The sequence below is a fragment of the Thermobia domestica genome, chromosome 1 (assembly GCF_964235325.1).
Source record: "Thermobia domestica chromosome 1, izTheDome1.hap1.1, whole genome shotgun sequence".
Taxonomy (NCBI): domain Eukaryota; kingdom Metazoa; phylum Arthropoda; class Insecta; order Zygentoma; family Lepismatidae; genus Thermobia; species Thermobia domestica.
In genome coordinates this window covers 366,461,527-366,533,615 of record NC_137454.1, presented here as the reverse complement: position 1 = coordinate 366,533,615, position 72,089 = coordinate 366,461,527, and the positions used below count along the sequence as shown (strand labels likewise).

Here is a 72,089-nt window from a genome sequence, read left to right as displayed (position 1 = left end):
GGAAACAATTTTGTAATCCCTTCTTGGAGAGGTCCTTCAACGTCCTACCCAGGTAAGTCCAGGTCTCAGGAGAATACTTATTGGCAGGACCACGGAGGACAACCGAGGACAGACTACGATAAGTCGATTATAAATAAATGGTACCCGAACACCGACCCGATACCTGGTCGGTTACAAATAAATGGCAACCCGAACAGTGACCCGATACACTTGACGGCCGGTTACAAATAAATGGCAACCCGACTACCCATCCGATATTCTGCTCGGTTACAATGGCAGATTGCTCCTGCTGAAAAATGGCAAAATGAAAGAAATTGTTTCCTAAGTATAGGCTTTTGTAACAGAACAGAACTTAAGAAGAAGTTGATCAAGTGCTATATATGGAGCATTGGACTGTATGGTTCAGAGACCTGGACATTACAGAAGTTAGAGAAGAAACATTTGGAGAGCTTCGAAATGTAGTTTTGGAGGGAGATGGAGAAGATAAAATGGACAGAGAGAGCAACAAAAGAAGATGTTTTAAAACGGATAGGAGGGAAGAAGACGCTTCTAGGCCATCCTTCGTAGAAAGGCTAATTGGATTGGAAACGTCTTGAAAAGAAATTGTCTTCTTCACACCGCCATAGAAGGAATGATGGAAGGGAAGCAAGGAATAGGAAGAAGAAGAACACAGCTGATCGATGATTTGAAAGATAGGAGAAAATATTGGGAGTTAAAAGAGGAAGCTGAAGATCGACAAAAGCTGAGGAAACATTTCCAGGCCCAAATCTTAAATTGAAAAAAAAAAAGAAATCCTCATTAGTCCCAGGACCTGCCGAAAGGCAGAATACCTAATAATAATAATGCTTTCGTATAGCTAATTGTACACTCAGAAACAATATTAAGTATAGGTTTTAGCTATCATTTCTTATTCCTCCATGATATACTTAATATTGTTTCTGACTGTATAAAAGAAATTTTATTAAATATTTCTGTTCTTCATTTGACTTTTATATTTGAATTTTTTTGAAAATATATTTACTCTTTATTGTTTTTCTTAAGTTTTTTTTTATTCATATATTCTTACGGGCCTCATTAGCAATACCTAGACTGTTATATTTCCTTCGTAGTTCTCCATCCTGGCGCGAGACAGATATTCTGAATCAATACGATAATTCCATCCAACTTGGCCTAGAATCTCTTCTCAACTGCTCTCTTACGGATAGGTCATGGCTACAGGCATCTCTCCCAGTGGATCACGGAGGTCTAGGTATTCGTCGAGCCCTTGATTTGGCCACTCCATCTTTCCTTTCTTCCATTCATAGCTCTATGGCATTGATCACTTCTCTTCTTCCCCAGAATATTCATCAAGATTCTGAAGCTGAGATTAATGATTGTATCTCCCTCCCAGTGGACATCGTGCGGCGGACTTGCTCTACCTGATCTTGATAAGAGAAGTTTACAATCTTCATGGGACGCTTCTCTTATAAACTCCAGGTTTTCTTCTCTTCTTCAGTCCTCCACCAATCCTGAGGATAAGGCACGTCTTCTAGCTACTTCATCCCCTGAAGCAGGTGCCTGGGTACAGGCTATTCCATCTCCATCCCTAGGGCTGCATCTTCGCGACGAAAGTTATCGAATCGCTTGTGCGTTACGTTTGGGAGCAGATGTCTGCGAACAACACCGGTGCCTTGCTTGCGGAAGTTTAGTGGATAAGAAAGGTATACATGGCCTCTCATGTCTCCACAGTGCTGGAAGATACTCTCGCCACTCAGATGTAAATGACCTCATCATGAGAGCCCTCATCTCTTCTGGAACGCCTTCCGTGAGAGAACCAATGGGATGTAGTCGTTCTGACGGCAAGAGACCTGATGGAATATCTTTGGTGCCGTGGAAACGAGGGAAGGCTTTAATATGGGATTTCACTTGTGCCGATACTCTAACCCCCTCTAACCTTCCTACTTCTTCCACAAAAGCTGGGATGGTGGCATCTCGTAGAGAATCTGAAAAGAGACGAAAATATAACAACCTCCTGGACAAATACCACTTCATCGCCATCGCCATCGAAACTTGTGGGTCCTGGGGTCATGAAGGACTAAATTTTATTAAAGAAATTGGGCGCCGAATAACTCTCAAAACAGGCGACACTCGAGCTTCAGCCTTTCTTATACAGAGATTAAGTATGGCTGTGCAAAGGGGGAACGTAGCAGCGATGCTAGGAACGCTTCCACCGGGAAAAACACTGGAAGAAATCTTCCTTCTGTAACCACTTTCCTCTCACCAAACTCACGCAATTATTCCAATTTGTGTTATTAAATATTAATTTCGATATTGTTACAATATTCGTTAAAAGAATAACTATACCAATGATTGTTTCTGACGGTATATATTTGAATAAACTATGGTATTTGTTTGCATTTGTATGTATTTAGTTACTTTTGTTATTTTGAAACCACTGTGTGTGCGTATTGATATAAAGATACCTCAAAATTTCCATTAAAACGTGACGTGATGGGGGGAAAATTGATGTTATATTCGTAATCAACGTCCCAAATTATAAGAAAACGCCACTCAAATCAAAATCATCGGAACTTTTTTTTTTTGTTTTTTTTGTTTTAATACACAGCAGGTTATTCGCCTATTGTGCATAGGCAATAGTAAACGTCTAGAATTAAGAATGCTCAAGGGCCCTTTGTGATGGTACTGAAATAGTAAAGAGTTAAAAGAGCGTTGCTGCTTCAATATTTCTTTTAACTACATTATAATGCAAACGATGTATTCTGCTGACGCCGTACTGACAATATGATATTGATACATTCAATTAAGTCAGGCAAGAGTGATTGCGATACGCGTAATTTTTTTTTTAATTTACAGAAACTAATGCAGTATTCAATTCACAAATTGATCCTTACAGTAACTTCTCAATAAATTATTTTGTAATTTCCACTTAGCTTTATGTTTGTGTCACTTTTAAAAAAATCAAGAAGACAAAATTAATTTTAATCACGAATCCTAACTCTATCTGTTAATGATTACTAAAACAATTTAGAACGGTTTAAATGAAATATTTCGATGATCTACAGGTCTCATGCGTGTTCTGGGCCAACCAGTCATGCCAACCCTCAAATTTCAAGAAAAAAAATCCACTTCGAGGGAAATCTTTGCATTAATTACCCAGAAAGGGACTGTGATTTCTTTCTTTTTTTTTTTTAATTTGCAACATATAGGGTGGATTTCTTTTAAAAAAGAATCCACGTTAACAGAATTCTCTAGCGAGGGGAAGTGGATGGTGAATCATCAACAAGTGTAAAATCAGTGTTTATTGTCAATTTTTGGTTTAAACTCTAAACCAGTAATATTGATACTGGTAGCTTCTTTGTTAACAGTAGTGTTGATCAGAAGACACTTTGGCTCAGTTCTAAACACTTAACTTTGGTTTGTGGGGTCTCTGCTTCGATCCCAAACCAAGTAAGTAAGTGTGATGTGTAACATGTGTCTGTGGGTTTTCTCGGGATAATCCCGTTTCCTCCTCCCACTTTCTCTTGCCACCAAGTCTTCCTTTATCATTACACTTACCTTAATGATCCATCTCCCTTAGCCTAATGGACATAATCGTGAAACGTTAAACTGAAAGATTTCATTTCATTTCAAAGAAAGTAGTACTGATTAGTGTATTCGTAGAATTTTTGCTAGGTATACTCTCGATTGTTTTCAAAAATATACCATATTACATCCCTCGTATACGTTCATTCTATCGTAAATTTAAGGTAAGCGTACACTGGACTACAAAAATTAAATAAATAAATAAGATTTCTGGAGTGACTTAGTCATGTGTGATTCTCGATAATCAAGCGCAAGAGATCAACTTCCAAAACGTTCTACATAAAATGTGGAGAGAACAAAGTTTTTCCGGTATCGTTATGGTTAGCAAAGGGTGATGGCACAAAGGTGTGATGAATGGATGTACACTTAGAGCTCTGTGATATTTCAATAGCAAATCGATCGATATTTTTTAATATCGATATCGAAATTTTTTTCTCATAGATATTTTTGATATGTCTATCAAATTTTCATATTTTGTGAGTAGTGATTTTCGATTTCCAAATCCTAATATCGCACAGTCCTATTACTGATAGTGTAGCCAAGAAACGAAAAAAACATGAAAATCCTCGTCTCATTTTCGAGACGAGACAGGTCACGAGTTCATCCAAGTCTTAACATAAATTTAGTGTTACATGATTGATAGTATAAAAATATAATATGATAAAGGGATTCTACAAACACAAGATGAATATTTATCAAAGTTTCAATGATACACAGGCATCTTACACGTTTCGTAGCAAGAAGTCATTGGACATGTACTTCTTGTGTCACGGACAGACTCTGATAACTAAACTAACAAACTAACTAACTTTATCGCCTATGGAACCCGGAGGTTCAATACCGCATAAACAAATGCTCCCCATTGCCTCTTATCCTTAGCCAACTGGATTCAGTTACTACTTTGTATTCGTATTCCTATTTCTGCGAAATACATCTTAATATTGTCCTCCCATCTGCTCCTAGGTTTTTATTAATGATCATTTCCAAGGTGGATTTCCAGTTAAGACTTTAAAAGCGTTCCTACTTTCTTCCATTCTGGCTACATGACCTGCCCACCTAAGCCTCCTAGATTTGATGACCATAACCATGTTTGGTAAGCGATATAAATTATGTAGTTCCTTGTTATGAAATGTCCGCCATTCCCCATTCCCGTTCCTCTTGGGTTCGAATATTGGTCTTTAGGATCTTGTTCTCACACACTTTCAGTCTACGTACTTTCCTCAAAGTAAGCGACTATGCTTCGCAACCATCCACCACAACAGGCGTGATTATCATTTTATACATTTCAAACTTCAAATCCCTCAATAGAATTGGAGAGGACAATTTTTTTTTGAAGTGACTAATAACACGAATTGCCTGATTTTAGTCGACATTTAATTTCTTCTTCTGATAACTTCTGGATAAAAAAAAAGAAAAAAAATCAGGACATAAATTTTGTACATACAAGACGTGAAGAAATTTTCGAGACGAGACAAGTAAAGTTTTCCGAGAATTAGTATGAGACGAGAAAGAAATCTTCGATAAGCGAGACAAGATGAGAGATCTAGACAATTTAAGACCGAGGACAAGTAAAATCTTATTTACGTTTCGAATCGTCTGGTAGGCAACAGTAATTTGTGAACAGGGGGCCAGGCCGGCGGCTCAGTAGAACACTTACTTTCAATGCGTGGGATCTCCGGTTTCGTTGCCTGGCCACGTTAGTTAGTAATGGACAACATTGTGTCCGTGGGTTTTTTGGGATACTCCCTTTTCCTTCCGCATTTTTATTCCACTAATTCTTCTATCATCATTCATTTGCCTTAATCATCGTCTCCCATAGCCTAACTAACTAACTAATTCTGTGACCTATGGGACCCAGAGGTTCAATACCACGTTCACGAAAGCTCTCTACTGATTTCTATCCTTAGCCAACTGGATCAAGTTTCTACTTTGTATTCCTGTTTCTGCGAAATCCATCTTAATATTGTCCTTCCATCTACGCCTAGGTCTTCCTAATGGTCGTTTTCCGGTTGGTGTTCCAATGAAGACTTTGAAAGTGTTCCTACTTTCTTCCATCCTGGCTACATGACCTGCCCACCTGAGCCTCCTAGATTTAATGACCCTAACAATGTTTGGTAAACCGTATAAATTATGTAGGTCCTCATTATAAAGTTTCCCCATTCTCCATTCCCGTTCCTTTTGGGTCCAAATATTCATCTCAGGGTTTTATTCTCAAATACATTGAGTCCACGCTCTTCCCCTCAGAGTAAGCGACCATGTTTCGCAACCATACAGGACAACAGGCATGATTATCGATATTTATATATACATATATTAACCTTCAAATTCCTCGACAGAATTCGCGACGAAAAAATATTTTGAACTGAATGATAACACGAATTTCCTGCTTTTCGTCGCCATTTAATTTCTTCGTAAATATTGTTTTGATTTGTTAATATTAATCCTAGATATTTCAATGCATCCATTTTATCAAAATGGTTATTTGATATTTTAACGCCCCCATAATTTCCCGCATTTCAATCCCGACGAACTTCCATGTATTTAGTTTTCTCTGCATTCACTTCTAAATCAATATCTCTACAAGCATTTAATAAGACCTCTGCATTTCTTCCTTAGCCTAACGGCCATAAAAGTGCGACGTTAAACTGAAAGGAAAGCTTATTTGTGCGCGGAAAATAGCAAGAAAACACGAGAAACCGTTAAGAAAACCCATGGACACAATATTGTCTACCTTAAAGTAATATGACTTCATACATAAATTTCCAGAGGAAGGTAATCCATTAGCAGAACCAATGTGTTGCTCCTATTTCGACGTTTGTTACGCAGGATTGTCTTTTATGTTCTCGTTACTGACAAAAGAAACAAGAAAAGTGATAATTACAGTGGTGCCAAGTCCTAATATATTATCTTTTTATTCATAATGATTATCTCCCACTTCAACTATGGTATAATTTCTGATTACGAAGACCTTTGTTGTTAATTTAAGTGTGATGAGGCCGCGGAAAGGTCTTGTTCCGAAGATTCATGCGTTTCTTTCTTGCTGTTCGGCAAAACAAAGGGATAAAAAATTAGTTTAAACCCGCTTCCTCGTAGCAATTCCCAGTCTGCCTAATGATTATCTGCTTTATGACGTATTCTTTCAAAGTATGGGAAGACAGATTGCTGCAGTCATCTGCTGGTTAGGTTCTTCGTCTTCAAAGGGCATATTGGACTCTCTATGGCCTTGAGGGGGCTCTACACATCGTGGCGACGGCACTCTCTGGTGGTTAGAGCTAAGGTGTGAGTGAAACAAGACTGGAAATTCTTGAATAATTATCATACTCGTATACCTAATTTCTTTGCCTTTCAGTGGCGGCTGATGGGGGTGCGGGGATCATGACAAGGATCAAAAATAAATTGAGAATAGTTACTTCTCGTTAAAGTAGGGACGCCCGCAGGATTTTTTTCCAAGAGAGGGTGGAGTTCAAACACGTTCGCGAAAACACACTTTGATGCATGGACATAATGCTAACTAACTTTTTTTATATATATGAAACTACATTAACTGACAAACTGACATAAAATACCGGGTACTTCTGGTTGACGTGGAAAGTTGAAATTTAGCATAATTGTAGGTTTTCGGGACTAACAAACAGGAAAATTTTCAAAAGCAAATACCGGTACTTTTAATTTTTAAGAGGTCTAAAGGGTAGATGAAGAAATTTCCAATATTATTTAAATGGACTTTTTTTTTTTTTACCCATAATTTTATATTTTAGGTAGGCCTACTTGGAATTGAAATAAAAACTGCTGGAAACTCGATATGCTTGTACGTTTTCTTTCGCGTTGCCAAACCAACCGCTAAAAACAAAAATTTCCAACTTTAGAGTGGTTTTATGAGGAACCGAAAATCTTCCATGTTATTTACATGGGACATCTTCACTCCCGAATTATTGGACACTTCCTGTAAGGTTACACTGATTAAATTTGGCTTGTTTTTAGCCTTCCAGGACTAATCCACAGAAAAAATGTCCAAAAGTGAATATTTTGAATTTTGGGGGTCTAAAGGAGGGGGGGATGAAGAAATTCTCCATGTTATTTAAATGAGACTTTCTTTGGACCTATAAGCTCATGGTTTAGGTGCTTGGAATTGGAATAAAAAATTGAAATTTGATATGCTGATACGTTTTTGTAAGAGTCACCAAAGTAAATTGCCAAAAGCAAAAATTTTCAAATTTGGAGTGGTTTTATGAGGAACTGAAAAATATTTCCCATGATATTAATATGGGACATCTACACCCCAAAATGTTTAGGCACTTTCAAGAGATTAGAATGATGAAATTTGGCATGATTGTAGCCTTTCAGATCTAGTCCACAGGAAAATTGCGAAAAGTGAATATTTTTAATTTTTAAGGGGTCTAAAGAGGAATGAAGCAATTCCCATGTAATTTAAATGGGCATTTTCTTGGGATACAAAATATTTCCTTTTAGATGGTTGCAACAGGAAAAGAAACTTGAAATTCGGTGGAATTGTGGGTTTAAGAGGTGCGAGGCCGTAGACCGAGCAAACGCGGGAGTCTGGGGCAAAGGTCTCAGCTGGCCAAATTCAGGAGATATTAAAAGCAAATGCACGAAATTCACTCCTCTTGATGCAAAGAATGATACATAAGAGATGCGAAGTCGTAGACCGATCAAATACGGGGTCTAGCCCAGCTAGCCAAAGCCTAGTACATATTATAAAATCACAATCATTTACGCACATATTTTTATTAACTAAAGTAAAGAAGCTATATTAATTAATGTGAATATATTAAGCACTATAGTATGTGAGATCTAATTAAAGTGTTTTGATATAAATTCCCAAGAGATGAAGACCCTTCGAAATGCCCCTTGCCGCAGGTAGCCATATTTATAGGGACATTTAGTTTGAAAAGGAGTTTTAGCTCATTTATTTTGCGTACGTCTGGTTGTTGACTGATTATGAAATTTTGTCATTTAGTTGTTAACATATTTATAAAACAAAATCACGTACACAATATCTTTCTAGCTGTTCAACTATTTAAATATATCATTAGAAACAGTACATATTTCAGAACATATAGTATCACCACTAGTCTGTTGTTACTGACAGGTATAAGGGTCTTTGGTTTAACGTCAGCTCGCGCCAAGTGAGTTTTGTGGTGGACAAACACCGTGTGCGTGGGCTTTCTCGGGGTTCTCCCATTTCTTCTCACATTCTTCATTCCACCATTTTATTCATTCGCATCATCACAGTCTCCTTTAGCCTAGCCGGCATACCGTGCAACGTAGATTTCATTTCATTTACTGACAGGTACCTTCCATGAGCGCTGATCCTCGGGGGCCGAGGGGACCTGCCCTACTGAAGTTTGCTTGGGGCTACATATTTGTATTAAAATTCCTAATTCAGGTCTTTGTCAGGTGATGTCTGACAAACGTGAATGCACCTAAATTTTACAGAAATCGCCGCTACTAGTAACTTCCTACAAACGGATTAACACCCGTGCCCAAACCAAGGGCACCGATTCTGAGAGGCCAGGGGGCCCGGGACCCCCCAAAACTCATGTGGGCCCCCTTGTGTATTTATAAATATACAATATTTTGCATAATTTGAATGCAATTTGTCTTAAGATCCTCATATATATACCTTCTGCGTCTGAGTGGGCGACCCCAAATTTACAGAGAAATCGGCGCCCTTGGCCCAAACCCCCTCGTTTTGATATAGTGGACTCTTCTTGTTCTTATTGCCATACCTTGAAGAGATAATTCCTTATCAACCAATATCCCAACCAGTTTCGCCTCCTTCTTAAGGACTTTGGTTGACCAAAACTCCTTTGTAGCTTTATTTACTCTGTCTGTCCGTGTATCCGTCCGTCCTGGAGCAGCTTTATGGATCACTATCAATTTTTTTGTCAGGATATACAGGCTCAAAAGTTTGGATTTAAATTTGTTTATGGAAATGATCCTTAAACCAGAAGGGCTATCAATCATCTATTTTCGGTTTTAACGCTGATCACTATATCATAAGCTTAATAGATAGCGAAAAGCGATTTCCTACAGTAGATTACACTTCTCAAGAGTGCATCTGATCTCCATTCTTAACTCTGTACTGAAACGAAAAGGGATAGAAATGAATTACAACTTCCGGTTTCAATATTGATCAACACAAGGGCATAAACGATAAGGAAAACCAAGAAAAACTTTGTTAAAAATCGATTTCGCGCTCTAAGAACAGGTACCATCTTTTCTCTTAACCCTATCTAAACCAGAAATGGTTGAAATCATCCACTTCCGGTTTTAACGTTAATCACTATAGCAAAAACTGTAATAGATAGCAAGATTTTTTTTCTTTGCAATCAATTTACTGTCCCAAAAATATATTACATTTTCCACTATAATATCTCTACTAAAACCGGAAGTGTTAGAAATATTTTCACCATCCGGTTTTAAATTGAGAAATTAACGTACCATCGAAACCAAACTTCTTCACACGGTGTACTTGTTACATTGTTACTAGTTTAGATTACATTTAATTATATTTTTTAAAAATGCTTAATATTCTTCAGTGTCTTTGTGTTCGATCCCGTTTATATTCTTCATTCTTCTTCATACCATTATTTTACGTTTCTTTAATTTTTGTGCGTGTGTCATACGTACTGATTGTGTACTACGTCACTCTACACAATACATATTATAAGCCTTTTTTTTTAATGTTTTAATCAAAAATCCCGAATATAGATTTCTCTTCTTCTTAAGAGCTCCTTTTCCATTTTCCAACCAGGTGGGACGGTAGTTCATTGCCCTCTCCGAGGGTCTAGTGGGTAATGCGTGTGCCTTTGATGTACGTGGTAGTTGGTTCAATTTCCAGTGAGAAAGTCTTTCGAATTTTAACTGTTCTATGTTCGTGTTCGTGTCACTGTCTCATTTGGTAAGGGTTGAAAGAATGCTGTTCGAAGAAAACTCGGATGCTCAGAAATTGAGAAATAGTCGGTTCATCTTTTTTCTTTTTTTAAAAAAGAAAGTGATAGAGCGCTTACTTCAGGTGTGTGGGGTCCTTGGTTCGATTTAAAGACAAGTAAGTTTGTCCGTGAGTTTTCTCGGAGTACTCCCGTTTTCTCCCTCAATCATCATTCACTTCCTCAATCATCATCTCTCTTAGACTAAAGGTGTAAACGTGGGACATTAAACTGAAAAATTTCATTTTTCAATTCCCAACCTTGCGTTTACTTCATGTTCGCACTTTATATGTTTTCAGTAGTAGTATTACTAAGCAGGTTTTCTTCAGAAAATTTTGTCGTCGGGAGGGACAAAATCATAATGTAAATAGGTTGGACACTATCTAAGACCTATAAAAGGACGTACTGTGCAAAGGAGTGATATGTAAAGGCAATTTATCTTTATTGCAAGAGAAGGTAGTTAGTCAATTCGGAGAGGGAAAAAGTATACCTGGAATCTGGACAGTCTACGATCTCCAACATTTTTAAGAGGCCTCATCACTGCGAAATTAAAATACCGCTAATTTTACAGTAAATATGTTATATCTTCAAGTAGATGAAAGATAATCGAAAAGTGGAACAAGACCTTCCTGGACAATATTATTTTACATGAGATACCGTTATCACGACTCACTTATCTGCTTTTGATTTCCAGCCATTTAGAAAATTGGCATTTATTTTCGCGTTTCGAAATAACTGCAAACGGAAAGCTACTAGGTGATTCGTGATAACGGTACTTCATGTGAAATAGCATTGTCTACGGAGGTCTTGTTCCACTTTTCGATTATCTCTTATCTATTTGAAGATATCACATAATTACTGTAAAATTAACCGTGTTTTAATTTCGTAGTGATGGGGGCGTCTTAATGAGGTGTGGCCGCCCAATGTCTTGTAGTTTGGTGTTGGTTTCACCGTCCCTTTTCCCAACTTCGAAAGACACTAACTAACCACAGCAGCTCGTGAATACCCGATAAGTCGCGTTGTTTTAGAGATGCTCGTTCCTTTCTGTATGGTTTTCATAATCTGGTCTCTATTAAACTTTGATATGTTACCAGCCTTCCCTATTCTACACAGAGAAAAGAAAACATAATGTATCTATGTGAAAACGTAGGTTACATGCGTAAATCCTGTATTTTTGTACTTAACGTGCAACCGTATGTAACATCCTGGTCCTGCAGCAAAGTATAACTGAAAACGTATGTTTCATACTACTTTCCGTATAATGATCTGAATAAACGTACAATCCGTACGAAAGAAAGAACAGTATATAGGAGGTCAAGATCTTATACAGATGGACGTATATAACATATAGCTGCCGTATGTAATATACGGAAGCCTGTTAGATGTCAGACCAAATCCAGCGCCATGATGTAACAACTAAGCGAAAAAATGGCAGACATATGTAGCATATGGATAACGTATACTCCGTGCAGATTTACATAGTAAACATATGGATCCCGTATACTTATACAATATACGGATATACCGCTGACCGGATAACGGATATTTCTCAGTGTACGCTTAAGCATCACACTAACTGATCTTATGATATCCTAGTCACGTCTGGCGAGCTTTTCTATGTCCCCTATCTCTTACGTGAGGACTACGACTTCGTTCAAAAAGAAGCAAGTGCTAATTATGTTTTTGGCTGGTCAGTGTATGTAAATTATTCGTATATTATCCATTTAAAAGATTCCCAACCCTGTAGGAGCAGTTTTTCTTTTCTTTATTCCCTTTGCCTTCCTTCCTCTCGGAAGATAGTGGTGGTCGAGCTACGGGGACGCAAAGGTGTAAGTACAGTACTTTCTAGAGAGCTAGAGGGACTGTATATGAGGGAGACACACACATTTCATTTTTTTTATTTTTTTTTTTAAAGAGAAGGCATGAGATAACATCTGCTACAGAGGCACCGAAGAGGGAGAGAGAGGGAAAACACAAGGAGAAGCAGCGAACTTTGTTGCGGTTGGACATCAAAGGTGCCGACATTGGAGATGGAAGTTAAAGGAAAGAAAAAATAAAGTAAAAACGAAAATAAGCCTTTTATAAATGTCTGCAAGTCGCTTCTTCTCCTTTACAAAAAAAAAAAAAAAAAAAAGAAAAAAGAAAGAATTGCTCCTTAACAAAGCCAGTCAACACATTCGATCCAAGTTTATTATTGCACAACATTATTAAAGAACGTTTTCAATACATGAGGGAAAGGAACGAAATAACATGATAAGAAAAACAATGATCTAACCATAAAACACAGTATATGACGAACCCTTTTGTGATTTCATCTGATATACTGGAGAAGTAGAATCCGGGCTTGTGAATGAAACGTATAAACAGAGGCGGCCTTAGTGGTATGCGGGGCCCCGGGCGGGGGGGTTCGGTAGGCGAAGCTCCCCCCCCCCCCGAAGCCAGGAAACATAGGTGAAATTTTTGAGTGGGTAAGTGGTTCTTATGGCATGGGGGTCGATATAACTTACGACATTAATGATTCGGAAACATTTTACATGCATGCAAGATCAACAAACTAGAACACATAATAAAACTATCACTGACTTACGAAGCCGCTGCTTTGACGGCCACAGACAGAAGTCCACTTTTCTGGCTTTTCGCTGTACAAAATCGTTGATAAGGTCCTCGTAGTCCATTGTTGAGGCAAATTCCTTTTCGATGAACAAAATAGCTAAACCGCACAATCTGCTTTGCGACATTCTTGATCGTAGATAGTTTTTGATAAGTTTCAACTTCGAAAAGCTTCTTTCCGCGCTGGAAACTGTCACAGGAATTGTCAACATAATTCTGTACGCAATAACGATGTTGGGAAATGAATGACGAATGGGCCAAAGACACTCTTGGGCGGCATTGATGTTATCAGGAAGCATTTCTCAAAAAATCTTCAAGTCTGCGCACAAGTCAATTCAGTCCAAATCGCGTGAATCTTCTGCGCGTAACATGTTGTCCAAATCCATGCAGCACTTTAACAAATAATCGTCGTTCAATGACCGCAAACCCTTCAAGTTGTATAGAAATCCAAAGATTGAAGCATACTCTTCCAGTTGTTCGAATCTTTTTTCCATTGAGGTAAGTGCTTGATCCACTATCCATAAGAAATATCCTGTTCTGAAGGACTCCTCCGGCGAAGATGTTTCTTCGTCGTTACCCTCATAATCGAATTGTTTTCTCTTGCATCTGACTCTTCGTTCCTTGAATTTCTGAGCTACGTTCATTTCGGACGCAATTTCCTTTGCTGCGATCATAGCATCGGAGAATCCGGTTTCCCGGTACTTTCTCAGGAAAGTAACAAGGCCTTTGATTTGCTGTATTGCCACATCGAGCTGCATGTCAGCTGATTGCAAAGTTTTGCTGACAGCATTCACAGCAGATAAAATGTCATACCATATGATTAAGCTCAGAATAAACTCGAAGCTTTCGAGCTCATAATTTGCAAGACATTCGGCTTTACTTTTTACTAGCGGATCATTGGCGATATCTACGACAGTCAACAGTGCCTCTCTGACTTCTTTCGCAGCACTTTCACACTTTCCAGGCGGCACTCCAACCGCGGTTCTGAAAGTGAATTTGTAGTCATAAAAGGCACGGTTTCTTCCAAAATTTTCCACCTTTCAGCCGAGGCAGCAAAGCATTTATATATTCTCTGTATGAAACAAAAAAACGTCACTGCTTGGGAGTTGCATTTAGCCATGTCTCCAAAAACAAGGTTCAAATTATGGCAGTCACACGGAGTGTAAAATGCTCGACTGTTCATGCGAAGAATGTGCGCTTGAACTCGTTGGTGTTTTCCCTTCATGTTCGCACCATTGTCGTACCCCTAGCCACGACAATCGGCGATGTCCAGACCGAGGTTCGCCAGTGTGGCAAGAAGAGCTTCGGACAACCCCTTTCCTGTTGCGTTGTCCACATCCAGAAATTCGATGAAGTGTTCCACCACCTTCACTTCCGGATCTGATACGTCCACAAAACGCAATATTAGGGACATTTGCTCTTTGTGGCCAACATCAGGCGTGCAGTCAAGGATGACGGCGAAATATTTAGCAAGTTTCACTTTATCAATAATTTTCCCCTTTACTTCTGACGCCATCAGGTCGATAAGCTAGTTTTGGATCCTATGCCCGAGGTAATGGTCGTGAGCCTCGTCGTTCTTAATTTGGCGGAGATGTTCTTGCATAGTTGGATCGAATTTGGCCAGCATCTCAACTAAGCCTAAAAACTGACCATTGTTCGGCGCATAAAGTTTCTCCGTTCTCCCACGAAATGCGCTGTTGTTTTCGGCAAGGTACAGTACAATCGCTAGAATTCTTGTTAACACTGCGCGCCAATGCAACTTTTCTTTTCTGATTCGTTCTAGCATCATGTTATCTATTGCGTTACCATTGGACATTCTCCGAGCTGATTCCAACCACGCTGTCATGCACTTAACGTCATTTACAGAAACTTCGTGGTGCTGAAGTTTATCGCCAAGATGCTTCCAGTCGCAGCAGCCTTCGTTTGCTAACTGGCCGCTAGTAGCTGTCGTGCCAAACAACTTACAAGGAAAGCAAAATATTCTGTCTCTGATCTTCGAATAACTTAGCCATCGCCTATCCACTGTTTTTCCGTTCGGCATCCTCCGTGTAAAGAAATTATTCGAAAAATGTCTGTTACTTTCGTCCTTTGGGTATTTACAGTCACTTAGCCTGATTGGACCCTTCTCCACTAACATGTCACGCACTTCACTGTTAATATGTTTCCAATTACCTGGATCGTATATGTCCTCGAACAGTGTGCTCGTCGTTTGAAGAGTATCAGAAGTATGCAGAGGAATGGTCGCGCTTTCACAGGAGAGGACACTTTCTGGGTCTGTTGCAATAACGTTGTCCCCAGAGAATTGCACCAAGTTTTCATTGTTACTTGTGGGACAACAGGGCGTAGAAACAGTTTTGTTGCCGGCTAGTTTATTTTCTTCGTCGGACGCAAAACTTGGTATCACAACTTGGTCTGTCGCATCACACTGGTCGCTCACAGTCACAGACAAATCATCGTCCGTGTTCTCAAGTTTTTGGTGTTGATCCGCTGATTTTACCGCTACAACAAACTTATCCAAAGATCCCTTTTGCTTCTGAATGAAATCTTCTTTCTATTTCCGTTTCTTGGCTTTCGCAGCCCCACTTTCGTATTTACGGAATTTGTCTCTGTCTCTGCCACTCATGATGGTCACTTATTCTTTGCCCAATAAACGAATAATCGGAAGACACTCACGCACTAATCATAATATTACGTATCCACATCTCACTACGACTGCGCGGTCCGAATTCCGAAGCCAAAGTGAGGTGCTACACAAGGAGTGCAATAGGAGCTATTTCTTGGAAGCGATGACTCAAAGGTGTCCGTAGCAACAGGACCACTCTTCTGACCCAAAAGCAACGAAACAACATGACTTCTCACTCTATTTCGACAACAAAGAAAAGTTGAGATAAGGCCATTTAGAGTCACGTGCATGGTATTAGCGTCGCCTTGTTTGCTGACCCATTGTTAATCCGAAACTCAAGGGCGTAATTATTACGGTACTTTAAAACCAATAATATCATGCAAAACGCTTTCATAGTAATGGTGTAGATTTCGGGAATTTAAAGCTTCTAAAAGTAAAATATTGAGTAAGAAGTTCTGGTTTATGAAAACTGGTTTCCGAAGAAATCAACCACACCGTATTATAGCCCAAAGTATTCACTTAACTCTAAGCTACGGTACATTAGAATGTTGCAGAGGCCTCGCATATTTGAGCTGACTGTGACAAGAGAATATCCTATCGCGGGGCCTGGGGCGGATGCCCCAGTCGCCACCCCCAAAGGCCGCCTCTGCGTATAAACACCGATTGTGCCTATAAGCAAGGGCGGCGATTTCTCTGTAAATTGGGGGAGCGGCATTCAGATTCAGAAGGCATATATATATATATGAAGATTTTAAGACAAATTGCATTCCAATTATGCCAAATATTTTATATTCATAAATACAATTAGGGGGCCCACGTGAGCTTTGAGGGGTCCAGGCCCCCTCGGCCCCTCCAGAATCGACGCCCTTGCCTACAAGGAAGAATTAAAGGAATTTTGAAAAGTACTTGTAGTATTCTGTAGAATCAATAGTACCATTCCTACTGGGAGAACCAAAAGAGCCCGGAGGTGGATTTTAGGATATAGGATGCGCCCCAGACCCGTAGCCAGTTCAGAACAGGGTCTGCGGTTGCTCAGTGAAGGAACATTCATCTCTAGTGTATGGGGTCTGTGGTTCAAACCCACCTCGTGCGAAGTGAGCTTTGTAGTGCACAAACATCGTGTGCGAGGGTTTGCTCGGGGATCTCCTATTTCCTTCCACTTTCTTCACTCCACCACTTACTTTAGCCTAGCCGGCATACACGTGGGACGTAAAACAAAGATTTCACTTCATTTTGTAGCCAGAACAGTATCACGAAGAAGCCGTTACCATGATTAATTTTTGTGGGGGGCTATCTACCTTGAATTCTTCTTACATTTATATATCTACAAGGAACTGGAAGTTTTACTTGAGGATGATGGCGGCCGCAAAGGAGTTAACCCACGCCCACCCCTTAGCTAAGAGGCTGTTGCGCTAATTACCTTTTGTGGGGGAAAAATAATTTTTCATTGAAAATAAGAAAAATGAAATCTTTGAGTTTTACGTCCCATGGTTATGCCGGTTAGGCTAAAGGAGACGGTGAAGATGAGAAATGAATGAAATGGTGGAATGAAGAAAGTGACAGGAAACGAGAGAACCCCGAGAAAACCCACGCACACGGTGTTTGTCCACCACAAAGTTCACTTGGAGGGGAAGGCTGGGATCGAACCCCTAACCCCAAACACCAGAGGTAAACGCTCTACCACTGAGCCACCGCGGCCCTTGAAAATAACACAATGGAATATTTCTTATACCATAATGAAGTTTTTAAGAACATAAACTGTGAAGGAGAACCTATCGTGAATATATATATATTTTTTAATGAAATTTAATCTTTAAGTGTAACATTCCACGGTTATGCCCTTTAGGGTAAGGAAGAAAATGATTAAGGCAAGTGAATAACGATGAAAGGATTGGTGGAATAGAAAATTGGGAGGAAAGGGGAGTACCCTTGATAAAACTCACGGACACGGTGTTGACCATCACAAACTTAATTTGCTGGAGATTGAACCAGGAACCCCACGCGCACCAGAGGTAAGCGCTCAACCACTGGGCCATCGTGCCGTCCCCCTAATAACATCTTCAGCTAACTGTCATAGTAAAGAATTCATTCTTATTTTATTACAAGAACAACATTAGGTGGCTGGAGGCATAAGCAGATATAGACTGTGATTCTGTTTAAAAAGAAAAACAGGGGCGGATCCAGGACGGACTTCTGGGGGGTGCAGTGAGTTGTAATACTGCTACTTACAGCTACTTTTAATAGCTCCAAACTCTAGCATGTATTTATATATAAAATAAGAAAGTTTACTCTTCTGGCGGAGGGGGGAGAGATTTCCCCGATCGTCCCCCTGGATCTGCCTCTGAAAAGGAGTACAGGTGGCCCAATGAAATTGTCTTCCATGTATTTGACATGCAATTCATTGTTGTAGCTCAGTATCCTTTTCTGGGGGCAGGGGGAGGAGAATGGTAAGTTTGTGCTCCAACATTTGCAAAGGACAGGCACTTCTGAAGAGGGAAGATGCCTCAATAGTCGGGCATTCATCCCTGGTGAGTGGTTCGATTCCTGCCCATCTGAGTCCTTCTGGTCCTTCTCACAGTATTATTCCATTATTATTTCTTTTAAAATGTCAATTCACTTTCACTAATCATCCCTCTGCTTAGCTCACACTGCATAATCGTGGAAGTAAAACTACAAATTTTACTTCAATAATAATAATAATAATAATAATAATAATAATATGTTGTATATCTCTTGTTATCATTATTATTGTTAAGTACAGTATTCCGCCTGTTGGTAGGTCATAGGACTAATGTTTTTTTTTTTTCATAAGATCGGGCCTGGAAATATTTCTTCCACTTTTTTCGATCTTCAGTTTTCTCTTTTAACTTCCAATATTTTCTTCTATTTTTCAAATCATCGATCAGTTGCGTTGTTCTTCTTCCTTCTCCTCCCTTTCGTTGCACCTTTCCCTCTATGGCGGTACGAAGAAGATATAGATATTAGTGTTGCCACGAGACGAGACGAGACGAGACTTCAGGCTGTCTCGTCTCGTCTCGTGCAAAGCATGTCTCGTCTCGTGTCTCGTCTCGAAAAAATGTACTCGTCCCGTCTCGTGTCTCGTCCCGAGAGGTTCTGTCCCGTCCCGTCTCGTCTCGTCTCGTTTGTCTCGTTTTGTCTCGTCTTGTCTCGTAAAAAATATAGCAACATACCATGGGAACGAAAGTAAAATGTGGCAGGCTGTACCATGCTAATCAAGATACAACTAAGTTACAAGTGTTACCCAGAACACACAAGACAAGAAATGTCACGGTAGCTACACCGTGAAGCCTTCACCTCTGGTGTATGTGGTAGTCAGTTTGATCTCGGTTAGTGCCATGTGAGTTTTGTGGTGGACAAACATCAAATGTGTGTGGTGACCGCGGTGGCTCAGTGGTAGAGCGTTCACCTCTGGTGCTTGGGGTCTCGGGTTCGATCCCAGCCCCCGCCAAGTGAACTTTGTGGTGGACACACACAGTGGGCGTTGGTTTTCTCGGGGTTCTCCCGTTTCCTCCCACTTTCTTCATTCCACCATTTCATTCATTACTCATCATCACTGTCTCCTTTAGCCTAACCGGCATAACCGTGCGACGTAAAACTCAAAGATTTCATTTCATTTCATTTCATTTTTCGAATGTGTGTGTTTTCTCGAAGTTTTCTAGTATCCTACCACTTTCTTCATTCCATTAATTTTCCCATCATCATCCATTCGGCCAAAGTTGCCTAAAGGTCTTAAAAATAAATTCAAATAAGCTCACAAGGCAAGGACAAATAGTTTACAAGATATGTATCTGCTGTTAGTTGTCTGAGGTTTCTCGACCCTGGCTTTTTTTTTTTTTTCATTCATTCTGAAACATTGAAATTTGTTTCACCAGTTTCAATACACGAATATACAGTAAATTGCTCATAGGTACGTCGAAGATGAAGACACTAATGTCAAATAATGTTTACACGACAAGCAAAGTTCGATGTAAATGTGTCACCATCCTCGACGCTATCGTATACTATCAGCCCACTTGCTTTATAGTGTCTGTATATATATATATATATATATATATATATATATATATATATATATATATATATATATATATATATATATATTGAGAGAGAGAGAGATGGAAAGATATATAGATAAATAGAGAGACAGATATGTATGTACACTCTGATTTTATATATTCCAGCCTTTAGGTTTCACAGTGTTAACTCATACCAATCCAAAAACTACTTTTCATTTTAGCATGTTTAGATTTGTTGCAATTATTTTTTTTAAAAAAGCTCGGAACCAAATAATTTTATTGAGTAATGGAAAGTATTTGATTGAAATTTTATATGTTACTGCACAGTAAACTCTACTTGAAGTGCCATAGTAATGGGAGCTGAACGATACATCGGACGAAAGAATGCTTGGGGCCAGTCTTCACCTCCATGGTTCAAATCTGTTCCCATAACCGCGGTGTGTGTGATACTATGTGGTGGTTGCCCCATTTGTGTAACAAACTCATGACAGTACACCCAGATTAGCTAGTGGTCTAAAAAAAAAGTTGATTTTGGGTGGCCATTTTGGATTAAAGTTTCTTATATTGTCGAGATCTATTCGCAGTCATACAACGTACATCTTCATACCAAGCCGAGTGGTCTGCGGCGATAGACCATCGGCTTGAAGGTCCCGGGTTGAGTCCCGGAAGGGTCATGTGTATGGATTTTAAGAGCATTTGTTTTTTCGTATTGTGTCAGGGGGCGAAATCCTACGGGATAAAAGGATTTCAGTCTGAAAAAATTGGAGAGAATATCCACCCCAGGATACTTTCATGGGAGTAAGGAATTAGTAAAAATATAGGATATACATTTTATTGCAGGTTTAAAAATATGGTTTGGGTATCCTATTTCTTTTCTGTTAATTATGTTCTTCAATGTTCGAATTTTGATCATTCTCATGATATTTTCTGCTTTCAACGGAGTTCCATGAATATTATACCAAATGTTCTTTACACTCTGTAAGAAACCTTCTCTGAAGATAATTCAGGTCCTAATAAATATTATTCACTAGGAAAGGGAAGTATTCCCCTCCTCTCAACACCAGGGCAATTTCACACTCTGGTCAAATCAAACATTTCCGCGTAACAAAACGAAGGTCCCCCTGTAAAACCTCTTCACCTAAAGTGTTATTGTTAGTATCATAAATTTGCTGAAAGCAAACAATTTGAAGGGTTCGTCGATAATATCTTTGCTTTCTTTGTCCTTCACTCGCCTTCCAAACGAAGAGGTGAATTTTACAACATGACTGCTGTATAATAAGCGAGCGATTGGTAAAATGGTAAAAGTGTGTTTTTATGTGTATGTCTGTGTGTGTGTGTGTGTGAGAGAGAGAGAGAGAGAGAGAGAGAGAGAAGACAAAATTTTAGTTGCAAGATGGCATACTTCAATTGCCGTTTTCGGTTCATATAGCAAAAAGAATACCGCCACCAGAGAATAAGGAAAAGTATAGTCTGTTCTGTTCTCTTCCGCCATCTCATCCAGAACTTTCAACTACAGCCTGTAATGAGTGTAGACCTTACCCAGTTCTCAAATTGAATAGATGGTGGTGGTAGTTCGGTTTCTTGACCTTGTAAAAATCTTCCCTGTCTTTGATTTCGTTTGTCATCATTCCAGCCAAAAATGAAAAAAAAAAATGAGAATTCCTCAGTTTACAGCAAGGGGAACTGGGGACAAGACATTAAGGATGATATTCCTGGAAGCTCATGTATCACGATTGTTTCATTCAATAGACAGAGGACACTTTTCTATGAAGGCTTTTCAACATGTTTTCTCACAAAGGGGATTTTCCTTTTGCAATCTATATGTCCACTGGCAAATTCAATCTCGGCCATTCTCACCAGTGTTTTCATTTTCGAGACACGAGACGAGACATTTCAGGAGACGTCCCGTCTCGTCTCGTGTCTCGTCTCGTTTTCGAGACGGGACAAGTAGTCTGTCTCGTCTCGTGTCTCGTCTAAAAGGGTTCTGTCCCGTCTCGTGTCTCGTCTCGTTTACGAGACGAGACGATACGAGACACGAGAAATGTCTCGTCTCGTGGCAACACTAATAGATATACTTCATTGACTTGATCCCTAGTCTTTCGTTGGAAGCGCTGCTTATGGGCTGAAGGAATTCCACTCGTTTTCTCTCTCGCTTAGCAACAGCTGAACCCTTATTGGCTCAACGCGTGGGTGTGTGAGCTTTAGTTCGCATTTTTGCCATGGCTCAAGACATTTTGACAGCACAATAGTTTCTTCGCAACGTGTGTCCAATCCAATTGGCCTTTCTACAAAGGATGCTATATAAAAAAGCATTATCTTCTTTTCTACCCGTTTCAAATCATCTTCGTTTGGTACTCTCTCTGTTCATTTTATCTTCTCCATCTCCCTCCAATACTACATTTTGAAGTTCTCTAAATATTTCTTCTCTATCATTCGTAATGACCAAGTCTCTGAACCATACAGTCCAATACTCCATATATGTATAGCACTTGACCAGCTTTTTCCTGAGTCCAATATTAAGCCTGCTAGTTAAGAGTGAAGTTGTAATTACAACCTTATTTTGCTTTCCTCTTGAGGGGCCACGCTGGCTCAGTGGTAGAGCGCTTAGCTCTTGTGAGTGGGATCATGGTTCGATCCCCAACTAGGTTAGTTTCTGATGGACAACATCATGTTCGTGGGTTTTCTCGGCAACTCCCGTTTTCTACCACTTTCTCATTCCACCAAACTTTTCATCATCATTTCGTTTGCCTTAATCATTGTCTCCCTCAGGGCCGTGCACAGAGAAAAATCTGTTCTCCGGACAGCGGTATATTGTACAAATATACGGTATCCTCTTGCTTACTACAGAAATCAGTATGGAGCATACGTTTTCCGTATGGTACATAGGCACTGCCCTTAGCCGTTACATCATGCCGTTGCAGGATGTCTGACATCTAACAGTTTTCCGTATATCACATACATATACTTATGTTACCTTCGTCAGCTATATGTCAGCTATATGCTATATGTTTCCATTTGTATGTGAGATCCTGACCGCCAACATTGTTTCATACAGAAAATACGTATAGATGGAAAACTTAAACAGAAAGTATTATAAAACATGCGTTTTCAGTTATACGTCTCCTGTACGTTAAGTCCAAAAACTACAGGATTTACGCATGTGACCTATCTTTTTAAGTACGTTACCTACAATTTTTTTCTCAGTGTGCCGTGGAAAATCAGCGCCCGGGGCGAGAGTATACTACGGCGCCCCCATACATATATTCCAAGCAATTTTTCCTATCTTTTTTCCTTTTTTCTCCCGAATTTTTCGCCCCCTTACTTCGGCGCCCGGGGCCTTCGCCCCGCTCGCCCTCACCCACGGCACGGCCCTGGTCTCCCTTAGCCTAAAGGACATAAACGTGGAATGTGAAACTAAAATAAAATTGCGTTCCTCTTGTGTTTAGGACCGTAATTTCTATCATACTGTTAGATTAATTGGTTCTAAGACATTGTCGTGTTTGTTCCTCTTGTTAATTTATCTCCTGTCTTTATCTTCTCATTCCAACATTTGCGAATATGTTCTCATTGCTTCTTTTTTTTTCGGAGTTACGTTAACCAATCAAAAATCCTTTATAAATTTACTCTGTCTGTCCGCGTGTCCGGCGTCCATCTGGGCGACAAGAAGGAAAATCTCAGGAAGTAGTTGATGGTTCACCATCAGTTTTGGCACGATGTAGATGGCCAAAAGATAGACATTGTGTTTGTTGATAGAGTGGATTCATCCATCGGAAGTGCTAGAAATCAAACATTTCCGGTTTTAACGTTGATCACCATACAAAATTAACGGTAAGTTCACTCTTAGAGTATGTTTGTTTTTTCTTGGCATGCTTCCCGCCTATTGGATGGATCTGTCTGCGACGCATTGTTGCCACGCCACGGTCAAGTTGGCAGTTACAGCACGCTAAGAAACACAGCAACCCGCGACACCACTCACAAATCATTGTAACACACTTGGTCGCATGTGGCAACTAAGCACTTCAAATACCCGCCAAATAGCAACGACCTCATTTGATGGGCTGGCTGACAACTAACGTCACCTACACGACAAAACCAATAAGACGTCTATTGGATTAAAATGTTCACGTGAGTGCTAGCAGAAAATACTTTAAAGGCCAACCAAGTGCACTGGCGGGAAGCGTGCGAAGATAAAACAAACGTACTCTAGTAGAGTGTTACGGATGAAGATGGTATCTTCTTCTCTTCTTGAGATACTGGATCGATTTTCGAAACCACTTGTTGATATCTATTACCACTTTTTGTTCAATGACGATCAACTTTGAGAAACCAGAAAGGATAGATTTCTACCATTTCCCTTTGAAAAGAGGTGTTGGAGGAGGAAATGGAACCTATTCTTAGGACACTGAATCGAACCCCAAAACCACATCTCGATACATCTTAACATTTTTGCTCTGATATCTGTCGACAGAACGGAGAGCCTTACGTAGCTATTCTATAAGATTTCCAATACTCATGCATAGGATAATTGAAAGTCGGAATTTCATGTATTTTCTTCCGTGTTGCTGTTAATATATCAATGGAGTTTTGTCTCTCATTCTTCGAAAGAAATATTAGAAAACAAGTTTATCATGTAGTTACAAGTTTTGTAGCGTGTGTGCGGCCGGTTTCGTACACGCGGCATTCTGCTTGATGGACTTCATGCTATTCTGAAATTTACAGTGTGTCTTGTTGCTGTTATTCATACTCACTGACTAATCGTATCAATGCCCCGGCGGGAGCTCATGTGGTTCGGATTCCACGTTAATCAGTAGGTCCACGTCTCATATAGCCTTGCTGCTGAACGGGACGTTAAACTCAACTCAACAACAACAACAATAATTGTATCAATGCGTGTCAAGTAAAATGAAATCTTTCAGTTTAACGTCCCACGTTTATGCCTTTAGGCTGAGAGGGAGACGGGAGCTCCTTCGTGGCTAAGCGGTTAGCGTTCACACCTTTACTGTGGGAGGCCCGAGATCGATTCCTGGCGGAAGCTCATGTGGTTCGCATGTCACGTTAATCAGTAGGTCCCGTCTCATATAGCGTCGCTGCTGAAAGGGACGTTAAACTCAAAATCAACTCAGCTAGGGGAGACGGATAATTAAGACCAGTGAATTATGATAGAAACATTGGTGGAACGAGAATGTAGAAGGAGACGGGAGTATCCTGAGATGGCACGCGGACATGATGTTGCCTATCACAAACTTACTGAACCGGGGATCGAAACAGGGACTACACGCATCAGATGTAGGCGCTCTATCACTAAGCCATCGTGCTTCCATCAATGCGCGCAAAGAAGGAGGGAGTATCTACTCTGAGAGAACATTATATAAAATTTCTCTTTTCATTCTTCATGTAGAAGGATTTCTTTTCGTTCATTTTCTTTAAATATTTTGAATGAAACGAATAACAACTTCATTGCAGAAGATTTAAGTTGAATAATTAGAAATAATTAATAATTGTGTGTATATCAATTATTGTTATCAATATATTGTAATTTTTAAAATTTTAGAATCTCTGAGACTAAAAATGCATTTTTCTTTACAACAAAAAATAAATCTTATTAACAACATAATTCCTCTTGAAACTACCGGCGGTAGTGTTTCTCAGTAACTATGTTTCGGAGGGCGCACTTCGTATCAACGGGGCACTGCTGGTACTTTTCTATTTATTATTATATTATAGACGTATTATCTTGGTCTTCTCTAGGAGAGCACTCTCAGAGCTCCGGGGAGACAGCGCCCCCTAAAAACATGTCTGGAAGAAACACTGTTTACATGGAAGCATTCCAACATGAGCTAAATACCGGTACTCAACTCTCTTCTAAAATTTGAAGTGATTGATATTAACCAAAACTTCCACTTTCATTATTAAGTTAAATTGAATTGATTTTAAGTTTAAATGTACCTTTCAGCAGCAAGGCTATATGAGACATGGACTTACTGATTAAAGGGGGAAACCGTATCACATGAGCCCCCGCCGGAACCCTGGATCTCTGACAGTTTATTATTGATCTGCATAGAACAAAACCGATGAGACAACGAGAAGCGGTTCCCTTGGAATCAATTTAGCGTTCAAACCGGGAACGTACGCAGGGATTGGGTCCCGAAGATCCAGACCCCCTCCGAAATCTCCACTTTTCTGTAAATTAAGACTAATTTTAGGGGTAATTTTGTAAATTTTTCATATAATTTATTGAATTTGGACCTCCCGAAATAAATTCCTGCCTACGTTCCTGGCTTTAACAAAACTTACTATCTTCTCTCTTAACTTTCTATTCAACCGGAAGTAGAAGAACTCAATCACTTCCGGTTTTATGTTGATCGCTATAAGGTAAAAACAGTAGTAGATAACGAGAATCGTCTTTATGCAGTCAGTTGAGAGTCTTCATCCCGTCGAAATTAAAATACCGCTAATTTTACAGTAATTATGTGATATCTTCAAATAGATAAAAGATAATTGAAATATGGAACAAGAGCGCCCTAGACAATATTATTTTGCGTGAGGTACCGTTATCACAAGTCACCTAGTCGCTTTCCGTTTTCAGCTGTTTAGAAACGCGAAAATAAATGCCGATTTTCAAAATGGCTCGAAATCGAAAGCAGATAAGTGAGTCGTGATAACGGTTTCTCATGTAAAATAATATTGTCTAGGGCGCTCTTGTTCCAAATTTCGATTATCTTTTATCTATTTGAAGATATCACATAATTACTGTAAAATTAGCGGTATTTTAATTTCGCGGGGATGAAGACTCTTAAGCATCTCAAGAATATATTCTAACTCCGCTTTAATCGCTGTACTAACACCGGAAGTGGTAGAAATCTCATTTTACTTCCGGTTTTAATACTGAGAAAATATCACGCCATTCAAACTAAACTCCTTCACATAATGTACACGTGACACTGTTACTTGTTCACTCTGTCCAGATAAAATCCTTCTATCTTCTCCATATGCACATTTCGAACTTTACACACATGACAGCGTATTTTTTTCCAACGGAACTATCATAGTGTGTAAAAAATTACTCTGTCCATTTCTCCATTTCATGCATTTTCCAACATATATTGTACAATAAACATTCTTCTTTTTCTTTCCTTCTTTCTTTTTCTCTTCTTTTCTTTTTTTCTTTTTTTCTTTGTTTGCCACAATTTTTAACTAAATCAACAGATATTATCTACCTATCTGCTTGAAATTTTAAATTATGAATTTACATAATTTATTTGCTTTAAAAAAATCCTTATATTTTTGGTAATATCGTAAGAGTTCCAAAAAAAAAAAAAAAAAAAAAAAAAAAAGACGGACTCTTAAGTTCGTTTATACAGAGATTTTAAGATCTGCCAACACTGTTTGGAATTGCCTACTGTGCCCTATATAATCTTCAATTACACGCATCCGTATCGTAACAGACTCTTTGTTTCCCGCACACCACCAGTCATTCGTAGTTAGCGGAAGAAACATATAAATACCCATTTTTATCCTACGGGCATCTCGTCTTTTTGACTCTAATTTCTCATACTTAATTCTGAATTGAGTAGCAAATAAACACAGTTATCAATGGCCCACTAAATATTCTTTAACAACGTGCAGACGGTATTAGTTGGCCTGGTTTTCTTTATTAATGCTTTAGAGTGCCTTTAAGACTGCTGTTAAGTGCTATTTGGAAACAAGGCATAAAGCCAATTTTCATATCATTGGACGTCGTTTCACTCTATCTACATTTGTGGTTTGTCAATGTTTGTGTGTGTGTGTGTGTGTGAATGCTAATAGGGGGTTTTCTTTCCTTGTTAGAAGCCATATTTTTCTTTGTTTTTCGTCTCTTTCTTTGCAGATAATTGAAGAGTGCTCTTTAACGTAACGAGGAACATATCTGCATTTTAAACCAGTCTCTCTGTTTTGTTGCCGACAGATGTGTGTATTAACTTGCATGTTGAGTGTGAATTGACATATGTTCGAGGCCTTTAATCGACCTGCTTTACAGTGACGTGTCCTGTCAAAATGAAACGTAAATAAGTAGATAAACTAGATCATATTTATCAAAGCATAACACCGTTATAAATAGTATTATAAATATGTCAAATAAAATTTAAAATATTCAAATACATACAAAATTAGAATATACACTGACTTGACACTCATAATTTTGAAATACAATTCTGGTAATACAAAGACGTTTTCTATACTTCCAAGGGACATCATGTCCTCAGGACATTTCACTCTTTCCAGTGGATGTTCCGTGAACACTTTGTGGAAATTCAGATGATCGCTTCTGTCGCGGAAACGGTACTTCCTGCGAGATTTTTGTCGGATATTTCCGTGCTCTTTGTAAGGTAATCACAGAACAAATTTTGGACGTTCAAATACAGGGTCTTCGAGAAAGAATGGTGAGGCTTTCGTGGAGCTGATGGGCAGAAGTGATAGTTCTTTGGTAGTTGAATAACGCACCATTTTGTTTGGAAGCTCAAATTGTTTATTCAGTGAAAAAGAACTCAATGTTGCCGTAATCCACTCTACTATACCAAAACATCATGGTAAAATGCGGTTGCATGTCATTAATGCTCCTATATGAACATCACTCCCAGAATAACACACGTATAGGTGATAATGAGTTTCACACCAGACCCTATCGAGCATATCTCGCGTAACAACCCCAATTATCTTGCTAATTCTGACTTTCTGGTGGTTGTTTTTTAAAGGATTTTAACATGGTATACAATTTCTTTGGTAAAAATTGAATAAGAAAAAATCCAATGATGTGAGATAGGGGCTCCTTGGGGGAAAAAGGAGTAGGTTCATGATGTCCGAACCATTGATCTCTAAACTGAATATTTAAAGCACGATAAATAATAGATAGATAGAGAGATGAGAAAATATTTTTTTTTCACAAAATGTCTGACAGACATAAGTCAATGCTTTAATGAATCACTACAAATTTATGATTCAATACAGTAAACAGAAAATAGTTTTCCTTATAAGATGTATGTCAAAAGTTAGTGTACTAATAAAGCACTACACTTCATAGTTGCAAGCTTAACTTTAAATTCTTATAATCCATGTCTTAAGTAGAAATAAAATGCTTTCTGCAGGGAATTGTAGAAAATTTTCAATGAGGAAAACAATTCGCAAGAACTTATCGTATTCCAGGTTTTTCTTTTTTCTTTCTTTTCTTTTTCTTTTTCTTTTTTAATACAGAACTTCCATCTCTGACAAATTCACTTCTCTTTCCCTTAAGTGCTAGCATCTTCCTTTGCAACTTCAAAAATAAAACAAGTACCGGTATCGTTTGTTTCACAATAAAATTTCAACAAGAAACATTTCTTCTCAAACTCTGTTTCGAAAATTTATCCAGTAATTCGAATACAGATGGCGTGGGTCAATGAACACTGGACTTATGATCTACTGATCCACCATAGACCCACCATGACTCACTGACCACCTCGGACTCACCATCCACCAAGACCCACTCTGACCCACCACCCCACCAAAACCCATCATCATCATCAGTTCTTACCCATGATTCACGCCCTCCTTCCCACTGACAAAAGAGTGTACACTTGTACTAAAACAAGACTGAGAAATTATCACCAATCAGAGTTTTTGAGTTTCTACAGTCAATCGTTCAAGCACCACACCCTGTTACAGTGCTGGTGGACCTGACATTTACGATATGAAATGGTAGAGTGTTTGTCATGGGTCATATTACGATAAATTTCAATTTAATTACCATATATTCCTTATTGAATTACAGATACTTTTCAGTGGCGAATAGAATGAAATTTGGAAGACTCAAATCAAGGTAAAGTTGGTCAACGTAATGGGGCGTTTACACTTAGTCGATTTGCGTTCTATTCAGTTGAATTGACGTCACTTTCAACTTAATCGACCGTGTAAACGGGAATTCAACTTAATCGCTTGTTGATCGAAAGCGACTAATTGACTGGCAACTGAATTAAAAGACGTTCTATTTTCTGTGGTTGAAATAATTGAACACATCCATCGATCTGATTCGGCCTAGTTGCTTCGATTTAGTGGCAAATGCAGCGAGTCGATTTAGTCGTGCGACTAAATCGGTTTAGTCGTGCGACTAAATCGACCAAGTGTAAACGCATCATTAAGGAGAAAAAAAAAACAATGTAAAATTCGACCTAGTCTCGAAAGCCAAGTATATAGTAAGTTCTATTGCTATTATTAGAATTACAAATATCAGTATCAAAAGTGCGTGAAGTTCTTTCTTCTTTTAGATATGCTCATCTCAGGTAGGTAAATAGAAGTAAATGAGAAAATAAGAAAAATAGAAGCCTTGAAAGTAAAACGTAGGCAAATTCATCAGTATTCAGAAGATGCTGTCTACAATGCACCGAGCAGAGTGAGTCGGTGGGTCGTAGTGGGTCACAGTGAGTCTCGTCCTGTTATCACTAACCCACTTCATCTCTGTCGAATACTAAGCATAGTATTTCAATATTAACCTATATTTATGTTTATGATTAACATACAAATTAATGCATACTATATAAAATTAGTATATGAGCTTTGAATAATCAAAATTTGTGTAATCTCCGAGTGACAGACACCTTTCATTTACATATAAATAATCATGTCACATCGGTTAATCTAAAGTTTCACTGCATAATCCAATATTTAGCAAACACTCTTATATAAAAAAATCCACTGATATTACTTTTTCATGTTCCTGCATTGTCACAACATATTACAAGCGTCATGTTAAACATGATGGAGAAACCCTTTTGAACATTTTTCCTTATCTTAGTACATGCTAGCAACAGATTTATATAAAATTAAAGTCGAAACCAATTTAAAGGGTTACCCTTTCGTTCTTTTAGACTGGTGTGAAAAATTGCTATCTTTTGTTATTTCTATCAGACAACGAATTTGCTCAAATCAATTTTTCTTCAACTTTTAACGCGATAGAAAAATCTGAGAAGCGAGAGGAAGATAAGAAAAATGGAAGAAAATGGAAGAGAGAGAGAGAAAGGAGAAAAATCGGGAAGGAAGGAAGGAAAACTATTTAATAGATTTTGGATCACTTCCATATGGAATATGACGTTGTCAGAAAAAGAAAAAAAAAGGCGAAAAACTAATCGGAGTAGAGGTTTCAGGTGATAAATAGAGGCCAGTCCAGAGTTCTGGCAAACTACTGCAGTATCACAAAACTACTGACGTTAGCAATTTTACAGAAGCAATAGCTGAAGAGGTTGCCCCCTATCCGCAAAGAAAGTAAAGGAAAAAAAAAACCTTTTCTTTACAGCTATCTGGCCCTCTTTTCTCCCATGATGTTACCCTGCCGTCTCTGGTTCCTTACAAGAATTCAGCATCTTATCGTTCTTGCGTCATTCCAAAACCAATCTAACTCATTCAATTCCAAAAACTGGGGCGTTCTTTTTTCCTTCTTTTCTTTTTATTATTTTATTTCCGCAAGAATACCTTCACTACCACTGACTGAAGAAAGAAAAATCTATCAGAAATGGAAAAAAAGAAAGATGGAGAAATCCTCTTTGCGAGGACTGCACGCGTGTGTTTGTGAGAGAAGTGGATGAAAGAAATGCGAAATCGGTTGAGGTAAATTTGCCTTATTCGCAAAAGAATCCACTAGTACGTTACCGCAAAGAAACGAGTGAGTCTTGGTCCAAAAATACCTGCCTACTAACCAAAGAAAGAAAGAAAAAAAATCGAGAGTCTTTTCATGCTGACAAAGTTTCCAACAAAGTTTGTCTTCGAAAACCTAAAGATGGTGCTAGTAGTATTTGTGGTAGCAATGATGGCATGACGGTGATTGGACCAGCAACATCTTTTAGAGTGCTAGCAAAGTAGTGGTAGATGTATGTTGGACGGAAATCCTTATCCGAGATGACACTGAAAACCTCCCCAGCACAGCGTGGCAGAATTTGTCTACTGGATGTCGGATTCTCTTTCGTGCTTTTCACAGCCGAAAATCCTCCTCCTCTCCTTCTGTAGTATCTCGTCCTATCATTTTCTAGTATCCCTTTCCCAAACCCACACGTACACATCAATATCTCCTTCCTTACTCACTAACCTTCACCCATCTTCGCTATTCTTCCTTCTATTCCTTTGGTGGTACTTGTCGAGATCTCTGGGAAGAAGAAGATAAATTACTCTTCTGAAGCGGCCCTGCTGTAGTTGATGTTGATGAGACGATGAAAAAGAGAACGAAATCCTTACAACACGGGCTGAAGAAGACCCCCTCTTCGATACAAATAATTGATAAATTGTTCTGCGCTTAAGCCCTGAGTGGAAGCCAAACTGGCATTAGTTGACATTGAACAAGATCTTGCTTTTTGCTCCTCCCGTTCGCTTCATTACGGTTTTCATGTCTCTAAGAGGTCGGGATGGGACTCTGTCTCACACACACACATAGTAAAGGGACACACTGCGAAAAGAGTACATTATGAGAGAGGAGTTTGCTGATCATATTTTTTTTTAATTAAAAAAAGAAAAGAATTGCACCATTTTAATCCATAAGTTAATTTTGCACGGTACGTTTATATATTTTCTTGTATTATTATTTTCTTGTAATTTTGGGCAATAAGTTATTCGAAATATGTACTAGGCTGGCTGCAGAAGAAGACAAAGAAATGTCTCAAATAATATGATTGTCGATAATGTTAAAAAGATATTCATATGTTAAAAAATAATCAGGCTTTGGATAGTATGTTGTCAGGGGCAACCATAAATATAGGCCTAATATAAATAAATGGAATCAAACTACGGAATGGAATGTGTGTTATTTTAATGGCTCAAGTTTATTGCAAAAGGAAGAACCAGTGATTATATATATATATATATATATATATATATATATATATATATATATATATATATATATATATATATATATATATTGTCGTTCTAGTATGGTCAGTGTTTCTTCCAGACATGTTTTTTGGGGGGGACACTGCCCCCTTCCCCAAAGCTCTGAAAGTGCCCCCGGAGAAGACCAAAATAATACGTATATAATATAATAACAAGTAGAATAGTACCAGCAGTGCCCCCCCCCCCCCAGAATACTAGGTGTGCCCCAACCTGGGAACATTGTTTCTGAAAGAAACACTGTTGTCGACGATCAGGTTTCTTGGTACTTTAAAACGTGACAATAACTATCTTGCATCAGAAATCTTTTAACTGATGGGTTGAATTGAATTACTGGCATAATGAAACCACATAGAGGTAGGGTCAAAAAATACGGTGAATAATTTTATTAGAAACAAAGTAATAAGCTTACATGGAATCTGATTTAATCTCCTTCAGGTGAATAATTTTATTAGAAACAAAGTAATAAGCTTACATGGAATTTGATTTAATCTCCTTCAGGTGAATAATTTTATTAGAAACAAAGTAATAAGCTTACATAGAATTTGATTTAATCTTCTTCAGGTGAATAATTTTATTAGAAACAAAGTAATAAGCTTACATGGAATTTGATTTAATCTCCTTCAAAGTACTGTCTTTGGCTAGCAATGCACTTATTCCAACGTTGAATACATGACTGGAAGCATTTCTGGAATGCTTTTCGAAGGGCGTTCAGTTTCTCTGTCGTGGCCCTCTTAGTGTCAGGAATAGTGCCAAGACGTTTTCCTTTAAGCATGGTTTTAATTTTTGGGAAGAGCCAGAAGTTACATGGTGCTATATCTGCAGAGAACAGCGGATGTTAACAGACAGGAATATTTTTTCGACCAAAAGCTTGCGGATCAAAAGCAAGATGTGGTACTGCGCGTTCTCATGGTGAAGAAGGATGCCATTTTTGCCCATTTCAATTTTTTCCCCCACGAACCCATACGAGATGTTTAATTCTTCGCAAAGCTCTCGAATAGTTATTCGCCTGTTTGATCAAATCATTTGTGCCAGTTTTTGCACGTTTTCATTTGTTTTTGGCGAAGAACATCACGATCCTTGTTCGTTTGCAACCGACTCCTTGCCGCTTTTGAATCGCTCATACCACTTGTAAACAGTCTACAAATGCCACCGTTTCATTGTTATACACTGATTCTAACATTTCGTGAGCTTCTTTAATACCTTTTTGAGGTTTAGAACAAAACTTAAATGTTGGCGCGCGACAGACTCTCTTTAATATGTCCACACTCCACTGCCTCTGGAAGCCAACTAACTTGTCACAACTTGTTCGAACTCGACACTGTCTATACCAAAGGTTTAGGCTTCAAGGCTTACTAGTTGAAATGTATACAACATCGATAGATGGCACTGTTCAACTACATTCACCGTAGTATCACACCTTTTATATCCAAATCAGGTACAAACTCGCGAGCCGAGCTCTCGGATTCAATCTATCATAAGATCCATAAATAATAGCAACCGCGAGTGAACACAAATCCTATTAATGGAGGTGAAGTTAGACCCCGAGTCCTAGCAATTGCGAGCCCAATAGGAATAATGAGCGCGAGCCTCATTTTGAGGACAACGAGCCTGGATTTTACCAAGTGTGAATCTGAGCTGGTGCGAGCCTCGTCGAAGTTAGTTCGCACAAAATTCACTGAAGATAGGAGCCTCAAGCCGCGCTATGCTAAACGCCGATTGCTATGATAAGGGTCAGCATTTATGGCTTTTGAAGAGGGCTGCGATGTTGCCACGTCTTTTTATACATATTTAAGAGATGCTCCGCCTATCACCTGCTAGCGCTGTAATGCGTATGCTTAGTCACACCCCTTTACTACACTACACACCAACGTCGAGTCACATCTTTCTTTTCATTCGTTTAGCTCACACACAATTGTCTGTGTCCCACGATTTAAATTGCCACCTCTGATCCTTACACACGTGGAGCTCCTCCGTGGCTAAGCGGTTAGCGAACGCGCCTTTGGCGCGGGAGACCCGGGTTCGATTCCCGGTGGGAGCTCATGTGGTTCGGATTCCACGTTAATCAGTAGGTCCACGTCTCATATAGCCTCGCTGCTGAACGGGACGTAAAACTCAAAAATCAATCAATCAAATCCTTACACACGTGGCCATAATCACAATTCCAAAACTATATATTTACTTTCAACCGCATAATTTTCAGTTATTCATGGATACTCTTGAGCCACAAGGGAAATAAACTAGACATAACCTTACTATTTTTCTATTGGCTTAATGGTGTTCCCTCTTCAGCTTTCATGGACAAAAAGCCCCTGATAAACAATTATTGCCTTATTGTTCCTAATATGGAATTTTGATTCCATATTACTCGGAAGAAAATCCAACTCTATATAAAAATAGCTGGAGGGGAAATATTATATATATATATATATATATATATATATATATATATATATAAGTGTGTGTGTGTGTGTGTTAGGATCCTAATTATTCATTGGATAATTAGTATATTGGTTTATATTTCCTGTTACATTTGATTTTAATAAGGTGCAAGTAATAACATACTCATACTTTTCATTTTCTCTCGGTTTTTGTTTTTACCGTTTCCAACATATATCATTACCAGAAAAGTACCATTTTTTTTTCAGTTTTTTGATTATTTGTTTGTTTGCTGCCAGGCATACTTTCAAATCCACCATGAAATGTTTCGTGAGTTTAAAGGAAAAAAAAAAAAAAAACTATCTTTTGAAAAATCAAACCGTGAACATAAATTCAAGATCGTGCTCTTTTTTTTCCTTCAAAGCGGAAATTATTAGATTTTCTTTTTTTTTAAATATATTTTTGAAAAATGAAGTATGCATAAAATATTTGACTGAGTTGTGCCCTCAGGATACTCATTAGGAACTATTTGTATAACGGGAGATAAAGAAGCAATAGATAATAGATATGGGAAGATTCCGTAGCTGTAGGGAATAACAACTATGTGATTCTTTTTTTAACTTCTAATTTCTAACGAAATGTTTGAAGTATCTCGTAGCTGTAGCTCTGAAAACTGAAATCCTTTGTGGTAATTTTAGTACAAGAGATCAAAAGATCTTTTTCTAAATAGTATTCTGACAGTATTACAATCATCATTATAGGTAGTAACAGTATTCTACCACCAAGTCACAGCCAGCTACTTGAAAACCTTCCATATACGACGTTGCACAACTGTCACCCTGGGCAGAATTTCAATACTCGATGCAATAGATCAGTAGTTCTCAAAGTGGGGTCCGCAAACTCCTGGGGGTCCGTGGTACCTAGCCAAGTGGTCCGAGATACCTGAAAATTGAAATATGTTTTAATAAAAATGCAACTCAGAGCTGTTATACAAGAAGTATTTTTCAGTTTTCTTACTTTACTAAGTTTCTGCCCTGTGAGTATGAATAGTTGTCTGAAAAAGGCATTGCAACATTTGATGCCTTTCCCTACTAATGTGAGCAGACCTTTTTCTGCTCTCTGCAATATTAAAACCTTAAAGCGTAATTGTCTAAATGTGGAATCGGACCTAAGATTAATGGTGACAAAACTTATTCCAGATTTCAATGCAGTTATGGAAAAACAGAAAGAATTTCATTCTCACATTAGTGACCCCACATTTGAGAACATTGTTTATCAAGTGGATTTCCTTTTTTTTTAAAAAAAAAAAAAAAGTTATTTTCAGTCTTGAAAGTTACTGTATTTTCAATTGAAATTTCGTTAATTAGAAAACAATCGTATATCTTCAGAAAAAAATACTTATTGCAATATTTTTCTTGATCTTATTCTTGTCAGTGGTAAGTCTAATTAGTATATATTTTTAACTCCATGTAAAATTTCAGATAGCACTGCAAGGGTGCCCGCAGTTCACTTTCCGAATGAACAGGGGTCCGCGTTATCGGAAACTTTGAGAAGCACTGCAATAGATATTAGACATGGGAAGATTTCAAATAACGAAAGTATTACTGATCAATATTACGACATTTCGATATTAGATATTTTCCATATTTTTTATTTATAAATTTGATATTTCAATATTTTATATTTAGATACGTATTTCCGAATATCTTGTTATTCGATATATCGATAATTTTCGTTATTTTGATAATTGCTATTTTGATATTGAATATTTTGTTTTGTTAAATATTTCATTAGTTTGCAATATTTTGATATTCGATGTTTACAATTTTGATATTTCAATATTTCTCAATATTTTGATTTTCGATATTTTGTTTTCTTTTCATATTTCAATATTTTGATATTTCATGTATCGATTTTATAATTAAATATTGCATATTTTGATTTTGATATTTCGATTTTTTTCAATTCTCATTGGTTTTCGATATTTTGTTATTCAGTATTTAAAATTTTAACACTTCAATATTTTTAAATATGTTGATATTCGATATTTCTCTTTCGATATTTCAATAATTCTCGATATTTACATTTTTGGTATTGCTATATTTTGCTATTAGATATTTTGTTTTTCTTTACTTTTATATTCCATATTTTAACTTTTGTATTTGACATCTTTATATTTGAATACTTCGATAAAATTTCGATATCTAAATCTGGTATCGAACATTTTCGACTTCTAACAATTATCTGTTTAAATATCATCACTTTGTGTACCCTAATCTAGTATCTACTGAAACCGAAAGTGATAAAAATCGACTACAACTTGCGGTTTCAATATTAATCGAGAAAATATAACCCAATGCAAACCAATTCATTCATTCTATTGATAACACAGTGACAAGTGTCCTGGCAAATACGAAGTATGGCTCAGATTAGGAGAGAATGAACCAATCGAGAGATTATTGACCAAGAAAATAGAAGGTAACAGTATTATTCTGGAGATAACACAGTGACAAGCGTCCAGGCAAATACAAAATATGGCTCAGATTAGGAGAGAATGAACCAATCGAGAGATTATTGACCAAGAAAATAGAAGGTAACAGTATCATTTTTGAGATAACACACTGACAAGTGTCCAGACAAATACAAAGTATGTCTCAGATTAGGAGAGAAAGAACCAATCGAGAGATTATTGACCAAGAAAATAGAAGGTAACAGTATTATTCTGGAGATAACACAATGACAAGAGTCCAGACAAATACAAAGTATGTCTCAGATTAAAAGAGAACGAATCAATCGAGAGATTATTGACTAACAAAATAGAAGGTAACAGTATTATTCTGGAAGATAACACAGTGATAAGTGTCCAGGCATTTACAAAGTATGTCTCAGATTAGGAGAGAATGAACCAATCGAGAGATTATTGACCAAGAAAGTAGAAGGTAACAGTATTATTCTGGAAGATAACACAGTGACAAGTGTCCAGACAAATACCAAGTATGTCTCAGATTAGGAAAGAATGAACGAATCGAGAGATTATTGACCAATAAAATAGAAGGTAACAGTATCATTTTTGAGATAACACAGTGACAAGTGTGAAGTGCAGGTCTTTACCCTGTACTAATTTGCATTCCAATATGCGAATGATTGAATTTGCATATTAATATTTAAATGAAAATATAAGTAGTATTTATTTATCATATATTATTTTTTTAAGACTGATATTATTGGATAGGTTGTTTCATACGACTGCAACTATTTTGTGTAAATTGTTGTATATCTATTGTTATTAAGCCATAGTGAAATAATTAAGTGCACAGAAACTGTATTGATTATTGTATGTTTCAGATCTATCTACCTCGATTCTTTAACATGAGAAGCCACATAGTGAATTATTAATCTTGATATTATTTTTTTAGGTAAAAAAAAAGACTTCTTATATACTATTTTATTCAGCATTGGACTTGAAGAAATCTAAAAGGTTTTTTTTTTCTTTCCTCGTTCACAGTTGGGCATCTAGAATACGAAACAAAATGAAGAAATAGTAGCCACCTACTCATGCTATAGCCCACTAAATAAGAGGGGAATTACTATAATATCGCATCTGAGTTAACATGGCTACAAATATGTGGAAAAGAGGGAAAGGTTAGCACTACTGCTACCAACTTTATGTAGGTTTCGGTAATATCCCACGCACGATGCCTGTTGCATTAGCACTTTTCGAAATATATAGCACCTCAAAGGAGCAATGGTTGGTTTTGTCAGCCGTCACTGTGGTTATCAGTGGTCGAGGCTAGCTAATAGTTGCCATGATGCACGTGACTCTGAAATTTTATGTAGCTGTTTACTCTGTTTTACTAAAATATGTAGAGGCAGTAGTATGAAGCATAATTATTCTTGGAAACATATCACGCACGTGTATGTTGTATTTGTATTAACACGGGTCCCGTCGATAAGAATAGTTTATATTCTTTTCTATTTAAATAACGTTTTCGAAAGCTCTCCTCATGTCACCCTCTCCCAGAAGGTGGGCGGGGTCATTGAGCGGACGACAGTGAAGGCCTAGCGACTCCAGGAAAATATTTTTTTTTCATAGTTTTTGTGTATGTCATATGTTGTTTTATATTTGTATACTTTATCCATATTCCAGAGATTATTTCTTGTTACCAATAACCATTAATTCTTTGTACAGATTTTAATTATTTCATAAATCCCATATAATGGGGATGTTTGGCATCACAGCAGATGACAGGGGTGGTTTAAAAACAACTGTCTTGTGGGTAGAGATGGCAGCACATACTTGGTTGACTTTGGTGCTGTGAGTTTGGACAATATTTTATATATTTTAAAATGTTTGCAGCGATTTTTAGTTACTGTATAGACACCAACATATGAGTGAAATATATTGCTGGATTCCACAAAGCTCAAGAAAGCAGGGTATATATAGACTTTTCTGTTATATACAACACTGGCAAAGATATTTGGGATAAAATAAATCCATTTGTATTATTGCTTGTCGAAAGCCTTTGTACTAGCCACCTAGGTAGAACGTGGCCTGAAGCATATTGCTTCTTGCACAAATGACAGGACCGGGTCGAGGCTAGATCTTCCTATTGTGTGGAAAGTTAAAGATAGACGATTGCCGCGGGAAGGGGGAGAAAGTGAGTTTTTTTGGTTGGTGATGGTTCACAGTACTTGTGGTGTGAATGTTTTTTTTTTCTCGGAAGTGGACGAGGGGTGAAAAAAAAAAGGGACAGACGGGCAGAGAGTGCTGGTTTTTGGAAGTGCTGTGGATAGCTTAAAGATTAAATCGGAGAGTTCTGGTGTTGTTTATTATGATGAGTGGCCAAACAATAATCGTAAAGAGAATACCAAAACAGTTCTTGCATCCGGTTTTAAATGAAGTGACGAGATGTTTTTAAAGGATTGCTAAGAAAAGTGTGGTTGTTATCGCTTGAATCTCTCTCTCTCTCTCTCTCTGCATTTACATGGATACAGTGGTATAGTTTGTCTTATTATATGTGTGGTATAGAGACACCTCATTCAGTAGTTCAAAAGGTTGAAAATGTTATCTCAGTTTCACCGTCAACAGCATAACTAGTGTTCGCCAGCGCAGGCGTTATCGGCACAATCCAAGACAACGGACTGAGCCAGAGCTGTTGTCTCGTCTCGGGACTAAGTCGACAGTGAGCCATACTCTTGGACAGCGTTATTCCAGTGACTTACACTTCACAGTCCCTGGAAGAGTTTGTGTTCTTCAGAGATTGGCGGTCTGGACTAAAATGTATCAGAACCCCCCCCCCCTTCCAAGACACCACAGACTAAACTTGGAGGTCTCATCTCATTAGCAGCAATTGATGAACGGTAGGATGCTACCATCTTTAGTAGAAAGAAGAAAATCTCAAGAAGAACTTTCACGACATCTTAAGGGGGTCTCGAAAATAAAGCAGTAAATGCCAGTGATTAAGGGAATCGTTGTGAACAATATTAAGCTTGTGGATTTTGGATTCATAAGTAAAGTACATATAATTATTGGGTGACCTTTAGATATATACATGTAAACATTTGAGAAAGAATATTATTATTATTATTTTAGTGGTCTCAAGTAGTGAAACGTTTTATGTGGCTTGTTTTGGGTTTCGTTGGATCTAGACCACGAGTGAATTAATATATATCTGTACCAGATGATTGGTGTGAGGCTGTGCACGGCGCAAAATAAAGAATAATAGGTGTAAAGTGTTTCTGAACTGCTTGTCAACATATTAAAGGTTTACATATATATAGCAGACATACTGGTGTTAGTTGCTGTTTTTCCTTCTACGAGTCCGTAAGTACCTTCAGTTTACTGCTCTATGATTGTGTTTTCCCTTTCAGGAGAGTCTACATGGGGAGAATTCCCTGTGTTTTCTGTATGCTGTAGAACTTCCCAAATTAGGCATGGGAAGAAAGGAAATAGAATCCAGTAGTACTGGAACAGGTAGTGGTGGTAAGAAGTAACAAATTGACACCATATATAAAATGTGTGCACCTTTTAATTAAGAGATAGGGGAGTGGAGATTTTTTTTCTTTCTTTCGTTTACCCCCCCCCTTTTTGGCTTCTTACTGAACTTCATCTAGACAGCTATCTGATTCATTTTAAAATGGTTTTGGTGTCACCAGTACTAGCCCTGAGTGTAGTAAATGTGGACTACAACAAGTATAGTGCATTATACTGAGTAGTGGCGGCTCTGAGGGAAGTCCCCAAGGTGCAGCTTCTTTCTCGTTTTACTATAAATCCCCACTACATGGTAGATGTTAAATTTGTGCCTACCTGGAAGAATGCACTACACAATTTTTGGCGCCCAAGCGTAAATGGCAGTTCAATAATCACAGATTTACTTATGTGAATTATTGAATTATTATGTCAGCATACAGAAACACTTTTGAGTTTAAATTTTCGGGTCTTTATATATTATTCCGAGCATGTTTCCAAGAATAGCCTTATAGTGTGTATGAAATTTCGTATTCGTTCTTATGTATTTTTTTATGGAGTTTTTAGAAAGCATTTAGAGAACTAGCACTTTCGTGGTTTGGGGGGAGAATATTTTGTGTGTATTAATATTAGATATATTGATGGTTAAGACTCGCGCGCAGGCAAGAATGGAAGAAATTAATCTTGAACTAGGACAGAGAGTTGACAATCTCTCTGAGGATGTAACGGAGGAATCTGAGCTTAGAGGAAATGATGTCTCTCGTGACATCGCTCAGACGCCACCGGAGGTTACTCCAGATGCTCCATCCGGAAATGCTACAGAAACAGCGAATTGCTTGCAGGTAGAGATAGGGAATGCTGGGAATGTAAATTTAGTTGTGCTGCTAGAAGAGTTGTTAAAGGGACAACAAAAATTAGATAAGAAACTAGAACAGGTGCGTAAGGAAACAAAAGAAAGTGCGGCGCTTCTAGAGGAGAAACTAGAATCTAATAATAGGAACCTGGAAAAGGGAATAGAACAGGTACGAAAGGAAAATCAAGAAAGTAATAAGAAATTGGAGCATAGGTTATCTCAGGTTCAAGAAAAATTAGAACAAAGTGAGTGTAAACTTGTTCAGAGGATTGAACAAAACACTTGTGAATTACGAACGCAGTTAACAAGTACTAGGGAGGAGTTGAGCTCACATATTGTTGATACTAACACAAAACTAGGACAGCTAGAACAAAATGCGGACAGGGTTGCCAGTACCGTTGAGGAAAATTACGTAGAGTTATCAACGGGGTTGCAACAGGTTTCATCTAGTGTCGAACAGAACATTAGAGTTGTCTCGGAAAGGGTAGAGAATGTGGAAACTTCAGTGACTCGCGTGCATGAGCAAATGAGGCGTGTGGAAGTGAATTTAAATTCTGAGATTTCACGGATAAGGGGGGAAATCCAACAGGAAACGCCTCTCGAAGAGATTCGCTCTGAATGCAATAGCAGCATTCAGCGGATGCAGGAGACTGTAGAAGGGGTATACGAGAAAATAGAAGGGCAGCTGTCTCAGTGGAAGGAGACGGTGCAACGTGAGACAACTGAGCTATTGGACGGGAGATTAGCTACTCTTTCAGCTACATCACACCGTGCTGACTCTCCATCGTCCACACAACATATCTCTTCGAGACGCGATCTGGTGGGTTCTCACCCTGAAAACCTAGTACACACCCGTGAGACAGTGACTCATGAGGAACCGTCAACCTCACGTACTGGTGCACATGACCAGCAAAACAGAGTTCAATTGGCAACCGCCCTAGGGTTCCTACACAGGGAGTTGACATTACCTACATACCATGGTAATGAAAGTGAGACAGTGACTCACAACTTCCTGGTCGATTTGGACCGGTACTTTGAGTTAACTGGTGTACCTGACGACTTGCGCTTGAACTTAGTTTCTAAGTGTTTACGTAATACAGCATATAATTGGTACCAAGTAGTGTCAGGGAAGATAAAGTCATATGAGGAGTTTGTGAGTCACTTTCGGGACACTTACTTAAGCGAAGAGAGACTTGCAAACTTAAGGGCAGCAATCTTAACTTCCCATTATGACCAGCGTATACACAAAGTGCCTTCCGACTACTTGTTGGAACTGTTGCACAAGAACAGTATACTCTCACCACCCATGGCTGACCAAACACTTCTCAAGGTACTCCCTCGTCAACTTCCAAATTGGTTGTTCCGTTCAATTGTCTCCTCTCGCCCCACGAGCATATCACAGTTATTGAACCTCGTTCAGGAACTCCAGACTTCGATTAAGGAGAAGGAGTACTATACAAACACCAGGAAGGGAGTGAATATGTTGGAGTTGGAAATAAACAACAGATCAGAAAGCTCCCCAGGTCAAAATGGTAGGAATTCTCGCAAAAATGAAAGGAGATTCCGAGAGCAGAGAATGCCCTATCAGAGAAGGAGAAATGAGCGAGAGGGAAGGAATACTCCACCTCATAACGCTAGCAATGAGCATGGGGGTGCGTCCACCTCACGTGGTCGTGGGACTGGTCCCCGTAACGAGGCTCAACGACGAACGAGGGGACATAGGGGAAGTACAAGGTCATACTCCAACCAACAAAGGAATGTTTATCGGGGGGACGAGCAGGTGCAGGTCCTTGAAGCGTATGATGTGAGAAGAGAAATAGGAAATACCAATACAAACACTTATCCAGACACAACTGATCGTGGAAATTCCACGAACAGACAATGAGGTGTGTCTGCACACAATTGGAACGACGGTAGGACGGGGAAACTGACGAATACTCTGGCTGAGTCGACGAACTTGAAACCCAAGTGTGTGCAAAATAGGGAAAAAGAAATAAATTATGAAGAAAATGAGACCGAAATAAAAGAGCTATTGTTAAACTCAGAGGAAGTAGATAAATCTTGTATAACTTGTGATAGGATTATGACGCGAACATATTTTAATACTAAGGATTTAAATACTATTACATTGTTGTGTAGAGATGGGCAGGAAGCTAAAATAAACAAAACAACTTTTGAAGAGGCAAATTCAATTTTCAAAGATCTTTTGGACACTAGTAATGAACCGATGCCCAGCAACAATCTAATAACTCTTCCTGAAATCCACACTATTGTTTTCTCACAACCAGTAGACGCCCTACTTGATACAGGTGCGAGTGTGTGCGCCTTGTCAACGGAACTATGGGATAAAGTTCGAGATTACCACCCTCCCCCTACTTTTCTCAAGGCGAATAATATTCGCGTAACATCTGCGTTTGGAAAGAAAGCTGCTACCATAGTGGGTCAAACTATGCTAGAACTAGAGTTTCAAGGGAAAATATTTCATACTGTAGGGATTATTGTAACGGGACTGAATCGTTCATTGATACTTGGGTCCAACTTTTTCAATGAATCACGTGCCATATTGGACTATGCTAAAGGGACTCTACATCTCAGTAATCCACATGATGTAGAAATACAGTTTAGAACAATAGATTGCAATGCTGCCGATTTAGTTGTACGTAGTATCGAGTGGCAGATGGATTGCCCGAGCACTGGGACTCCGGTAAGGGAGTTAGGGGATGCGAAATTTGATGAAATTTACCTGTCAGATGAAGGACAGAAGGCCATGCCTGTGCATATAGCAGCCATAGAGGAATGTAAGACCGTAAAAAAGACGGCCATCCGAGCGCTTAGGTTGGAGGGAAGATACCCAACCACACAAGAGCTGGCAAATTATGTTTTCTCGGCGTCCGACTGGATGAAAGTCCGAACTCGAGCATCACTCTCAGAAATAAAAGAGTACGTAGACAACTACACTGATCTCACAGAGACAGAGAGAGAACAATTGAAGGCAGTATTGATAAAGCACCAGGCACTTTTCGATGTCAAGCCTGGTTGCATATCCAATTATGAGCACAAGATCGAGATAACGGACGAACGTCCTGTAAAAGCGAAAATATATCCGTATCCCTTGAAATACCGGAACCAGGTTTCCAACGAGATTAATCGATGGTTAGCCTGGGGTATCATTCGCAAACAAGCTACTGCCTTTGCAAATCCGCTTGATGTTATTCCCAAGAGTGATGGAAGAGTAAGGGTGTGCATTGATGGCCGTGCCTTAGGGAGGATATCGAATTCGGAATGTGATCGTCCAATTCCACCTCTGTCTGTACTTCAAGACATGTGTGATAAGTCCTGGTTTAGCTCGGTCGATGGTGTGGAGATGTTCTTGCAGATCAAAGTACGAGAAAGTTACCAGAAGTACCTCGACTTCCTTCATGAGGGTATTTCATATGTTTTCCAAAAACTACCTTTTGGCACTAAACAGAGCCTAGCATCATGTGTACGAGCTCTGGATTCTATTCTAGGACCAGAGGTGAGAGAGTTTTGTGGCCAGTACGTTGATGACCTTGTAATTGGAGATACGTCGTTTGATGAGCACATGCGTCATCTTGATGAAGTACTCACTTTGTTAACTGCAGGAGGCCTGACTCTGAGACTGAAGAAATGCGAGTTTGCTCGTAGAAAAATTGCCATACTTGGGTACCAGCTTTCTCAACACGGAATTGGGAAGGATCCGGAGAAAGTGAAGCGTGTGATGGAATTTAGGTCACCCAGAAACGTAAAAGAATTACGCTCATTCATTGGCTATTGTCAATATTACCGCTGCTTCAGCCGGAGGTATTCAGAAGTACTATTTCCATTATTTGGCCTACTAAAGAAGAACGTAAAGTTCAAGTGGGAACCTTGCCATCAGGAGGCAATGAACAGGATCAAGGACATTTTCCAGGAGGAAGTAGTATTAAAGAGGCCCCTACCTGAGAAGCAACTCATTCTCGAGTGTGATGCCTGCGATTTTGCATGTTCTTCTCTGCTCTATCAGAGGGACGACAATGATGAAATAAGGATCATAGGATTCTCGTCGCGCGTGTTCAACGCCGCAGAACGGAATTATTGCATCACCGAGAAAGAGTTTGCAGGACTTATCGATGGAGTGATCAAATTTAAACAATTCTTGGTTGGAAATAAATTCAAAATTAGATCGGATCACCAGGCACTAAAGTTCATCCTGCTCTGTCGACTAACGAACCAGAGGATTTCACGGTGGGTTTTAACACTCTCGAACCTAGACTTCGAGTTTGAGTTTGTTAAATCCAGTGAGAACATAAGTGATTACCACTCTAGATACCCTCCGCACGTGCAGGAAGACCTGAGTATGTGTAGGAAACCTGTCTTACAAGAATCCCTTATGGCAATTCTGACGGAGGTTCCATGCGAATTGCGTAATCTCATCGCAATTCTTCCAGAGATGCAATCCTCTGATCCAACTTACGGGAAGATTAAAAAGGGTCTAGAGGAAAACGTGGACTCACCGAAATTGAAAGGGGATCGTCATCGATACCAATTGTTAAATGGACGTCTCTGTAAACGAGACCGGGATGGAGTCAGAATTTGCATTCCAGAAGTGTTAGTAGCTCCGCTGCTTGACTATTACCATACAGATCGGGGGCACATGTCGGCCAGCAAGCTATTACCACTTCTGTCAGAGTATTTTGTATGGCCTAAAATGCGTGCATGTATAAGGAAGTTCTGTGGATCCTGCGTAATCTGTCAAAAGGCCAACCCACCACACTGTTACCTCCCAGGACCTCTTAATCCGGTAGTAGTTGACCGCCCAAACTATTTAGTGTGCATTGACTGGTGCGGGCCTTTGACTCGAGGAATTGGAGGCGTCAACTATATTTTGGTCTTCTATGATGCTTTTTCTAAGCTTGTGTCGTTGTATGCTTGCAGAAAAGCTAACGCTATCACGGCTCTTAGGAAACTAAAGCAATTTCTAAAACTGTGTCCCGGTGTGGAAGTCGTCCTCACGGACAAAGGCTCTCAGTTCACCTCGGAGCAGTGGAAGAGAGAAGTGTCAAGTTTGGGCATAAAGCATGTCATGTCAACGCCATATTATCCGCAAGGAGAAATGGCGGAAGTGGCAGTTAAGCCTACAGTTCGCATACTTCGCAAATATTGTCACGACAATCAAAAGACGTGGCCTAAATTTCTAGACAAAGTCGAGAGATGCCTTAATTCAGCGAAACACTTGTCGACTGGCGTCTCGGCATACTATTGCCATTTTGGTCAATCCATGTCTCGTGACATTGCCAGGATCTTCGATATTCCGGAGATTGAGAAACGCCATGACTTGCAGTATTACGTTCAAATTGCAGGTAGGAACCTTGCGAAGAATGCTGCTGCACGCAAGAAATACTTTGACAAACACCATCGTACAGTCGAGTACGAAGTCGGAGATCTAGTGTTGGCTAGAATATTTCCTAAATCAGATGCGTTAGCCGGTGTATCAAGGAAGTTAATGTTGTTATTTTCCGGTCCATGGCTTATAGTGGACAAGTCAGACAAAAACGTGTACACATTGGCTGATCCAGTTTCTAAAGAAACAAAAATGAAGAGAAATGGCTACTTAATTAAACGCTTCTTGCAAAGGGAGAATTTAGCAGTGGATCGTGTGGAGGAAAACAATAAAGACATGACAAGACAGTAATGTAATAGTAATTTACAGTGTGTTGAAGAAAACTAGGAGACATACCTGAAAGGACTTGGCAAGTCTAGGAATTATACAAAATATGTAAGCATATTTGCGTTAATGTATATACTTAGAATTTCAGTTTAGACATTTTAGGAAATTTATTGTGATTTTGTATATTGTTCAGCTATGTAAAAACCTAATGGAGTAATTTCACATACTATTATTGCTTGTTGAATCATTTAATTTCTATTCGATATTTTGTGGTACAGTCATACAGGTGAAAACTCTGGAAATATGAACTGTTGTAGTTACAACCTTTCAAATTTCCAGGGGGGAATTGTGAAGTGCAGGTCTTTACCCTGTACTAATTTGCATTCCAATATGCGAATGATTGAATTTGCATATTAATATTTAAATGAAAATATAAGTAGTATTTATTTATCATATATTATTTTTTTAAGACTGATATTACTGGATAGGTTGTTTCATACGACTGCAACTATTTTGTGTAAATTGTTGTATATCTATTGATATTAAGCCATAGTGAAATAATTAAGTGCACAGAAACTGTATTGATTATTGTATGTTTCAGATCTATCTACCTCGATTCTTTAACATGAGAAGCCACATAGTGAATTATTAATCTTGATATTATTTTTTTAGGTAAAAAAAAGACTTCTTATATACTATTTTATTCAGCATTGGACTTGAAGAAATCTAAAAGGTTTTTTTTTCTTTCCTCGTTCACAGTTGGGCATCTAGAATACGAAACAAAATGAAGAAATAGTAGCCACCTACTCATGCTATAGCCCACTAAATAAGAGGGGAATTACTATAATATCGCATCTGAGTTAACATGGCTACAAATATGTGGAAAAGAGGGAAAGGTTAGCACTACTGCTACCAACTTTATGTAGGTTTCGGTAATATCCCACGCACGATGCCTGTTGCATTAGCACTTTTCGAAATATATAGCACCTCAAAGGAGCAATGGTTGGTTTTGTCAGCCGTCACTGTGGTTATCAGTGGTCGAGGCTAGCTAATAGTTGCCATGATGCACGTGACTCTGAAATTTTATGTAGCTGTTTACTCTGTTTTACTAAAATATGTAGAGGCAGTAGTATGAAGCATAATTATTCTTGGAAACATATCACGCACGTGTATGTTGTATTTGTATTAACACGGGTCCCGTCGATAAGAATAGTTTATATTCTTTTCTATTTAAATAACGTTTTCGAAAGCTCTCCTCATGTCACCCTCTCCCAGAAGGTGGGCGGGGTCATTGAGCGGACGACAGTGAAGGCCTAGCGACTCCAGGAAAATATTTTTTTTCATAGTTTTTGTGTATGTCATATGTTGTTTTATATTTGTATACTTTATCCATATTCCAGAGATTATTTCTTGTTACCAATAACCATTAATTCTTTGTACAGATTTTAATTATTTCATAAATCCCATATAATGGGGATGTTTGGCATCACAGCAGATGACAGGGGTGGTTTAAAAACAACTGTCTTGTGGGTAGAGATGGCAGCACATACTTGGTTGACTTTGGTGCTGTGAGTTTGGACAATATTTTATATATTTTAAAATGTTTGCAGCGATTTTTAGTTACTGTATAGACACCAACATATGAGTGAAATATATTGCTGGATTCCACAAAGCTCAAGAAAGCAGGGTATATATAGACTTTTCTGTTATATACAACACTGGCAAAGATATTTGGGATAAAATAAATCCATTTGTATTATTGCTTGTCGAAAGCCTTTGTACTAGCCACCTAGGTAGAACGTGGCCTGAAGCATATTGCTTCTTGCACAAATGACAGGACCGGGTCGAGGCTAGATCTTCCTATTGTGTGGAAAGTTAAAGATAGACGATTGCCGCGGGAAGGGGGAGAAAGTGAGTTTTTTTGGTTGGTGATGGTTCACAGTACTTGTGGTGTGAATGTTTTTTTTTCTCGGAAGTGGACGAGGGGTGAAAAAAAAAGGGACAGACGGGCAGAGAGTGCTGGTTTTTGGAAGTGCTGTGGATAGCTTAAAGATTAAATCGGAGAGTTCTGGTGTTGTTTATTATGATGAGTGGCCAAACAATAATCGTAAAGAGAATACCAAAACAGTTCTTGCATCCGGTTTTAAATGAAGTGACGAGATGTTTTTAAAGGATTGCTAAGAAAAGTGTGGTTGTTATCGCTTGAATCTCTCTCTCTCTCTCTCTCTGCATTTACATGGATACAGTGGTATAGTTTGTCTTATTATATGTGTGGTATAGAGACACCTCATTCAGTAGTTCAAAAGGTTGAAAATGTTATCTCAGTTTCACCGTCAACAGCATAACTAGTGTTCGCCAGCGCAGGCGTTATCGGCACAATCCAAGACAACGGACTGAGCCAGAGCTGTTGTCTCGTCTCGGGACTAAGTCGACAGTGAGCCATACTCTTGGACAGCGTTATTCCAGTGACTTACACTTCACAGTCCCTGGAAGAGTTTGTGTTCTTCAGAGATTGGCGGTCTGGACTAAAATGTATCAGAACCCCCCCCCCTTCCAAGACACCACAGACTAAACTTGGAGGTCTCATCTCATTAGCAGCAATTGATGAACGGTAGGATGCTACCGTCTTTAGTAGAAAGAAGAAAATCTCAAGAAGAACTTTCACGACATCTTAAGGGGGTCTCGAAAATAAAGCAGTAAATGCCAGTGATTAAGGGAATCGTTGTGAACAATATTAAGCTTGTGGATTTTGGATTCATAAGTAAAGTACATATAATTATTGGGTGACCTTTAGATATATACATGTAAACATTTGAGAAAGAATATTATTATTATTATTTTAGTGGTCTCAAGTAGTGAAACGTTTTATGTGGCTTGTTTTGGGTTTCGTTGGATCTAGACCACGAGTGAATTAATATATATCTGTACCAGATGATTGGTGTGAGGCTGTGCACGGCGCAAAATAAAGAATAATAGGTGTAAAGTGTTTCTGAACTGCTTGTCAACATATTAAAGGTTTACATATATATAGCAGACATACTGGTGTTAGTTGCTGTTTTTCCTTCTACGAGTCCGTAAGTACCTTCAGTTTACTGCTCTATGATTGTGTTTTCCCTTTCAGGAGAGTCTACATGGGGAGAATTCCCTGTGTTTTCTGTATGCTGTAGAACTTCCCAAATTAGGCATGGGAAGAAAGGAAATAGAATCCAGTAGTACTGGAACAGGTAGTGGTGGTAAGAAGTAACAAATTGACACCATATATAAAATGTGTGCACCTTTTAATTAAGAGATAGGGGAGTGGAGATTTTTTTCTTTCTTTCGTTTACCCCCCCCCCCCTTTTTGGCTTCTTACTGAACTTCATCTAGACAGCTATCTGATTCATTTTAAAATGGTTTTGGTGTCACCAGTACTAGCCCTGAGTGTAGTAAATGTGGACTACAACAAGTATAGTGCATTATACTGAGTAGTGGCGGCTCTGAGGGAAGTCCCCAAGGTGCAGCTTCTTTCTCGTTTTACTATAAATCCCCACTACATGATAGATGTTAAATTTGTGCCTACCTGGAAGAATGCACTACACACAAGTGTCCAGACAAACACAAAGTATATCTCAGATTAGGAGAGCATGAACCAATCGAGAGATTATTGACCAAAAAATAGAAGGTTACAGTATCATTCTGGAGATAACACAGTGACAAGTGTCCAGACAAATAATAGGTATATCTCAGACTAGGAGAGAATGAATCAATCGAGAGATTATTGACCAAGAAAACAGAAGGTAACAGTATCATTCTGGAAGATAACACAGTGACAAGTGTCCAGACAAATACAAAGTATGTCTCAGATTAGGAGAGAATGAACCAATCGAGAGATTATTGACCAAGAAAGTAGAAGGTAACAGTATCATTCTGGAAGATAACACAGTGACAAGTGTCCAGACAAATACCAAGTATGTCTCAGATTAGGAGAGAATGAACGAATCGAGAGATTATTGACCAAGAAAATAGAAGGTAACAGTATCATTTTTGAGATAACACAGTGACAAGTGTCCAGACAAATGAAAAGTATGGCTCAGATTAGGAGAGAATGAACCAATCGAGAGATTATTGACCAAGAAAATAGAAGGTAACAGTATTATTCTATTGATAACTCAGTGACAAGTGTCCAGACAAATACAAAGTATGTCTCAGATTAGGAGAGAATGAACCAATCGACAGATTATTGACCAAGAAAGTAGAAGGTAACAGTATTATTCTGGAAGATAACACAGTGACAAGTGTCCAGACAAATACCAAGTATGTCTCAGATTAGGAGAGAATGAACGAATCGAGAGATTATTGACCAAGAAAATAGAAGGTAACAGTATCATTTTTGAGATAACACAGTGACAAGTGTCCAGACAAATGAAAAGTATGGCTCAGATTAGGAGAGAATGAATCAATCGAGAGATTATTGACCAAGAAAATAGAAGGTAACAGTATCATTCTGGAGATAACACAGTGACAGAAGTCCAGACAAATACAAAGTATGGCTCAGACTAGAAAAGAATGAACCAATCGAGAGATTATTGACCAAGAAAATAGAAGGTTACAGTATCAGTTTTGAGATAACACAGTGACAAGTGTCCAGACAAATACAAAGTATATCTCAGACTAGGAGAGAATGAACCAATCGAGAGATTATTGATCAAGAAAATAGAAGGTTACAGTATCATTTTTGAGATAACACAGTGACAAGTGTCCAGAAAAATACAAAGTATATCTCAGATTAGGAGAGAATGAACCAATCGAGAGATTATTGACCAAGAAAATAGAAGGTAACAGTATTATTCTGGAGATAACACAGTGACAAGAGTACAGACCAATACAAAGTATGGCTCATATTAGGAGAGAAAGAACCAATCGAGAGATTATTGACCAAGAAAATAGAAGGTAACAGTATCATTCTATTGATAACACAGTGACAAGTGTAAAGGCAATTACAAAGTATGTCTCAGATTAGGAGAGAATGAATCAATCGAGAGATTATTGAACAAGAAAATAGAAGGTAACAGTATCATTCTGGAAGATAACACAGTGGCAAGTGTCCAGACAAATACAAAGTATGTCTCAGATTAGGAGAGAATGAATCAATCGAGAGATTATTGACCAAGAAAATAGAAGGTAACAGTATCATTCTGGAAGATAACACAGTGGCAAGTGTCCAGACAAATACAAAGTATGGCTCAGATTAGGAGAGAATGAACCAATCGAGAGATTATTGATCAAAAAAATAGAAGGTAACAGTATTATTCTGGAGATAACACAGTGACAAGTGTCCAGGAAATTACAAAGTATGTCTCAGATTAGGAGAGAATGAACCAATCGAGAGATTATTGACCAAGAAAATAGAAGGTAACAGTATCATTTTTGAGATAACACAGTGACAAGTGTCCAGGAAATTACAAAGTATGTCTCAGATTAGGAGGGAATGAACCAATCGAGAGACTATTGACCAAGAAAATAGAAGGTAACGGTATCATTCTGGAAGATAACACAGTGACAAGTGTCCAGGCAATTCCAAAGTATGTCTCAGATTAGGAGAGAATGAACCAATCGAGAGACTATTGACCAAGAAAGTAGAAGGTAAAAGTATCATTCTGGAAGATAACACAGTGACAAATGCCAGACAAATACAAAGTATGACTTAGATTAGGAGAGAATGAACCAATCGAGAGATTATTGACCAAGAAAATAGAAGGTAACAGTATCATTTGACAAATGTCCAAGGAAACCCAAAGTATGTCTCAGATTTAAAGAGAATGAACCAATGGAGAGATTATTGACCAATAAAATAGAAGGTAACATAATTTTTCTGGAGATAACACAGTGACAAGTGTCCAGGGAATTACAAAGTATGGCTCAGATTAGGAGAGAATGAACCAATCGAGAGATTATTGACCAAGAAAACAAAAGGTAACAGTATTATTCTGGAGATAACACAGTGACAAGTGTCCAGACAAATACAAAGTATGTCTCAGATTAGGAGAGAATGAACCAATCGAGAGATTATTGACCAAGAAAATAGAAGGCAACAGTATCATTCTGGAAGATAACACAGTGACAAGAGTCCAGACAAATACAAAGTATGTCTCAGATTAGGAGAGAATGAACCAATCGAGAGATTATTGACCAAGAAAATAAAAGGTAACAGTATCATTCTATTGATAACACAGTGACAAGTGTCCAGACAAATACAAAGTATGTCTCAGATTAGGAGAGAATGAACCAATCAAGAGATTATTGACTAACAAAATAGAAGGTAACAGTATTATTCTGGAGATAACACAGTGATAAGTGTCCAGGCAATTACAAAGTATGTCTCAGATTAGGAGAGAATGAACCAATCGAGAGATTATTGACCAAGAAAATAGAAGGTAACAGTATCATTCTGGAAGATAACACAGTGACAAGTGTCCATACAAATACAAAGTATGTTTCAGATTAAAAGAGAATGAACCAGTCGAGAGATTATTGACCAAGAAAACAGAAGGTAACAGTATTATTCTGGAGATAACACAGTGACAAGTGTCCAGACAATTACAAAGTATGTCTCAGATTAGGAGAGAATGAACCAATCGAGAGATTATTGACCAAGAAAATAGAAGGCACCAGTATCATTCTGGAAGATAACACAGTGACAAGAGTCCAGACAAATACAAATTATGTCTCAGATTAGGAGAGAATGAACCAATCGAGAGATTATTGACCAAGAAAATAGAAGGTAACTGTATCATTGTGAAGATAACACAGTGACAAGTATACAGACGAATGAAAAGTATGGCTCAGATTAGGAGAGAATGAATCAATCGAGACATTATTGACCAAGAAAATAGAAGGTAACAGTATCATTCTGGAGATAACACAGTGACAGGAGTCCAGACAAATACAAAGTGTGGCTCAGATTAGAAGAGAATGAACCAATCGAAAGATTATTGACCAAGAAAATAGAAGGTTATAGTATCAGTTTTGAGATAACACAGTGACAATGTCCAGACAAATGAAAAGTATGGCTCAGATTAGGAGAGAATGAATCAATCGAGAGATTATTGACCAAGAAAATAGAAGGTAACAGTATCATTCTGGAGATAACACAGTGACAGGAGTCCAGACAAATACAAAGTATGGCTCAGATTAGAAGAGAATGAACCAATCGAGAGATTATTGACCAAGAAAATAGTAGGTTACAGTATCAGTTTTGAGATAACACAGTGACAAGTGTCCAGACAAATACAAAGTATATTTCAGACTAGGAGAGAATGAACCAATCGAGAGATTATTGATCAAGAAAATAGAAGGTAACAGTATCATTTTTGAGATAACACAGTGACAAGTGTCCAGAAAAATACAAAGTATATCTCAGATTAGGAGAGAATGAACCAATCCAGAGATTATTGACCAAGAAAATAAAAGGTAACAGTGTTATTCTGGAGATAACACAGTGACAAGAGTCCAGACAAATACAAAGTATGGCTCATATTACGAGAGAAAGAACCAATCGAGAGATTATTGACCAAGAAAATAGAAGGTAACAGTATCGTTCTATTGATAACACAGTGACAAGTGTAAAGGCAGTTACAAAGTATGGCTCATATTAGGAGAGAAAGAACCAATCGAGAGATTATTGACCAAGAAAATAGAACGAAACAGTATCATTCTATTGATAACACAGTGACAAGTGTAAAGGCAATTACAAAGTATGTCTCAGATTAGGAGAGAATGAATCAATCGAGAGATTATTGAACAAGAAAATAGAAGGTAACAGTATCATTCTGGAAGATAACACAGTGGCAAGTGTCCAGACAAATACAAAGTATGTCTCAGATTAGGAGAGAATGAATCAATCGAGAGATTATTGACCAAGAAAATAGGAGGTAACAGTATCATTCTGGAAGATAACACAGTGGCAAGTGTCCAGACAAATACAAAGTATATCTCAGATTAGGAGAGAATGAACCAATCGAGAGATTATTGATCAAAAAAATAGAAGGTAACAGTATTATTCTGGAGATAACACAGTGACAAGTGTCCAGGAAATTACAAAGTATGTCTCAGATTAGGAGAGAATGAACCAATCGAGAGATTATTGACCAAGAAAATAGAAGGTTACAGTATCATTTGACAAATGTCCAGGGAAACCCAAAGTATGTCTCAGATTTAAAGAGAATGAACCAATGGAGAGATTATTGACCAATAAAATAGAAGGTAACATAATTATTCTGGAGATAACACAGTGACAAGTGACCAGGGAATTACAAAGTATGGCTCAGATTAGGAGAGAATGAACCAATCGAGAGATTATTGACCAAGAAAACAAAAGGTAACAGTATTATTCTGGAGATAACACAGTGACAAGTGTCCAGACAAATACAAAGTATGTCTCAGATTAGGAGAGAATGAACCAATCGAGAGATTATTGACCAAGAAAATAGAAGGCAACAGTATCATTCTGGAAGATAACACAGTGACAAGAGTCCAGACAAATACAAAGTATGTCTCAGATTAGGAGAGAATGAACCAATCGAGAGATTATTGACCAAGAAAATAAAAGGTAACAGTATCATTCTATTGATAACACAGTGACAAGTGTCCAGACAAATACAAAGTATGTCTCAGATTAGGAGAGAATGAACCAATCAAGAGATTATTGACTAACAAAATAGAAGGTAACAGTATTATTCTGGAGATAACACAGTGATAAGTGTCCAGGCAATTACAAAGTATGTTTCAGATTAGGAGAGAATGAACCAATCGAGAGATTATTGACCAAGAAAATAGAAGGTAACAGTATCATTCTGGAAGATAACACAGTGACAAGTGTCCAGACAAATACAAAGTATGTTTCAGATTAAAAGAGAATGAACCAATCGAGAGATTATTGACCAAGAAAACAGAAGGTAACAGTATTATTCTGGAGATAACACAGTGACAAGTGTCCAGACAATTACAAAGTATGTCTCAGATTAGGAGAGAATGAACCAATCGAGAGATTATTGACCAAGAAAATAGAAGGCAACAGTATCATTCTGGAAGATAACACAGTGACAAGAGTCCAGACAAATACAAATTATGTCTCAGATTAGGAGAGAATGAACCAATCGAGAGATTATTGACCAAGAAAATAGAAGGTAACTGTATCATTGTGAAGATAACACAGTGACAAGTATACAGACGAATGAAAAGTATGGCTCAGATTAGGAGAGAATGAATCAATCGAGACATTATTGACCAAGAAAATAGAAGGTAACAGTATCATTCTGGAGATAACACAGTGACAGGAGTCCAGACAAATACAAAGTGTGGCTCAGATTAGAAGAGAATGAACCAATCGAAAGATTATTGACCAAGAAAATAGAAGGTTATAGTATCAGTTTTGAGATAACACAGTGACAATGTCCAGACAAATGAAAAGTATGGCTCAGATTAGGAGAGAATGAATCAATCGAGAGATTATTGACCAAGAAAATAGAAGGTAACAGTATCATTCTGGAGATAACACAGTGACAGGAGTCCAGACAAATACAAAGTATGGCTCAGATTAGAAGAGAATGAACCAATCGAGAGATTATTGACCAAGAAAATAGTAGGTTACAGTATCAGTTTTGAGATAACACAGTGACAAGTGTCCAGACAAATACAAAGTATATTTCAGACTAGGAGAGAATGAACCAATCGAGAGATTATTGATCAAGAAAATAGAAGGTAACAGTATCATTTTTGAGATAACACAGTGACAAGTGTCCAGAAAAATACAAAGTATATCTCAGATTAGGAGAGAATGAACCAATCCAGAGATTATTGACCAAGAAAATAAAAGATAACAGTGTTATTCTGGAGATAACACAGTGACAAGAGTCCAGACAAATACAAAGTATGGCTCATATTACGAGAGAATGAACCAATCGAGAGATTATTGACCAAGAAAATAGAAGGTAACAGTATCATTCTATTGATAACACAGTGACAAGTGTAAAGGAAATTACAAAGTATGGCTCATATTAGGAGAGAAAGAACCAATCGAGAGATTATTGACCAAGAAAATAGAACGAAACAGTATCATTCTATTGACAACACAGTGACAAGTGTAAAGGCAATTACAAAGTATGTCTCAGATTAGGAGAGAATGAATCAATCGAGAGATTATTGAACAAGAAAATAGAAGGTAACAGTATCATTCTGGAAGATAACACAGTGGCAAGTGTCCAGACAAATACAAAGTATGTCTCAGATTAGGAGAGAATGAATCAATCGAGAGATTATTGACCAAGAAAATAGGAGGTAACAGTATCATTCTGGAAGATAACACAGTGGCAAGTGTCCAGACAAATACAAAGTATATCTCAGATTAGGAGAGAATGAACCAATCGAGAGATTATTGATCAAAAAAATAGAAGGTAACAGTATTATTCTGGAGATAACACAGTGACAAGTGTCCAGGAAATTACAAAGTATGTCTCAGATTAGGAGAGAATGAACCAATCGAGAGATTATTGACCAAGAAAGTAGAAGGTAACAGTATCATTTTTGAGATAACACAGTGACAAGTGTCCAGGAAATTACAAAGTATGTCTCAGATTAGGAGGGAATGAACCAATCGAGAGACTATTGACCAAGAAAGTAGAAGGTAACAGTATCATTCTGGAAGATAACACAGTGACAAATGCCAGACAAATACAAAGTATGACTTAGATTAGGAGAGAATGAACCAATCGAGAGATTATTGACCAAGAAAATAAAAGGTAACAGTATCATTCTATTGATAACACAGTGACAAGTTTCCAGACAAATACGAAGTATGTCTCAGATTAGGAGAGAATGAACCAATCAAGAGATTATTGACTAACAAAATAGAAGGTAACAGTATTATTCTGGAGATAACACAGTGATAAGTGTCCAGGCAATTACAAAGTATGTCTCAGATTAGGAGAGAATGAACCAATCGAGAGATTATTGACCAAGAAAATAGAAGGTAACAGTATCATTCTGGAAGATAACACAGTGACAAGTGTCCAGACAAATACAAAGTATGTTTCAGATTAGGAGAGAATGAACCAATCGAGAGATTATTGACCAAGAAAACAGAAGGTAACAGTATTATTCTGGAGATAACACAGTGACAAGTGTCCAGACAAATACAAAGTATGTCTCAGATTAGGAGGGAATGAACCAATTGAGAGACTATTGACCAAGAAAATAGAAGGTAACAGTATTATTCTGGAGATAGCACAGTGACAAGTGTCCAGGCAATTCCAAAGTATGTCTCAGATTAGGAGAGAATGAACCAATCGAGAGACTATTGACCAAGAAAGTAGAAGGTAACAGTATCATTCTGGAAGATAACACAGTGACAAATGCCAGACAAATACAAAGTATGACTTAGATTAGGAGAGAATGAACCAATCGAGAGATTATTGACCAAGAAAATAGAAGGTAACAGTATCATTTGACAAATGTCCAGGGAAACCCAAAGTATGTCTCAGATTAGGAGAGAATGAACCAATGGAGAGATTATTGACCAATAAAATAGAAGGTAACATAATTATTCTGGAGATAACACAGTGACAAGTGTCCAGGGAATTACAATGTATGGCTCAGATTAGGAGAGAATGAACCAATCGAGAGATTATTGACCAAGAAAACAGAAGGTAACAGTATTATTCTGGAGATAACACAGTGACAAGTGTCCAGACAAATACAAAGTATGTCTCAGATTAGGAGAGAATGAACCAATCGAGAGATTATTGACCAAGAAAATAGAAGGCAACAGTAACATTCTGGAAGATAACACAGTGACAAGAGTCCAGACAAATACAAAGTATGTTTCAGATTAGGAGAGAATGAACCAATCGAGAGATTATTGACCAAGAAAATAAAAGGTAACAGTATCATTCTATTGATAACACAGTGACAAGTGTCCAGACAAATACAAAGTATGTCTCAGATTAGGAGAGAATGAACCAATCGAGAGATTATTGATTAACAAAATAGAAGGTAACAGTATTATTCTGGAGATAACACAGTGATAAGTGTCCAGGCAATTACAAAGTATGTCTCAGATTAGGAGAGAATGAACCAATCGAGAGATTATTGACCAAGAAAATAGAAGGTAACAGTATCATTCTTGAAGATAACACAGTGACAAGTGTCCAGACAAATACAAAGTATGTTTCAGATTAGGAGAGAATGAACCAATCGAGAGATTATTGACCAAGAAAACAGAAGGTAACAGTATTATTCTGGAGATAACACAGTGACAAGTGTCCAGACAAATACAAAGTATGTCTCAGATTAGGAGAGAATAAACCAATCGAGAGATTATTGACCAAGAAAATAGAAGGCAACAGTATCATTCTGGAAGATAACACAGTGACAAGAGTCCAGACAAATACAAAGTATGTCTCAGATTAGGAGAGAATGAACCAATCGAGAGATTATTGACCAAGAAAATAGAAGGTAACTGTATCATTGTGAAGATAACACAGTGACAAGTATACAGACGAATACAAAGTATGTCTCAGATTAGGAGAGAATGAACCAATCGAGAGATTATTGACCTAGAAAATAGAAGGAAACAGTATTATTCTGGAGATAACACAGTGACAAGTGTCCAGGGAAATACAAAGTGTGTCTCAGATTAGTAGAGAATGAACCGATCGAGAGATTATAGACCAAGAAAATAGAAGGTAACATTATCATTCTGTAGATAACACAGTGACAAGTGTCCAGACAAATAAAAGGTATATCTCAGATTAGGAGAGAATGAATCAATCGAGAGATTATTGACCAAGAAACAAGAAGGTAACAGTATCATTCTGGAAGATAACACAGTGACAACTGTCCAGACAAATACAAAGTATGGCTCGAATTAGGAGAGAATGAACCAATCGAGAGATTATTGACCTAGAAAATAGAAGGAAACAGTATTATTCTGGAGATAACACAGTGACAAGTGTCCAGGGAAATACAAAGTGTGTCTCAGATTAGTAGAGAATGAACCGATCGAGAGATTATAGACCAAGAAAATAGAAGGTAACATTATCATTCTAGAGATAACACAGTGAGAAGTGTTCAGACAATTACAATGTATGTCTCAGATTAGGAGAGAATGAACCAATCGAGAGATTATTGACCAAGAAAATAGAAGGTAGCAGTATCATTTGACAAATGTCCAGGGAAACTCAAAGTATGTCTCAGATTAGGAGAGAATGAACCAATAGAGAGATTATTGACCAATAAAATAGAAGGTAACATAATTATTCTGGAGATAACATAGTGACAAGTGTCCAGGCAATTACAAAGTATGGCTCAGATTAGGAGAGAATGAACCAATCGAGAGATTATTGACCAAGAAAACAGAAGGTAACAGTATTATTCTGGAGATAACACAGTGACAAGTGTCCAGACAAATACAAAGTATGTCTCAGATTAGGAGAGAATGAACCAATCGAGAGATTATTGACCAAGAAAATAGAAGGTAACAGTATCATTCTGGAAGATAACACAGTGAAAGTGTCCAGACAAATACAAAGTATGTCTCAGATTAGGAGAGAATGTACCAATCGAGAGATTATTGACCAAGAAAATAGAAGGTAACTGTATCATTGTGAAGATAACACAGTGACAAGTGTCCAGACAAATACAAAGTATATCTCAGATTAGGAGAGAATGAACGAATCGAGGGATTATTGACCAAGAAAATAGAAGGTAACAGTATTATTCTGGAGATAACACAGTGACAAGTGTCCGAGCAATTACAATGTATGTCTCAGATTAGGAGAGAATGAACCAATCGAGAGATTATTGACCAAAAAACAGAAGGTAACAGTATTATTCTGGAGATGACACAGTGACAAGTGTTCAGGAAATTACAAAGTATGTCTCAGATTAGGAGAGAATGAACCAATCAAGAGATTATGGACCAAAAAAATAGAAGGTAACAGTATCATTCTGGAGATAACAAACTGACGAGCGTCCGGCTTAAAAAGGAATCTTGGTCAGGACTGGGAACAAGGGAGAGCTTTCTCTAAAAAAAAAATGTACAGAAAGTGAGTCACCTCTTCTAGTACTTCCTCTTTTACTGTGGCCACGGTGGCTCAGATGTAGAGCGTTTATCTCTGGTGCGTGGGGTCGCCGGTTCGATCCCAGCTCACGTCAAGTGGTCTTCCTGGTGGACAAACAAAGTGTTCGTGGGTTTTCTCGTTTTTTTTCATATCGTCCCATTTTCTTCATTGCACCATTTCATTCATTTCTCATTATCACAGTCTCCTTATGCCTAGCCGACATAAACGTGGGACGTAAAGCTCAAAGATTTTATTTCATTTTCATTTCTGAATGAAGAATTTGTTAGTTAGATTGGCTGGTTGAAGCTTAGGATCTCCTTTCAGCACCTGGGCTATATCATACTTGGATCTACAATTTAGTGTGAATTCAAGACCCCACCTACCGGGAATCAAATCCGGGATGCTGTGCTCCGGCGGAGAGGGTTTGTTTGATTAGAGTTCAGCGTTCCTATTCAGCCCTGAGGCTATATGTTTCATTGGGTTCTTCCGATTTCCACGTTTCTTCTACCTTAAATACAATATTAAAAAGCTTGTAAATATGCGCTATAAAAAGAAAAGAAACTACACAGAAGTATGTTTTGCTTGGAATATTGTGCTCCCCGGAGCAGAACCGTAGACACTAGTAAAAGCAAAGGAAACAGGATTATAAGATGTAGGTGTGAAGAAGACTGGAGGAAATTGGCCGAGTTGAAAAGAAAAACATGATGTTAGGTATATTAAGGGAAAAAAGAACCAGTTTGAACGTAATTGAAAAGAAGAGCAATTGTTTGAACACAAGGATTTAAAAAAATCGCGTCCTTTTGCAACTCCAAGAGCATGAAGGACGAAACCTACTATTAAGGGTGTGTAATACAAATCAAAATGCAAGATCAACCCTCAGAGCAGCGTTTCCCAACCGGTGTGTCGCGGCATACTGGTGTGACGCGAATGGGCCGCTGGTGTGCCGCGAGGAAATCAAAACAAAATTATTAATTCTATAGCAATAAATTGCAAGACATAAGGAAAAATTGTATATTTGTTATTTCACATTACTATGAACCTCTACTATGAATCTACAATTTTAATTGGGGGCGCGGTGGCTCAGTGGTAGAGCGTTCACCTCTGGTGCTTGGGGTCCCGAGTTCGATCCCAGCCCCCGCCAAGTGAACTTTATGGTGGACAAACACCGTGCTCGTGGGTTTTCTCGGGATTCTCCCGTTTCCTCCCACTTTCTTCATTCTACCATTTTCACTCATCTCTCATCATCACCGTCTCCTTTAGCCTAACCGGTATAACCGTGGGACGTAAAACTTAAAGATTACATTTCATTTTACAATTTTAATTTTCATACTGTGTTACTTATCTGTACATTTTTGATGAGGACAAACGTATTTGTTATCATTGTTATGACTATTATTGCTTCTTTATTGTTGCAGACTATTTTTTTAACTTAAACTTTTAGAAAATCATTCAATCCTCTCGGCAAAGCAAACGTGCATACAAATTACCTGCTGTGTTTTAAAAATACAAGATATTTGTTTGTTCGTTCGTTCTTGAGTTATCTTCCTTCTTAATGAAAAATCGGATACAGCTTTCGAAACAGAAATCAGGGGCATCATTTAGGGGGGCAGGGAGGGGCATTTGCCTCTCCTGAGTTTGGATTTTATCAATAGAATAGTAGTAAATCAGTGAAAAACGCGAAATTTTACTTATATCAAGGGGTCTTGCCTCCCCAAGCAAAATCAGAAATGACGCTCCTGACAGAAAGTGTATTTTTAAAAAAATTTGAGTCCTATATTTCATTGCAATTGTTTTGAAGTTTTAAATTGAAATGAAAAATAAGCATAATGATTTCCACGGTGAAAAAACAGTGGTCGAGCTTTCTTCTCTGTCAGAAAATCAGTAACCACAGAAAAAATACCAGGGTACTTTATATTTACAAATAATAATAATATCTATGAGTGTGCCGCGAGAGTTCAAACTACCCCTGTAGTGTGCCGGAAGTTGAAAACGGTTTCGTGTGTGCGATTTACATTTTAGCGAGGAGATGTTGGTGAAAGCGGATACTTTTACAACAAATGGGAAAAGTGTGGAATTAGTTCGCGGAAAATGGAAATTAACTGAGAATGCAGTGCCGCATAAATTTCCGGGTATTCCAAGCTACCTCAGTTTCAAACCTCGGAAAAGGAAAGCGCCCAAACTTCGTTGCTCCCCTCAGAAGAAGAAACGTGTGAAAACTGCTCGAGCAGAGGACAATTTTCACCAGACGAAATCCGTGGATGAAAACCTGCAATCCATTAAGAACAGCAAATCTTTGGTTTCAATTACCGGTATCGACTTATCAAAAGAAGTAACGCGGTTACGAAAGGACGTGAATCGACTTAAACGTTTGTTCGCAGCAAACAAGAAGAAGCAACGTGAATATCGCAAACAGAGTAAAATTGTAATCTACCGTTCGTAAATATAAGATTCAAAAGTTAAGTGAAAAATAAAAACTTGTGATCCGCACGATGACTAAGAAAAGTGAGACAAGTTCACGAGACATGCGATACGAACCAGAGCTTATTCTGAAGAGTTTGTTATTGTTAATCAAGTCTGGGAAGGGTTATGAACATTGTGTCAAACATGAATTGTTGCTTTTGCCATCAGTTTCTCTTTTAAGAAAATTATCGCGGGGATTGAACTGTGATTATGGTCTAAACCCCCATGCTTTGCAAGCAATTTCAGAAAACATGGAGGACAGTGATGAGAATCAGCGGAATTGTGTGTCAATATTTGATGAACTCAAGTTGAGAGAAGATATAAGATACAATTCCAGTCGGTGTACATTTGATGGGTTTGTAAATCTGGGGGAATTCCTCCAAGTGAAGATAAGGGAGTTCTTGGTGGCCATGCGTTAGTATTTTTTATTTTACCTCTTATGAAAAACTGGGTTCAACCTATTGCTGCCTTCTTGTCAAAAAAAAAAAAAAAAAAAAAATTCAACTCCAGGTTCCATCCTGGCAAAAATTATTTTGAAAATTATCCTATAATTAGAGAATAATAATGTAAGGGTTGTGGCATTTACATGTGATGGGAATCACCCAAATAAAAAAGCATGGAATGAACTGGGTATTTCGGGAAAGACAAGGAATGTGAAAAATTTCATCGTAAACCCATGTGACTCTAATAGGAAGATTTTTGTTCTGGGGGACATCTGTCACGAAATTAAATGTATCAGGAATCATTTGCGCAAAGTAAATAAAGCCACTTACGACGGATATGATGTAGAATATTCATATTAGAGAAGCTTTATGACATAGAAACAAAGTCGAGCAGTAAAAGAGTAACGCCTCATTTAACTTCGTCTCACATCAACCCGCGAGCTTTTCAAAAAATGAGTGTGAAGTTGGCCTTGCAGCTCCTCAGTAATTCGGTTGCGACAGTTTTAGAATTTTATCGAGAACTTGGTGATCACGGGTTTGAAGGTAGCGAAGGGACACAACTATTTACGCGCGACTTGAAGAACCTGTTCGATGCAATGAATGTAAAATTGTCAGTTGAGGGAATTCAGAGGAACGACAGGAAACACTTAATTTTTAAAGTCTTTTTGTGAAATTCTGGAAAGTAATGAAAACACATTCGCATCGAAACAGATTTTGGAGTCACTTCGTGTGACAATCAAAAGCACACTCGACTTGTCAGAATCTCTCTGGGAAGCAGGACACAAATACATCTTGACCGCAAAACTGAATCAAGATCCTGCGCAAAACCACTTTGGACTTATCCGAGGTTTAAGCAGTGATGATCATCCTATTTCTATCGACTTCCTTCAGTTACATTTACTTCAATCAATATACGTACCAGTTAAAGGTGTGCTTACCTCTACAGCCAACTGTGTAGATGAAGTTGACGAAAGACTCACTTCCTTTACGAAACAAATGCGATCTCTGGCTCGAGCAGAAGTCACTAAAAGTAAGACCATAAAGGAGAGTGTAGAGAGCAAAATAAAAGACACTATCACGTTGACAGATTTAGAGGCTGAGTTAAATCCTCTAGATCTATCTGTTAGTGGAAATACAGCAAGAGCAAATGATAATATTGTGTATTACTTGTGCGGGTACGTACTTCATGCAGCAAGTAAAAAACTTGTTGATTGCAGCGAGTGTGTGCAATTATTGGAAAGCCATTCGCAATTAGACGGTGTTGTTCTCACTAAGGTGGAACTTCTGTGCAAATTCCGAGACTTCGGCGGCAATGAACAAAAATATCTGAAGTACCCTTCTCTTGCCTTTTTCGATACCATGAAACGGGTTGATTTGGCAGTAGATAATAAAATACAAAAAGAGAACGCACTATGGGGGGATATATTTTCAGACTGTATAGACATGCTGTACGAACTCCCAGCAAACAGAAATTTAGGATGTTCCGAAGATCACGTTCTCCTGTATCTGCCTAAATTGTTTTTTCAGTACATAAAGTGCCGTTTCATTTTTCATGCCAAGCAGGTTTCAAAGAAATTGAGATCAAGATCCAGTGCACAAAGCGAGACGAAATTAATGAAAGTAGCTTCCCATTAAAGGTAAGTTTACTATTTTAACGCATGTTTTTGCTTTTTTTAAAAATCTTTAAGTTGAATTTTCTGTTTAATGCATATTTATTGACAGTGTTCAAATTAACGGGAGATGGCGGGGAAATCAATCTCTTGTAAAAGTTTATAACAGGCTGGTATCACAGAAATAACATTTCATACCTGGCAGGAATGACCATTTCCCTCTTATATGTACTGAAAATACACACACATCTCCCTAAGTTCGGAAGATTAATTCGAACACTGTTTTTTGATTAGTGTTTGTTCAAATATTTTTCATGTTTATTGTGCTATTTTTTGTTAAAACTTCGATCAAATTAGCGTTCTTTACATTGGACATTGTTGTTCCGAGAAAAAGTTCAGACCAAACGGAGCTAGCGCCGCTGTGCGGAGGAAACATAGTGCCTGTTTCAGTGAACCTTTGTGTGAGTGCTCGGTAGAAATCAATAAAAAAAAAAAAAAACTCTCGAGCAGCGATACGCGATAAACTTTTATTTCATCTCAACGCTCCCCCAGCCACCTTACAGTTATGATTTGTTCCCGCCTGACTTCCTTTTGTTCCCGAAGATTAAATAATCCCTCGAAGGGCAGCATTTGGGGACCCTGAAGAACATCAAGGCAACTACGACGAGGGTACTAAAGGACTTCCAGGTCGCATATAAAGCATGGAAATCGCGTTATAATAAATGTTTTGAAGCAGGAGGGATGTATTTTGAAGAATATTGAGTAATTGTACGAATCGGTTCCATAAATTTCGTAGAATAAAAATGGGTGCATTATATTCAGGACAGACCTTGTATTTACCTAATTGTTCATAATTCTAATAATTGGTATCTTTGTTTGGTTGTTTGTTGAATAAACAAATTTAATTTTCATTTCAACTGTATCACACCATGCTTTTTTTTTTAAAAAAAAAAGTATTGTGGAAATAGGATATGTTTATACTGTATATTATCATCTGAAAGCAAAATGAAATAAAACGTATATAATATTATTTGTCATACGGTACCTAATTATTATAATAATATATGAAATAATTATGATAATTGCATAGATTAACAGAAAATGTTAGGTTTGTCGTTTATGAGAGGTCATTTCGGAGAGTTTCATAATTCTAGCTAACTGCTGAAGAAGAGGGGGATTGATTCAAGGGAGTGAGGGATGAGGCGATTAAATTCTGAATATAGAAATATTACATACGCGTATTTCGTAAACACAAAAACTCATTACTGCAAATGACCATAAGGAAGTTTTGACGTAATATGTATTGTGACAGATTTGTGATACCGCTGACAATAATCCCCAAAAAGCTACGTATATTTAATCTGTTTATTTGTATAGTTTTGATTATTCTATTCTCGATAAATAACTGTATTTTGTAACACTCATTTCTGCGTATTTACTTTGTTGTGTGCTAATTAAATAATATATTGTTACTATTATTAGAAAAATAATGTGTAACGTATTAGGATCATTCAAGTGGGATCACTTTTATAAGATTCTAATAATAATAATAATAATAATAATAATAATAATAATAATAATAATAATAATAATAATAATAATAATAATAATAATAATAATAAAACGTCTATACGTCCGTCCGTTGTTTCACACGATAACTTTTGAACAAAAGTGAATGTTTGAAAATATAATGTGTAACCTATTAGGATCATGCAAGTGAGATCACTTTTATAAGATTCTAATAATAATTATAATAATACGTCTATACGTTCGTCCGTTGCTTCACACGATAACTTTTGAACAAAAGTGAATGTTTGAAAATATAATGTGGGACTTATTAAGATCACGCTAGTGGCATCTACTTATAAGATTGTAATAATAATACATCTGTACGTCTGTCCGTTGCTAAAAATGATAACTGTTGAACGGAAGTAAATGTTTGAAAATATCGTGTGTAACTTATTGGGATCACGCTAGTGGGATCATGCTTTTAAGATTGTATTAATAATACGTTTGTGTGTTCGTCCATTGATTCACACAATAAAGATTGAACAAAAGTAAATGTTCTCAAATATTGTGTGTGACTTATTGGAATCATGTTTTTAAGATTGTAATAATAATACGTCTGTGTGTCCGTCCATTGATTCACACAATAAAGCTTGAACAAAAGTGAATGCTCTCAAATATTGTGTGTGACTTATTGGAATCATGCTTTTAAGATTGTATTAATAATACGTCTGTGTGTTCATCCATTGATTCACACAATAAAGCTTGAACAAAAGTGAATGTTCTAAAATATTGTGTGTGAGTTATTCGGATCATAGTTTTAAGATTGTAATAATAATACGTCTGTGTGTTCATCCATTGATTCACACAATGAAGTTTGAACAAGAGTGAATGTTCTCAAATATTGTGTGTGACTTATTGAGATCATGCTTTTAAGATTGTAATAATAATACGTTTGTGTGTCCGTCCATTGATTCACACAATAAAGCTTGAACAAAAGTGAATGTTCTCAAATATTGTGTGTGACTTATTGGGATCATGCTTTTAAGATTGTAATAATAATACGTCTGTGTGTCCGTCCATTGATTCACACAATAAAGCTTGAACAAAAGTGAACGTTCTCAAATATTGTGTGTGACTTATTGGGATCATGCTTTTAAGATTGTAATAATAATACGTTTGTGTGTCCGTCCATTCATTCACACAATAAAGCTTGAACAAAAGTGAATGTTCTCAAATATTGTGTGAGACTTATTGGGATCATGCTTTTAAGATTGTAATAATAATACGTCTGTGTGTCCGTCCATTCATTCACACAATAAAGCTTGAACAAAAGTGAATGTTCTCAAATATTGTGTGTGACTTATTGGGATCATGCTTTTAAGATTGTAATAATAATACGTCTGTGTGTCCGTCCATTGATTCACACAATAAAGCTTGAACAAAAGTGAATGTTCTCAAATATTGTGTGTGACTTATTGGGATCATGCTTTTAAGATTGTAATAATAATACGTTTGTGTGTCCGTCCATTGATTCACACAATAAAGCTTGAACAAAAGTGAATGCTCTCAAATATTGTGTGTGACTTATTGGAATCATGCTTTTAAGATTGTATTAATAATACGTCTGTGTGTTCATCCATTGATTCACACAATGAAGCTTAAACAAAAGTGAAGGTTCTCAAATATTGTGTGTGACTTATTGGGATCATGCTTTTAAGATTGTAATAATAATACGTCTGTGTGTCCGTCCATTGATTCACACAATAAAGCTTGAACAAAAGTGAATGTTCTAAAATATTGTGTGTAACTTATTAGGATCACGCTAGTGGGATCATACTTATAAGATTTAATAATAATACGTCTCTACGTCGGTCCGTTATTCCACACGATAACAGTCAAATGAAAGTCAATGTTTGAAAATATAGTGCGCTACATATTAGGATCACACTTATAAGATTGCAGCTTAGTTCCATTATTGCAACTGCTTGTACGTATATACAATTTGTTGCGGAGGTTTCAGTGATAGTTTAGAAATAATTCTCAGGTATAATGAGTAGCATATTTGTCAATGACTCATTAATTTGAAGATAACATAATGAGCAGCAGGCTCTAAAATGTTTCGTTGTACTTTTAAAAGAACACACTGAGTTAAACACTTACCAGTGAATTCTACTTTTGGAAAGGAAACAATGACAAGCATTTGGTCAAGACTTGCGGACCAAAGTTCGTTTATGATAAGTAGCCAGGGTTTCCGCCAGGATTTCAAAATCGGGTGGTATTTAATGAAAATTTAATGGGGTAAGGGTGCTCGAGTTCTAGAAAACTTGTATTATTATTTTTTACCTCTTTCGTATTATCCTAAAATTCTGCAATAACACAAAGGATGACATTGTAATCCTAACTTCAACAAAGTAGAAAATGTGGAATTTACCTTTTCACTTCTTTCTTTTTTTTTCTATTTTGAGTGAATACCCATTACAATCAAGTTAAGTTAAATATTAACGAATTAATTCACTTACCTGATACTGAACTAAAATTCATTCTACTTTTCGTGATTAATGTATGCATGGAGAAATAAAGGTCGTATGTTTTCTTAAATTTATCATTTCTCTTGTCGTTCTTAGGTTTCAATTTGCCCTGCCAAAAATTAAAAAAAATCGTTTGTTCACGATTGTGGTTAGGTTAGGTTAGATGAACGCAATCTGATATATGAAGCGCTAAGATATCAACATGATATACTTGAACATTTATTGGTGATTGCAGACATTGCACATTTATCGCAGTATTGTATGGGTAACTTAATTTGTTTAAATTTACAGAAAATTCAAATGTAATTTTGTACTTACCAAAGTGACATATATATACGAATGTATTAATGGCCTTGATGATTATGCATATTTTAACAAACTCTCCTCTGAACCATCATTAGGTTTCTTCATATTTTCACACATTGTATAAAAGTAACCCAGAAAGTTCTGTCGCTTTTTCACCCACCAGCTTCTAACATCGATATGTCACCTAAGGCGTACTGGAAGATTGAAAATAGTCTCCATCAGCATCGACCACTTTTTCCCAACCTTCTGGAAGGCCACGGATTCCGTCGCGGAAGAATTTGGTGAGCCGTGAAGAAGGTATCAAGTGCAATTTGCACCTCTACTAGGGATTTGAACTGGCGTCCTCTAAGGTAATTGTTCAAGGAATGGAACAGGTGATATGCGGACGGTGCAATGTCCGGGGAGTATGGCGGATGCAATAGTGTTTCTCATCCAAGGAGTAGAATGGTGTTCCGGGTCATCCTAGCCACGTGAACCTTAGCGTTCTCTTGTAACAGGAGGACCCTTTGCGATTCAGGAGTGCTGGCTCCAGAGTTGTGAGTTTTTCTTGAACACAGCACAACTGCTAACACTGTTAACAGTACCCAATTGCATTGATTCTCTGACCAGCGGTAGCAGTTCCTGATGCACGATGCATGGAGCAATCTACCAAACATGGAGCAGGAGGACCTTCTTCTAGTGCAGTGCTCGTTTCGGCTGTTTCGGAACCGTTTCATGGAATGCTTACCACTGATGACGGCGCTGTGGAGCTTCGCACAGAACCTACTTCTCATCACATGTCAATACTCTGTCCAGAAGTGTCTCTTTCCTCAGACGAGACAACAAAGAAACACAGGTATGTGCTCACGAAGCCTTCTGACCCGGAGTGAAATCAGGGGAACCCATCGGCCCAACTTGTAGTGCTTCCCAAATTGATGGAGGCGTTGGGAAATGATTTCTCCATTCACACCTCAATTCACCTCAATTGCTGCCTGAAGAGCATTTTGTTCATGTATTGCACATGTCTTCCAGCAGGTGGTGCTTCTTCGAGTGTTTTGTCATCGTCCTTAAACTTGTTAAACCACCGCTGCACTGTCCGCGTATTCACGACACCTTCACCAATGGCCTGGTATATCTTCCACTCCGCTGCAGTAGCGTTTGACCCCAGTTTGAACTCATAGCATACACTCCCTTATGACGTTCACGTTCACCCTGTCCTTATGCAAGTTCATGGTGTAACTGAACTGCCACAACCAGGAAGTATGTTGGATATACCCACACCAACAACTGACATTCGCCTTATCTCCATTTACAATCAACTCATGGTGTGAGGGCTAATTGAACACAGACTTCCATAAAAGCAATAAAACTTTCTTGGTTACCTTTATAACATCATTTATAACCTAAACATGCTTTATGCGGGCTCGTTCGCGGAAGCTTTGGGGAAGGGGGTTGTTACAGGGAATTTGGGTGGTGACACCCCCATTAGGGTAGTCTGGCGAAATCCAAGTAAGTGGCTCATTTACTGATGTTACTTCGTAGATTTAAGAGATCATACATAGTAGCATATTTGCCAGTGTTTTCTTGTGATTTTAAATGATCT

The 72,089-nt window shown here is 37.9% G+C and overlaps 1 protein-coding gene across 1 annotated transcript; it reads right to left on the bottom strand.

The window, feature by feature from the left end:
* Positions 1-14,673: 14,673 nt before the first annotated feature.
* On the bottom strand, positions 14,674-31,903 carry LOC145682249 (uncharacterized). The gene is made up of 2 exons (XM_081753832.1): positions 31,894-31,903; positions 14,674-15,644 (listed from the first exon to the last, which is right to left on the bottom strand). The coding sequence occupies exons 1-2, from the start codon at positions 31,901-31,903 to the stop codon at positions 14,674-14,676; spliced, it is 981 nt and encodes a 326-aa protein (XP_081609958.1).
* Positions 31,904-72,089: the final 40,186 nt, after the last annotated feature.